Consider the following 72089-nt stretch of genomic DNA (forward strand, 5'->3'; position numbering starts at 1 on the left):
CCTGTTATAGCAATCTTGCAATTTTTTCATAGCACCACAGGTGCATCCACAAACACAGGGAGAAAAAGATTGGAACTCACGGAGTTCATCCCAAATGGATTTGAGACGAGTGAAATAGGATGTGACATTGGAATCCCCCTGTTTAAGATTGGAAATAGAGGTTTGGAGCTCAAAAATCCTAGTTCCATCACCATGATTGAAACGGTCATGGAGTTCATTCCACATGTCAACTGTCTTATCTTGAAACATAATGCTCTTGGCAATGTTGGGAGAAACAGATTGGAGAATCCAGGACATGACCATGTTATTGCAAGTAATCCAATAGCTAAGATTAGGATCAGAAAGAGAGGGACGAGGTAACGTACCATCAATGAATTGAGTTTTGTTCTTTGCTGCAATGGAAATGGAGGCAGCGCGTTTCCAAGAAAGAAAATTTTCTTGACCTGTCAGAGGAGTGGGAACAAGAAGATACCTAGGATGATCGCCGTTGTTGAGGTGATATGGGCTCTTGTGATCGACTGGTTGGGATCGTTCAGAACGGTGAAGAACTGTGTGATTCGTATCGATGCCGGATGTGGATCGATGAGCTGGTTGAGTTCCAGGATTGTGGCCATTGACGTCGGAGCCAGAGTCTTGCGAAGGAGATGGGATCGGAGCGGGATGCGGCTCATTTGGATCCTGAGTGGGAGGCAAAACTGCTGGTGGAGATTCGATCGAAGCAACGACCGGAGCTGTAGGCGGAGATGGGTCAGAGGAGGAAGGACCTGTGGACCTTGTTCTCGCCATTAGAGATTGAAGCGGAAGTGTATTAGTTTGCGTCTGATACCATAACAGAAATAGAGAAATTGTATTTCTTATTATTATGTGAAAAACATTACAGAGAAGAGGGAAAAAGCCCTCTTTATATATCCATGTCCAAGTGGTAGAAGTTAGTTAGAATACTAACTGTAATTACCGAACTAACCAATTTAATTAATTCTAATAATTAAGTATTTAAAATACTTAGAATATTATTTTGTATTCATATATACTATAAAAGAGTACTCACAGATAATACAGACTTCTTGATTATGTAAATTTTAATTACAAAACCACATAAAAATTCCTTTCTATTATTGATTGTTATACACAAAATTCGACTGCCACCTCAATGAAGGACACGTGTTAAGATAAAAGGAATGTAAATCGATGCCATTATTTGTAACCCGCTGACTGTAATGTCTTAGGCGAGAAATCAATGTATAAATTGACACTTAATATAATAGCGAGAAACCATATGTCGCTAAATGCGAATGGTGAGGCACCAAAGAAAGCGACTCGTATCAATCATGGAGATGCTTAGCGTACAATGAACAAACTAAGTGTAAAAGTCGGATCGGCTCAAGAACATGTAAGCGAGGTATCCATCTCGCTATGGGAAAACTTCCAATAGCTTCATCCAGCTAGCAATAACGAGGCTTACAACCCTGGCGAGTTAGAATGGTTCTTTGTAAATAAGAACCGCAATCGACACCAGGCATACATTGTCGATCTTGGAAAGAAGAATGGCCCTAGCTCGCTATTGGGATCACTGTAACCAAGTTTTTGTCGAGACATCTCTAGATACAATAGCTAAAGATGTGTTTAATCCACGATTATTTTGACCCAGTAAAAGCAAGAAAATCACAGCTATACGATTTTCAAATCGTACACCACATTTACACTACGTGATATGAAATCAAATCCCGCGATTTTAGGGATGATTGCTATAAACATATTTCGGCCAACTATGTAATCAATTGTCCACTATGTAATTATAAATAGTGACAAACAAGACCAAAAAAAGGGGAACGCGAGAGTTTGAACGCGAGGCATCCTCGGCCAAGGTGGCACAGGAGATGAATGCTCAAAATCAACTTGGAACTGGAGTGAGAAGACCACGAGGCAGACCTCGTGGCTCACGAACCAGGAGACAGGAAAAGGCCCGGGAAGAACAGCCCGGAAAAAATGAGACACCCTCTGAAAATCAGTTGGAACGGCTAGAAGGGAGACAACCGGAAACTGATGAATGAGAAATCCCTCATGAGAATGAGGAAGATCTTCGAACTCAACCGAAAGAACGGAGGTCACCTGCTAGAAATCATCAACGTTATTCTCAAACCCATAGAGCGGGGACTCGTACGGACCCTGATGGGGGAAATACGACAAACTGCTCTCGGGAGGAAATAATAGACCGTGAAGAAGCAAGCGTGACTTCGAGGCGGTCAAGAACCCATAGTCGATCAACTCGAAGAGGAGAAAGTACTCAACGAGGTAATGATCGAGAAAGTATGGGAACCAGTAAATCCGCAAGCCACTCAAAGACAAAGTCTATGAGTAGGAGGCGATCTGTGAGTAAGACAAGGTCTGTCAGCAATTACGCTCAACCAAATCTGTGAGAGCACTTGAATCGAAAGAAACCTAACCTTCGCCAACAGCTTGGTCCAAAACAAGAGGATCTAATCCAATTACGGATAAACGAGTTGGAGGACTAGTTCAGGAGATATCAAGTGGGGGAATTAGGGAAACTATTTGGATATGACTCTGACGAGGAACTTGAGCCGTATCACCCCGATATAATGAGCACCCTTTTTCCTTCGGGATTCAAAAACTCGCATGTCTCGTCATATGACGGAACCACTGATTCGATCTTGCATTTGAATAACTTTAATACAATAATTCGAGCCAGTAACGTGACGAAAAATTTATGTTGTATTTTGTTTCCCGACTGTCTTGTTGGAGCAGCGCGTAGCAAGTTTAACAAGTTTACTCATAATTCAATAACTTCCTGGGAGCAGCTGTCCAAGGATTTCCAGAAACAATTTCAGGCTGCAAGGGATAGACAACCTGAAGCAGCCTCGCTAACCAATATAAAGCAGCAGCCCGGTGAAACACTTAAGGTGTACTTAAGTCATTTTAGCAAGGCTGCGGCTAGGGTTAGAAATTTAGATAACAACACTCAACTTACAGCCCTTCAGGCGGGGATCTCTACTAATCCATTAACCGCAGGGGGCGAGTTGTGGGATGACTTACAAGGACGTCAAGTGAGAAGCATCACTGAGTTCAACGGAAGGGCTCAGGTGTTCGTTTGGAAAGAAGAAGCCTGAAAGGAAATGAACTTGTTGAAAACAAGCTCGGGAGGCAAACCCAGCAATGTTTCAATAGGTACTGCTTCCACGAGAATTGATAACTCGAGGGCTTATGGTCCAAAGAGAAAGGACAGAATTAAGGAACCGTTAAAGGATAGAAAGAAGCAAAAGAAGCATGACAAATACGTGCCAGTGTATACTATTTATACTGAGCTTAATGAAACTCGGGAGAATATTTACCTCGCTCATGAGCAGAAGGTGGCCTTCGGCAAACCCGAGCCTATGAGAAATTCGAGGAGCAAAAGAGATCCAAACAAATATCGTAAATTTCATAAGGATATTGGGCATGCGACCGACGAATGTTGCCAATTGAAAGACGAGATAGAAAGTCTCATCGCTCAAGGCCATTTTAAGCAGTATGTGAAAAGACAGAGCCAGGGATACAACCAGCCCAGTTTGCCCAATAACCCAAATAACTAGGGGTTACAACCTATTCCTGTGGAAGGAGAGGACATCCTGGTTATTTTGGGAGGGCCACATATCGCACGGGAAAGCAAAAATACCCAAAAAAGATATGTGAAAGAGATAAAGAACGAGCAATCAGTCTTTGCCCCAGAACCTTCCAAGAAGGTGAAAACCGAGGAACCTCCCATTACATTCACGGAGGAAGATGAGAAAAATATGGGATATCCTCACGTCGATCCATTGGTGATAACCATTGAACTCGCCAATAAAAGGATCAAGATAGTATTACTAGACAATGGAAGCTTGGTAAATATCCTTTATAAGGAGACTGTAAAGAAAATGGGGTTCGAAAAAGCCAAATTAAGACCTTGTATGGTGAACCTTTCCAGATTCACCGGAGACAGCATCGCTAGCCTTGGCATAATTGAGCTCGCATTAACTTTAGGCGAGGCACCTCTATCTGCTACTGTTATGCAAGACTTCTTAGTCGTTGACCTGCCCTAAGCTTATAACATTTTTTTTGGTGGTCCAGCACTGATTGGACTAGGGGCAGTCAGTTCGATCAAGAACCAATCCTTGAAATTCCAAACGCCAGATGGCGTGGGAGTGGTGCTAGATGTTTGCTCGCGATTGCAATTGCATAGAGTTACAACATAGAAAAGTTGGTCATCAGTTGATGACGATCTTGGCAGAAGAAAACAAGAGGAAAGACGAAGATCTTGATCCCCGAGTATAAGATGAAAGAAACCTGCTAAAACCAATCAAAGAATTGGAAGAGGTTATTCTCGACCCAGGAAATCCCACAAAATGTGTATACATTGGGAAGAACCTGGACGAGCAGCTCAAATAGTAGCTAATAGGCTTTTTGAAGGCAAACCAAGATCAGTTTGCTTGGAGCCATGGAGATATGATAGGAATTAACCCTAATGTTATCTGTCGTCATTTAAATGTTGATCCAAGTTACTCAGCGAAACGGCAGAAAAGGAGACCCTTGGATTCCGAGAGGCAAGGGGCCCTAAAACAGGAATTGGATAAGTTGTTAGTCGACGACTTTATACGCGAGGTGTTTTATCCCTTGTGGATAGCCAATCCTGTTCTCGTCCCAAAGCCTAACAGAACTTGGAGAACTTGTATCGACTTCTCTGATCTGAATAAGGCATGCCCAAAAGATTGTTTCCAACTTCCCAAGATCGACCAGTTAGTGGATGCAACTGCTGGGCATGAGCTTATTTCATTTATGGACGCATATTTTGGATATAACCAGATAAAAATATACGTTCCAAATCAAGAACATACAAGCTTCGTAACCAACATGGGACTCTATTGTTGTAAAATCTGCCATTCGACCTAATCAGCGAGACGCAGAAAGTTGGAAGTTATACATGGATGGCGCATCCAATGAACAGGGTTCGGGTGCAGGGGTAATATTAATATCGCCAGAAGGCTTTAAGTTTCACTATGCTTTGAGATTCCGATTTGACGCATCCAATAACGAGGCTGAATATGAAGCTTTGATCACCGGTTTAAAGATAGAAGTCAAAAATCTCATTTGTCATAGTGATTCGTAGCTGATCGTGAACTAGGTCCTCGGGGAATACCAGAACAAAGGCTTAAAAATGGCAAAGTATTTAGAGAAAGTTCAGAAGAACTTGGAAAGATTCAATTACTTTAAAATCAACCAAATTCTGAGAGAACAAAACTCCAACGCCGAGGCCTTAGCAAAACTGGCCTCACAGAATGACTTTGATGAATTGAACTTAGTTCCGGTAGAGATGCTTAGCGAGCCAAGTATATGTGAAACTGAAGACGTCGAGATGATCAATAGCTCTCCTACATGGATGACTCCTATTATCAATTATTTACTCGACAGAAAACTTCCAAATGACAAAAACGAGGCACAAAAACTATTGTATTCAGTGCCTCGCTTCACAATGATCGAAGGCAAGCTATATAGAAGAGGGTATTCAATGCCCCTACTTCGGTGTGTTCTCCCTACAGAAGCAAATCAAATCATCAGAGAAATTCATGAAGGCTTCTGTGGAGATCTTGCGGGCTGGCAAAGTCTGTCTAAAAAGATCATTAGACAAGGATATTACTGGCCAAAGATCAATAAGAACACACATGAGTCTTTCTCATCTCCCTTCTTCTGAATTTATGTCAAATTCAATGCATCCTTAACCTCTGTCATAGTCAGAGTTTCTTTGCCATACAAGATCGTATCAACAAAGTCCTCATACATCTTGGGAAGTGAACTCAACAGGATTATAGCCTGGTCTTCATCATCTATTTTCACCCCAAGATTATTCAGATCAAGAATGATTGTGTTAAAATCATCTAAATGTCTTCTCAATTCCTTTGACTCATCCATTCTAAGTGTGTACAACTTCTTCTTAAGATACAACTTGTTTGCAAGAGATTTCTTCATGTAGATCGATGCCAACTTTTTCCGAAGACCCAAGGCCTTGTCTTTATCTAAAACTTCTCTCAAAACCTCACCCCCAAGACTGAGGAGGATGGCACTATGTGCTTTGGCTTCAATCTCAAGTTTCTTCTTATTGTCTTCAATTAATTTCATGGCTTCATCATCAAGTGCCGCATAGATCCCTTGGTGAACTAGAAAGGCCTTCATTTTGATTCTCCATAGGATTAAATCATTCGAACAATTGAACTTGTCCACCTCAAACCTTGCTGAAGCCATTAAAACCAATTCTTGATTGCTTGAATCTGATTCTTGAAAGTTCAAGTTTGATTCTTGAAATGTTGAAGATGAGTCTTGATTGGTTGAATGTGATTCTTGAACTCTAAACCCTGAGCTCTGATACCATTTGTGGTGAATCCTCACCCTCAAAAAAAGTTGTTACAACAGTAACAATGTTCAAGAAACACAATCAAAACTAAAACCAATCACAAAACCAAAACTTGAACATAATTGAAATAAGACAAAGAAAACTTAACTCAGTAATGGATGGATAATAGATCTTTATTGAATAGGAATAGTCAGTAGTACACAATAGAATGAGCCAAAGATTACAACTCAACACAGTAAGTAATTACAAAGAAATGCCTCACATTGAGGGAAATCAATTCAAGAGTGATACTCCCTTTTTACATCCCTCCACACAAACTCACTATGATCTTGGACTCTCTCTCTCTAAACTGAATCTAAAGTATGAACTTTAAAGATTAGAGATCAGAACTCTCGCTCAGACCTTTGAAATAATCCCTATATATAGTTGCTGGTGGGTCCCCTTTAAGTTGGTATTAAAGCCAACTGTTATAAATTGCAGCAGCTTTCTTCATATTCATCTGATGAGCAAATAGATGGACATACTGACTTGAGAGGTTAAGTGAGTTTAATCCTAACATTTGACATACCCAAAAAAATAAGGGATGTCTTTCTTTTTTGTCATAATAATGACATTCTGTTATTTGAACTTTTACAAATTAAAGGTGCATCGATGTGATGAAGAATATTACAAAACTAGTAATTTATTTGGCTAAATCCCATAATGTTAGGTATTGCACATGTGGTGCTCTTTGGCTTTTGAATTTACCTTCTATACCTTTAGTTGAATAAGCATGAACTCTACTTTCCAATTTAATGTTGCAATTGCTTAATTATTTCAGAAAATATTGTGGTTGCTTAATGTTGGAATTTATAATGGTATTTATTTTTGGTCGGAATTGTTTTATTTTAGATTTTTTTTCTAAAATATTTTTGCTTCAGTTCAAAACCGAAGTAAAAAAACAATTAGTGTTGGTGCACTATTTTTTTTACTTCGGTTATGAACTGAAGCAAAAACTTTTCTTTTTTGCTTCGGTTAACAACTAACTAGAGTCGGTTCATAACTGAAGTAAAAAAATTAGGTGATGTTTGCTTTGGTGTAATAGAAATGTAATGGTAATAGTAATAGTAATGTAATGGAATAAGAATAGTAATGGTAATTAATTACAATGTTTGGTTTGTTGTTGGAATGAGTATTGTAATTAAAATTATTGTGTTTTGTTTAGTATGGGAATGTAATGGAATAAAATGTATATTGACCAAAATATCCCTATTACTTTTATTTTTTATAATTATAAAATATTTAAATAAAAAGTAAAATAGACTTTTGAACTTCTTTTATTATATTTTTATTATAATATTATATTAATTTTGTAATGGATTGTAATTGTAATGACCATTACAAAGGTTTTTCATTGTAATGAGGTTTATTTCATACAATGTAATGGATTACAAAATTTAAAAATAGAAAGCAAACAAAGTAATAGACATGTTGATTACTATTACAATTCCCATTCCTATAAACCAAACATACTCTTAGTATTTATGTCTACGGTTATAACATCATTTACACCAATTAAAACAAATACTTTATACGTTACTTAAAAACTGAAACAAAAAGTCTTTTTTGTAGTAGTAAAATTTTATTTTTTAAAACATAAATAAAATTTTTTTAAACAACATTTAAAATGGGAGAGAGTAGCACTCCTCATATTTTAAAATGCTCACAATGTAAGAAAGGAAAGAGAAAAGATCATGTACATCATAAGCTACCGACTGATTATTATGATATGTTCAAAACTGTGTCCTCTTTTACCATTCTGAATCATATTAATACCAATAGGTAATTATCATATGGGACAGGGCAACCGTTGCTTTCCCAAGATGTGTAGTGTGAGCCCTGCCCCTTCTACTAGAGTTTGCTATTATAACTTTACAATAATGCTGAAAACGCATTGACGTGTCGGGTGCATATAATAGCTACTTATTTTCATCATATCTCTTGAATGGACAATACAATAATTGTACACTGCCAACTTTCAGTTTCCTTTCTTTGTATGGGTATCTGTTTTGCCTTTCTAGAATTAGCCATGCTTTAATTACTCATGTCCACAAATCATTTAACAACATTGCTATTAGGTAGTGAAAGTTTATATTAATTTTTATAATTGTACTTTATTATATAATTATAAATTTTAATATAAAATTTAATACATTATTTAATATTTACTTAATAATTTATTTAAAAAATATAAAATAATAATAATATAAAAGAAAATATAAAATTGAATAATAATTATAATTTGTTCCCTGAGGCTGTTTTGTGCTCCTCTCAAACCTACAATTCTGACCATAGGCCGCTATGTCTTTTTACTGATGGCATGGAGGAAAAATTCAAAAGAAGTTTCAAGTTTGAAGATAGCTGGACCCTGGATGAGAGGAGCAAGCTGGTGGTTGATAGCGTCTGGAAATCGGTGTGTTATCCTTGGGCTCCCGCTAGAGTTTTCAAGAAGATTGGTGCAACTAGAGTTGCTCTCTTGCATTGGAGTAGATCCCAGTTTGGTAAAGTTGATAACTTAATTAAAGATTTGGAAAGTCAACTCAGCGCCATCCAGGGTTTGTCAGTGGGATCAAGAGATTGGGATGCTGAGTGCGAAATTCGGCGTGCTCTCAATGAGGCCTACGCTCGGAAAGATTTGTACTGGAAGCAGCGGGCCAGGATTTCTTGGCTAAAGGAAGGGGATAGATGTTCGAAATTCTTCTTCCTTTCGGCTGCAATCAGAGGGAGACGGAATGCTATAGAATGTATTTTAAATAAAGATGATGTTTGGATTTCCAGTCGGGAGTTAATTGGCCAGGAATTCTTAGAGTTCTTTCAAGGAATTTTTTCTGGATCGGATAATGAGCAGGTGCAAAATTTCGATGATCTCATTAGGGATAGATTGTCTGCCGATGATAAAGCTGAGCTAGTTAGAGGCCCTTCTTATGACGAAATTCGTCGAACTATTTTTGCTATGAGTAACCACAAGGCTCCGGGACCGGATGGGATGTCTGTTATGTTCTTCAAGCACTACTAGGATACTGTGGGTGTGGATTTTCGTGAAGCAGTCTCAGATTTCTTCAGGACAGGTATTATGCACAAAGGGGTCAATGCAACAAATATTGTTCTCATTCCAAAGACCAAAAACCCGAAGAGAACCAATGATTTTAGACCTATCTCCCTTTGTAATGTTTTATACAAGGTCATCTCTAAAATCATTGCCAATAGAATTAAACCTCTATTGCCAGCCCTTATTTGCCCTACCCAGGCGGCTTTTGTCCCGGGAAGGAATATTCAGGATAATAATTTAATCATTCAAGAAATCATCCATTCGTTCAACAGGAAAAAAGGTAAAGAAGGTTGCTTCGCCTTGAAGATTGATCTTATGAAAGCCTATGATAAGCTGAGTTGGAACTTTATAGATCAAGTGCTTGACGGGTTTGGGGCTCCTCAAAGGTTCCGTGGGTGGGTTTCCCATTGTATAACTACTACTTCTCTTAGCTTATGCCTTAATGGGGGGCAAGTTGGAAAGATTTCTCCATCCTGTGGTCTTCATCAGGGTGATCCTTTGTCTCCCTATTTGTTCATTTGGACGGCGAAAATTTTGTCCAGACTTCTGATTGACGCCAAGGGGAAGGGCGTGATCAAGGGCATTAAGCTTAGTAGAGGTGGTCCCATAATTACTCACATTTTCTTTGCGGATGATTTAATCGTGGTTGGAAAGGCGAACTTGGAAGAAGTGAAGGGGTTCTGGCAATGCATTGAGAAGTTTTGTGCTTGGTCAGGCCAACAAGTCAATAAACAAAAAACCTCAATCTTCTTTAGCAACAATACTCCCATTGATATGAGAAGTGCTATAAAGTCGGAGCTGAGAATTGGGTCCCCTGAAGGCAACATCAAATATTTAGGTTTGCCTCTTTTTCGCTCCAGACAAAAGGACGCCGATTTTAATTTCATTATGGAAAACTTGTCGTCAAAGCTCCAGGGTTGGAAGGCTAAGACGTTATCTAAAGCTGGGCCAGTTACTCTCATCAAGTCTGTCGGACTATCCTTGCCGATGTATGCCATGCAAACGACCAAGCTCTCTAACCGGCTTGTTGGGAGGATTGATGGTATGGTTCGCGATTTCTGGTGGAGTTTGAGAAAGGTAACCATGGGTTGTATCTTAAAGCTTGGGATAAACTTTGCCTCCCTAAGTCTCGGGGGGGTCTGGGTTTCCGCAAGACTAGAGAAATGAATCTTGCCTTTCTGGCAAGATGGGGATGGAACCTGTTGTCTGGTAGCCAATCCCTTTGTTGTAAGATCTTGGAAGCGAAATATCTAAAAGGAAAGGCTTTCCTTAATTGTACTTCCAAAAATTCAGACTTCTGGTTCTCGAAAAACGTGGTGAAATCCAAAGCCATCTTGAAGAAAGGAGCTTGTAAATTGGTGACGGATGGCAAAGACACCAACGTTTGGGGTGATCCTTGGATTACTCATAAGAAGGAGTTCATCTTTCGTCCTAATGGTATCCCCAGGGGTGAGGTGAACAAAGTATCTGAACTTTTGTTGGAAAATGGAACCTGGAATATCCCCAAGCTAAACAGCCTTTTTGACAAAGACACTACTTCAGCCATCTTGAAAGGGGACAACCCTTCTGGTCAGGGTAAGGATAAATGGATCTGGACCCTGGAAAGTAATGGGCGGTTCTCTTGCAAATCGGCCTATCTCGTCCAAGCTCTTGACAGAGCGCCTCACTGTGAAGTAGCCCCGTCTATGTGGAACAAATTGTGGAATAGTAGAATTTCTGAAAGGCTAAAGACCCTATGGTGGTGCATTTTAGCAAAGGCTCTTCCTGTTCGGGCTGAGATCAGTAAGAAATTTCCTATTGATCAGGATGTGTGCCCTCTTTGTGGTTTAGAGACAGAATCAATTGAGCATCTGTTCTTATCGTGTGATGTGGCTATGCATCTTTGGAGATCCTCTCCCTGGGGCATCTATCCTATCTGTGGTTCTGGTATCCGGATGTGGGATTGGGTCAAGTTCATATGGGATCTCAAAAATAAAGGCCTCAATTCAGATGAGGTGTTCCTCTATGCCTCTTTAACGGTTGACACCATTTGGCGAATCAGAAACGAAAAGGTACATAATAATACTCTGTTTGATATTCTTCAATGCGTTGACAGTATTCGCTCTACTTATGCAGTTCACCATGCTTCGGTGTTCCCTTGCTCTCCTCCCTGCTTAGCGGTTGCCTGGAGTCCTCCCCCGCAAGATTGGATCAAGCTGAATCGTGACGTAAAAGTGGGGTTTGACTCAATGTGCATCGCAGTTGTTGCAAGGGATCATCTGAGCAAGGTAATCTGGGTTTATACTGCTAGAGTGGATTTTGCGAATGTTTTATGCGGTGAGGCGGCGGCGTGTTGCTTAGCGTTGGATATAGCGAAGAACTATGCCTTTAAATTTATTATGGTGGAGAGTGATTCGAGGATAGTCATCAACGCTCTCAACAGGACTGAGTCCAGGTGGGAGCTTGAGAGCTATGTCTCATTTTGTATTAGGTCCTCTTCCTCATTTATTAGTTGTATTTTCTATCATACTAGTAGAAATTGTAATTTTAGCGCCCATAATGTGGCTAAGTGGGCTTTTACCCACCAGAAGTTTGGATGACTTCCTATTCATTCCATCCCTGAACAAATTCTTTGTAATGACCGTGAGGTCTAACTTTATTTATCTTATATATGCACGCTTATTTAAAAAAAAAAAGAATAATAATTATAATAATACAAAAAAATATAAAATTTAATAATAATAATACAAGTTATTTAATACGAAAGAGTATGTTAATTAAAATTTAATAATAAAATATTAAAAATAGCATAATAATAAATATAAAAGCATAACATTTAGAATCTCTCACGATGAATTTGACTCTTATGAGAGTGGATTTGGCCTTGAGAACTGATGCACCTCCGAAACCTACTGATGATGCCACTGAAAAGGATAGAAAGTCCTATGAGAATTGGGAACATTCCAATCGTTGTTGTCTGATGCTTATGAGGTATCACATGGATGAGTCCATTCGTGATAGTATTCCCCAAGCTGAGATTGCAAAAGATTTTCTCAATGCAATCAAGGAGAAGTACAAGAAATTCTCAAAGAATAAGAAAAATGAATGTCTCACTTTGTTCCATCGGACTAATTATGCTCATTCAAGTGACATTAGATCTCACATTGACAAACTGATGGGTTGTTACCAAAAGCTCAAGGGCATGGGATTGGATCATGGTGAGGATTACATGGTGTGGTTTGTGATGGAAACACTACTACAAAATGCCCAATTTGCGTCGTTCAAGGCGTCTCCTTAAAATAGTTGACCGAGACAAAAAATAGGCGGAGATTTTATGCTTCAGTGGATAACTGAAGCTAAAAGAAAACAATTAGCATCAGCTACTACTGTGACGCTAGAAGAGGAACCGAAGAAAAAAGTGAAAATTTTAAAAATTATCTTTTACATTTTGCTTCGGTAAAAAAAAGATGCCGAAGTCAAAAAAAAAAAAAAAATTAATTTTTGTTTTTTAATCAGAGTAATAACCCCAATTTACATCCAGTCGAAACTCATTTTGATTTTAGCACAGCCGCTGAACTCAACAATTTCTTCATCTCATTTCGTTCCTCCATAGTCCCCTACTTTCGCTCAGGCTTCGAAAAAGGCTACACCCAGCACCAACATCTTCATCTTTGTATGTCCTTTTTAACTTATTTATTTTTTCCATTGTCTTGATATTGTTCATTGTTATCTAGATTGTTATTTTATCTTCCATATCTATAATCATAGTTCAAATCATTGATTATGATTCGTTAGTTTGGACTATCTATGTGTTTTGTTTGTAATAAGGTAAATAAAAATGGTACTTTGTTTTTTTGTTTTTTTTGCTTTATTTCTCATCCAATCTGTAAGTAGGAGGCATAAAAGCCCATGAATTTTCTATGGAGAAGGAATTCCGGCCAAACTTGATACATAAAAAATTTAGGGATTTTCTCAAAATTAATGTTATATATACATACATAAAACCCTATGAATTTTCTTTGGGATTTTACTTCTGTTACCTTGCATTGGTAAAAAAGGGTGCCATTGTTTTTCAATTTATCCACTAAAGCAGTCAAATAGAATTTCTGGTGAGAATACTAAATTAATCAGGCATTTTTACCTAATTCTTCTTCTATTTGACTTCGTTTATTAAAAACTGGGCTTTTGTTTTTTAGAAAATTCTTTTCCAGAAAATCTTTTCTTTAAATATCCACTTATTTTATTAATTATTAGGGGTGATTTTTATTTGTAGGTATTTTTTCTTCCAATATCTATTCATCACTTAACTTTTCAATCTTTGGGTAAGGTTTTTTTTTTTTTTTTGAAATGGTTATTATAATTTCTTTATCTTCTATGTTGCTTTTATAAGAATTTTGTTTCTAATAAGAAGGATTGAATATATCTATGATCTTATATTATTCGGTGAATATATACATATACATAAATATTCAACAGTAATTCATAACAAAGATTAGAAAGAAAGAACAAAAAAATGAAATGAATAAAAGCATTTCAATATTTGTGAAATTCTAGTGTATGCCTCTGTTTCCTGGTTTTATTTGCTGGATAATTTAATACTTGATGCTACAGGTTTTTGTGTTGTTTAACAAATAGAGACCAAAGTTGATTCAATAGCTTTATTATTGCCTTGTATATTTGGTTACAAGGTTACGATTTATACTTGGCTATAAGCAATTAAAATTTTAAGGGGCTTGTAAACTGTTATTCAAATATGATTTCTTAGATTGGCCTTAAAGTACTTTTCACTTGCTATTCTTCTTAAATGGCGGTATACTAACTTTAAGAAGCCAGAGGTAAATTATATTTAGTAGTTGTTTGCTTGTGGATATTTGTTATGTGTTAGCACTTCTCACAACTTGTGTTTTTTTTTTTTTTTTTTTTATAAAACTGCTTTAAAAACTAGACAACATCCCTAAGCTAAATACCTGCAACAAGGCCAACCAAAAAAAGCATTATAGGCCTTCAAAATCGGGTCATCATTGCAAACTTGCACTTACTATTTAGTTTTATGAACATGTGTAGATTGAATTTCATAAAATTAAATATAAATAAAGACAAAGTACTATTTGATGCTAGTGAATCACCGATTGATGTCAGAGTTGTAATGGTGTCTGAGAAACTTGCACTTGCTATTATTCTAATAAGGTAAAATTAGTTGCCAACTTAAATATGGAGTTATTATTTATTCCTAATTGTTCAATTCACGCAGTTATAAGTGCTCAAATATAGCATCTTAGTTTCAATTTAACCTCACTTTTATTTTTTATTATGGATATTATATCTACATGCTCCCTTGTTATTTATACTTTGTTTTGATATAAAAAATAATTACAAAAACTTGAAAGTTTTTGTGCTGATGTGTTTGTATATGTGCATGTATATTTTAGTGTTTATGTGTTATCTAAGTAATGATGATAGTAAGCATAGGGGTTGAAGTTGAAGTGGGAATATCTGATAGAGATTTCGGTACTGCGAGGCTCTCTTGATCGGTCTTCTCTTTTTCTCTCGCTCGCCCTACACCTTTACCCTTAACCAATCATGGCTTTCATCCTCAACAAAACTGCTGTTGCCTCTCAATTGCGCTCTCACTTTCAGGGAGCAAGAAACGATGTCCTTTCCCTCTCGCATCGCCAATTTCATGTAGAACCAGGAAAGCGCGAACTAGCTGTCTTGGCTTAGGACCCATCTTTAAAGCGATTCAAGTCACATAAGCCTAATGTGAGGCGACTTATGAGAGTGGGAGATGTACTCACTATAGTTGTTGTAGCAGGCTGTTGCTATGAAATATATACTAGAGCAGTGATGCGAGAAGAGGCTCGGAAACAAGCAAATGCAGAAAATTGAAGTGCATAATGATGAGTTTATGTGTGTCTCTCTTTGGCCTTAATAGTTCAGGCAACTATAGCAGGAATATTCTGACTTTCAAATGCACTTCAAACTTGTCAATGAAAGCAACAAAATGCTTTGTTCTTCTTCAGAAAAATGATAGTAAGACAAGATACATAATGGTTAAAGAAAAATACCTTGGAAAGAATTGATATATATTGAAGAGTTGAACTGAATTTTTATTTGGACATGTCATTGCGAACTTGCTTTATATACTTATGCCATTTAATATAAGGTAATAGGTCCACATTTCAAATTGAAATAATCTTTGCTATGTTTTAAATTTTTACTTTTTTATTTTTGACAAATTAAGATTTCCATATGTCTATTTTATATAGTTTATTTCTTTTTATATTTTGTTCCAATTATGTTAATTTGGTGCATTTTTTTTTTATCTTTATTTATGTTGAGTAATTTTTTTTCTTCGCGAAGGGAATTGATGCTGCATAGGACTGTTCATCCAATCCAATTCATACTTTTTTGGTCAAATAACATCCAATCCGCACTAAGTGCGGATTTCATTTTTTGGATCTAATTCAAACCGCACAATAGCTGAAATCCAATCCAATCTGCAAAATGCGGATTGGATCGGTTATTTTGGATTGATTACTTTTTAATATTAAATTATTTAATATTTATGAAAAAAATATTTTTTTTTTCCACATAACTAGCATTAAAATAAAACAAACTATAGTTATTTTATGTCTCCAACAACACATTAAATAAATAAAATAACAAATAACAAATTCAAAGGAAAACAAAATTGTATATATAAAAAAATATTTAATTTTATTTTAAATTGTATGTAGAAAAAAAATATAGAAGAATAAAATATACATTTTATCTATTAAGTTTTGCAATATAATTGTATTATATGTATTAGTCTTTTAAATTAATATTTTCTTTATATTAAAATATTATTTGTATATATAATTTTTTAATTTTGTTATAAATATGTGTGGATTATATTGGATCGGTTACTTTTACTTGTCAATCAACATCTAATCCGGACAAGTGCGGATTTTAAATTTTCCAATCCGCACAAGTGCGGATATCCGCACTTTGCGAATTTGATTGTGCGGATTGGATTGTATCGACTATTTTATGAACACCCCTAATACTGCACCACTTGTGACAATTGATAAGTTTGACTAATTGGTAAGTTATTATAATTATATTTCTTTTTTCATCTAATTATTGTCTAGTTGTTTGTTTAATTTGCTAACTCAAAGAAGAAAATTAATTTATATATATTTGTTAGAAGAGTTTTAAAATCTTACCCGAAGTGAAATTTTTTATTTGTGAGGAAAGAGCCTAGAGATTCGCTTAATTGATTTTGGTTGAACAGGATGTTTAGTAAGTTGCAATTTACTAGAATTAATTACTATTTATATAAATGCTCTATAAGTGTTTTTGCAGTATCATTAATTGGTTTGTATAAATTAATTTAATGATTAAAGTATTGCTCATTATATTTTAGGGAAAAAAACAGAAAAATACAAAAAAGGAAAAAAAATTACAAAAATACTTTGGGCCGGCCCATTAAATATTTATACAGTCCACATACAAATATTTACAAAAATACCACATGCACTAAGCCTTCAGCTGTACAGAGCGAACCATGAAAGTGAAAATACCGCGATCGTTTCAAAACCGCAAAACAACCAAAATGAAACCAAAACGATAAAAATACAACTATTAATTCAATTGATCTGATTCAAATAAAACTGATGAAAAAGCACAATGACCACAACTATATTAAATTGAATTAAGTGTTATGGTTTTTCAAGTTGATTTACAGTTGCATCATTATTTTATATTAGTTTAATTCAATTGTTTGCAAGAATTTATTTTGGAAATAAGAAAAGGAGAAAACACTTTGAGAAATAGTTAGTTTCTGAAATAAATCTAAACGTTTCTTAATAGTTTCATTTTAGTTTTATTATAGTTTATTAACAGCAATAAAATAAATAAAAATGACAAAAGCAGGAATCAGAACAGGAAATATAAGACTTGAACAAAGGGAAGAAAATAAAAGTAAGTTTCTACTCTATTTCATAACAGAATCAAACCAGTTTCAATATCGTTGCCTTGCACTAATAACAATTTCAAAATCACAGGAAAAAAAGACATTCCATTCCTAGTCTTCTGCAATGGACAATTTGATGATCGAATGAATTATGAAAATTATGAAGCTAGTGGACATTACATTTCAGTCAATTGTAACTATGAAGAATTACAACGGAAGCTGAAAGAGGTCCTGGAATGCAACTAAAAAAATACTATTTTGCAACAATAAATAGAAATTGTAAATAAACAAGTATACAAACTATAATAAAACTATAAAAAATCTAAAAACAAACTGACAAGCAGAAACAACTCTACGAATATAAACTACAAACATCTAAATCGAATTGTTACCTAAAAAAGAACAGCAAACAACTATACCTAATAATATTCCCAAAATACATCATACATAAACATATTAAACTATTAAAAAACTAGAAAAAAAAAAAAACTAAAACCCACTGATTAGAGACACTAAAACAAAAACAAATATTTCAAAATATCTAAAAAAACTAGAAACACAAACAGAACATAAAACACAACAAAAATGAAACGAAAGTAATAAGAAACAAACTAAAATGCCAAACCCAAGAACAAAATAAAATTGATTAAACAAAATTAAAGTCCTAAAAATCCAAAGAAAACCAAACGAAATTTTAAAATGAAAAACCTAAAATATCACAAACCAGAAAAAACCAAAACGATGAAATGAAAATACAAGAAAATGTTTAAAATGGGGGGAAACGAAAATGAAACCGAAAACAAACCTCAGTTCGAACAGCAGCACCAACATTATTGTTTTTCCCATAAACATCTTCAGCTATTATTTCTTGCACACCGACCTTTGTTTTCTTCTTAGGAGGAGCTCTCCCACGCTTCGTTAATGGAGGAGCAAAATCAGAGTCTTCCTCCTCAATAAAAGGATGTTTCCCCTTAGCTTTATTAGCTAGTGATTTCAAACCCATTTTGAATTTTTTTTTTGAACAGGGGAAGGAGATGAAGAAGAACGGGTCACATCCATTTTATATAAAGATTGGGAAACAAAAAGAAAGAGAGAAAAAGGTTATGGGATGGTTTAGTGGGAGTTGAAAAAATTTTGAAGAACAAAAATGAGAGGGAAAATGGTTGAGGAATTGTGGGGAGTTAAGGTTCAACAATAGAGGTTATTTGTTATTTCAAAAAAAAAAAAAAACTGAAATGAAATAAAAAAATCAAAGGAAAACAAAAGAAAAAGAGAGAGGGAAGTGATTGAGGGATGCATGATGGTTGATAGGGGAGTTGACGTGTCTGGTGCATAGATGTGATGTGTATGTGGTATATGTGTAATAAAATATAGAGAAAAGGTAAAAAAGTTGCTTTAACCGTGTGTAGGTTTATATGTAATAAAGTGTGTAATTTGTATTTTTGGTGTAAAAATTTCTATATTTTATGCACTTGAAGTAGTACACTATGATTTAAACTGTCTTGTGTATATTTGAGTTTCAAATATCTGAGTAGTGTCAACAGATTCAGCCATGGACTTACACAATTAGGATAGAGAGGGATTAACTTGAGGATTGGACATAATCAAAGAATCCAGCTTGCCAAAGCTGTCTATAATGATGCAGATATCTATCTCCTTGATATTCTCTCAAGTACCCATACTGTTTTTACTCTTTTCAATGTAAGAGTAGAAATTTGATCATTTTCTCATGCATGAAAACATGAATTTTTTATTTTTTATTTTTTCTAATTATACACTTTTATTTGGTAAAAATATGCAAGAATGTGTCATGGCTGCTCTCAGAAATAAAAGCGTTATTCTAGTGACTTGTCAAGTAGAGCTTTGTTGATAAATTTCTTGTAACTATGACCAGATTTTGAAGTGTTTACTTGTTTTTAATTATCTTGAATCAGTTTTGTCAATCAATATGAACTGATAAGATTCATGCTAAGATCAGTTTTCTTTATTTTTTATTTTTTTTAATTTACTTTTGCTTCATTTGCTTCGGTTTATAACTGAAGTAAAAAATAAATTATCATCGATGCTCTACTATTTTGCTTCAGTTATGCATCGAAGCAAAAACTGTTTTTTTTTTTTTTGCTTCGGTTCATAACCGAGGCAAAAAACTAATTAGCGTCAGTTCATAATCAAAGCAAAAAATATTACTATTTGTGTCTACGGTTATAGTATCAGCTACACCAACTGAAGCAAAATCTTTATATGTCACTTAAAAACTAAAGCAAAAAGTTTTTTTGTAGTCGTGAAACCATTCCCTCTCAGTTTGATTCGATTAGATCAAGCTATAATGCTCAAAAGGAGCAATGGACCGTTGAGGAGATGACTGTCATTCTTGCTAAGGAAGAGGAGGATTTGAAAAAGGGAAAAGCAAGAAACATCTCCATGGTAACGGACCCAAGCAATTCTCAGAAGAGAGAGTCCACTTCCAACAACTCTAGTGACCTGGCCTATAGTCCACTTAGAGAAGAAAGGCAGTGACAAATCGAAGAAGGCCGAATAGTTCAGAAGAGTACATGGAAGACGATACTAAAGTCAAAATAGAGTTTTTTGGGACTGTTAGACTATAGTTAAATACATGACATCTTTTAGAATTGCAAGATGTTGCTTACTTGCCCTCTATTCGGAGGAACTTGATTTCTGTATCTATTTTGGATAAACTAGGTTATAGTCTTCTTTTGGAACTGGAAATCTGATTTTGTATCGTGACTCTATGTTGGTTGGTAATGGAAGTTTATGTGGAAATTTATATAAGCTTGATTTATATGATGTTGTTTCTGTTACTTCTCCCTCTAACCCTTCTTCTTCTTCTTCTCTTAATGCTGTTGTTGGTTCCAAACGTGCAAGATTAGAATTGAAATCTTCCATGCTTTCATAAACGTTTGGGCTATATTTCTAGAGATAGAATGGAGAGATTGGTGAAAGATGGTGTACTTCAAGATCTCGATTTCTCTGAATTCACTGCCTGTGTTGATTGTATAAAAGGAAAGTTAACTACTAAGGTTAGAAAGAGTAAGTCAGATAAGTGCACAGATGTATTGGAGCTTATTCACACTGACATTTGTGGGACCTTTATTCCACCTGCTATGGACGACTATAGATATTTTATTACCTTCATTGATGACTTTTCCCGATATGGTCATATTGAGCTCATTAGTGAGAAGTCTGAATCTTTAGATTCCTTTAAGATTTTCAAGACAAATGTTAAGCTCCAAAAGGGAAAGAAGATTAAAGCTGTCGATTCTAATAGAGGTGGAGAGTATTATGGGCGTTATGATGAAATCGGAAGGAATCCCGGGCCATTTGCTAGATACTTGCAGGAATGTGGCATTGATGCAAGATATACAATGCCAGGTACACCCCAGCAGAATGGAATTACTGAAAGAAGGAATCGCACACTTCTTGATATGGTACGTTGTATGTTATTCATTCTAGCTTACCAGAGTTTTTATGGGGTGAGGCATTAAGGACTGCCGCTTATATCTTGAATCAAGTGCCTAGCAAGTCGGTTCCAAAGACGCCATACGAGCTGTGGTCAGGCGAAAAACCGAGTTTGCGTCATTTTCACGTTTGGGGATGCAAAGTTAAGGTAAGGCCTTATAACCCTAAATCTAAGAAGCTGGATCCGAATACTATCAGTGGGAGTTTTGTAGGCTACACTATTGGTTCAAGAGGTTCTAGGTTTTATTGTCCATCTCACACCACCAGGGTGATGGAATCAGACCGAGCTGTCTATTTTGAGGATGAATTTGGTTCAGATCAAGGGTCAAGAGAAATTGTATTCAGGGAAGAGCATGTCTATGTCCCTGTACTTGTTGCTTCTGCTTTCGCTTCTAATCCTACTAATGACCCTGTGATTGAACAAGTTCGAATAGAAGCTCATGGTGAACCTTAAGATCCAGTACAAGATGAAAATCTTGATTTGGGGGACGATGAGGTTGTGGTGAGAAGATCACAAAGAGCCTGTAGACCTGCTATTCCTGATGACTATCTTGTCTATATGCAGGAACATGAGTTTGATGTGGGAGATGATTCTGAGCCAGCCAGTTAACAAGAAGCAATGAATAGTCCTAAATCTGCATTGTGGGTGGATGCAATGAAAGAAGAATTGAGTTCTATGTCACAAAATGAAGTTTGGGAGTTAGTTGAACTACCCAAAGGTTGTAGACCCATCCGGTGCAAATGGGTGTATAAGATCAAACGTGACTCAAATGGGCAAGTAGAGGGGTGCAAGGCTCGACTTGTGGCTAAAGGCTATAGTCAGAGAGAGGGCATTGATTTCAAAGAAAAATTTTCGCCTGTTTCCACCAAAGATTCGTTGCGAATCATTGTGACTATAGTTTCCCATTTTGGTCAAGAACTCAAACAAATGGATGTAAGGATTGCCTTCTTGAATGGTGACCTATCTAAGGATGTGTACATGACTCAACCTGTAGGTTTTGAGAAGTCTGGCGAAGAACACATGGTTTGCAAACTCAAGAAGTTGATATATGGGCTTAAACAAGCATCAAGGCAGTGGTATCTCAAGTTTGATATGATTGTCACTCAAAATGATTTCAGGGAGAATGTGGTGGATCAATCTATATACATGAAGGTCAGTGGGAGCAGTTTTATTTTCTTGGTACTGCATGTTGATGACATCTTGATTGCATCTAATAATTCTGATTTGTTGGCCGAGACAAAACAACTCTTGTTTGACCATTTTGACATGAAAAGACCTTGGCCATGCATCTTATGTACTTGGGATTCAAATCCTTCGAGATAGAGCCATTGGTATTCTTCGTTTGTCTCAAAAAAACTTACATTGATCGGATCTTGAAAAGATTCAACATGCATTCAAGTTCTTCTGGGAAGGTAGCAATAGTGAAGGGTGACAAGTTCTCAAAGGCCCAATGTCCACAAAATGATAAAGAGAGAGATGAAATGAAAGTTGTTCCTTATGCGTCACTTGTTGGTAGCCTTATGTATGCTCAAGTATGCACACGCCCTGATATTGCTTTTGTTATTGGCGTGTTGGGTAGTTACTTGAGTGATGCCGGACTTAGCCATTGGAAAGCGGCTAAGTGTTGGGATTTTATACCCTAAATAAAACTCATTTCAATCTAATCTGATTTGTTATCAATGAAAGATTAGAAGTCGTTTATGTTTACATGTAGTTTTCATGTTTATGGTTTAATATATACAAAATCTGGTAAGTCCTGAACATATAGTCATTCAGAATTACAGTGATGTCAACACAGTGGAATGTGATTGTGATTATATGCTTCAAAAGACTATGTCCCTGATTCATCAGTGCAGTGGATTTACACTGATGTGATCATCAGCGATGAAGTATCACTACTACAATTTGCCCTTTTAGTGACACTATATAGTGACACGCAGAAAAGTGCGAGTCACTAATGAGTTGAGAGTGATTTATAGTGACATGCACAAGTAGACTCTAAAAATTCAGTGTTAGTCTCTTGTAATGTGTGTCACTAAAAATATGGAGTGTCACTAAAGAGTAAAATAAAAAAAGATCTGATTTTTATTAATATAAAAATTATTGGCATATAGTGACGCGCTAGGCGCGTTTGGATAAATATATCCCCACACACCTGGCGTGTCACTATATCATAACTTAATTTTTTTATAAAAAAAGTACAGTTGTAATTAATAAATTAATAAATTAATAAAAAAATAAAAAAGATATTTAATAATGACAAATCCTAGTTTTTCACGCCTCTCTCTCTTATTCAATTACAATTTCCAATCAATTAAAACATTTATCAACCAATATAAAAAATTAAATAATAAAATATAAAATAAATATAATAAAATACATTAAAACAAGCTGAATAAAAAAGGGAAAAAAAAGCTGAATAATCAGCCTATTTTTTAAAAAATCCATTTACACCATCTATTACCCTATTTTCTCTCTAAATTTATTTATTGAAAGAAATTAAAAAAAAAACTTAAAAGAGGTATAAAAGGAATATGTTAGATTTGAAACCCTAAAATTCCTCTCTTCCCGATCTCTATCTCTCTCTCCCCTGTTTGGTGCGGCGCTACTCTCCGATCTCTTTTTCCCTCTTCTAGCCATGCTCCGGCCATCAACAATCCTCAAGCTCTAGCCCAACTCCGAAGCCCTTAACCTCTTTCTCATCCCCTGTTCCGTCTTTTATGAATGCCCTGTTATTTCATCAAGCCCTTGTCATTTTTCTTGTTTTTAGTTCTTAGAAGGTGTCGACAATGATTGGGCATTGTATTTATTCAGTAGGTTGATGAATTAGTTTGTCTTTTGTGTATTTATAAATGTTCCTATAAGAGATAATAGCACACCTTACAGGGGATTTTTCTAGCGCAGTGGTTGTGACTTGTGAACCAAAATTTTGATATGATAATATAAGCAATTTATTTATTATACGATTTTTTGGTTCAGATTCTTAAAAAAAGACAGTTGCTAGTTGAAGGTGATTATCTTGTTCTGCAGTGTATCTTATCGTTGAGAAAGTTTTGGCGTACGACGAGAAGAGCAGAGGTCTCGACGTACGGCCAGAGTTGTCACCGGCGGCCATTTGCAGGCCTCGACGAACGGCGGCCATCCCTTTGGCACATCCGATTTAAGCTTTCTGGGTTTGATATTGGGCAGTGCATTTGTAGTTTTTTTTTATATAGATTTAGAAATTTTAGTTTTGATTTAAATTGTATGTTTTTTTGTGTCCATTTCTTTTATTGTTCGAAGGTTTATCATTTAGTTCAAATGATGTATAAATTTATTAGTAATGTTTACCTATTTTGTTTGTTGATTTTAGATTTTTGTGTATAGATTTGTTATTATTAATTTTGTATAGATTTGTGATGAATTGGTTTTTAATTTTGTATAATTGTGATATTTTGTTATATTGGTTTATTAATAATTTTATAATTAAAATTAAAATATATTAATTTTTAATTGATAAATATATAATTAATTAAATTGTATCATTAATTAAATTATTTTTATAAATTAATTTTTTATATATAAAAAGCATATTAACATTAATAAAAAAGAAAAAAAAAAGATATAGTGACACTTCATTTATGTGGCTGTTACTTTTTTAGTCTGACAAAACCTGACTCTATATGTCTATAGTGACACGCAAAAAGTGAATGTAAAAAGGATCAGTGACACGTGTGAAGTGTCACTAAAAACTATCTTTCCAGTCACCCTCATTAGTGACGCGCGTTGAAGTGTCACTAAAAAATTTTAGAGTTACTCAATGTGTGTCACTAAAACTCATTTTTCTAGTAGTGTATACTTACACCTTGGATAAGTGTTATGTTCTTTCCAGAACATTGGCAAAGTATGCTAGTTTCGGATGTATGGAGTATACATTGGACTGGGACCGATATTGATCTTTGTAAAGATATTATAATCTTACCGTTGTATCTTTCTAAGTCAATATCACTAGTTGATCTTAGATCAAAAGATCTTAATCCTGACATGCTTAGGTTTAATCTCAGGAGTGCTATTCATGTTCTTTGATTTGTTAGTTAAGCCTACTTTCTGGTCAGGGTGTATAAGCCCAAGTTCTTGTCTAACCTATCTTTTTCATATTTAGATTGATTTTATCTTGATTTAAGCTTGAATATAAATAGAACAAAATCAAAGATTCAACACCAGAATTTTACAAGCTTCATCTGCACTGAGAACACATCTCAGCCGAATAGTGCTTGGGTTTCCCGAACCAGGGTAAATTCATCCACTAATTCTCAAAGGTTCATATTACAATTTCCAATTCTCTCTAAAGGAATCAAATACAACCTTAACAGAAATTAGTAATGAATTACCAACAACAATCAAGAACACTGATTGTTAATGCACAATCCTCAGGCCGCAACTGAGCTCTTCTTCAACATGTCTTCAACCTGAAATCCCTTCAGATATGATGATGAAGATGACACTGAACTCCCTTCAGTTTGAACTTAGCAATTTCAGATTCAGATCATTCCACCATTGATGAACATCCTCAAGCTCCAAGATCTGACCTGCCATGAAACATACAGAAGAAACAAGACGAAAGAAACGTAATCCCAAATCTCCGATCAAAAGTTAGTCAGCAAAATACCCAGAAATCGTATTTATACCCAGCTAAACCAAGAAACCCGAAATAGACAGCTGTTACCATCTGAACAATTAAAACCTAAAATATCTTTGCTGACGTGGACTAACACTAACAATACGAACCCTAGACAAAACACTACGAGTCCCAGACGCAACTGGAATGCTGCTGGATATAATTTGTCACTACAGAAAATAATAGTTCTAACAATCTCCCCCTTGACAAATTATGGTCAATGACAACAATACCAGTGCGAAACAAAGCAACCATCAAAATATAACAGAGTCTAAACAAACAGAAAAGCAAACACTTTAAACAACCAAACAACAAATGCACCACTACCACTTTACATACAAAGGATAAGTATGTCTCCCCCTTCATTGAGCATAATCCATGTCAAATTGTCCCCCTAAGAAAATAAGAAGTTTATCAACGAGCTCCCCCTGAATGGCGACAGAAAATGCAACATAGACTCCTCATTGCAAAGAAATTCCAAAGTATCTATTACAACATTAAAGAAGAAAGATAAACCATCTCACAATATGCTACAAATGAGATTTATTTTTATTTCAATCAAAAACATGCCAAATGATATATCTCAAGAATTAACATGTTCAACTTGTAAAGAGGAAACACAATGAGTGGCCTAATCAATTAACAAGTGATCAATGATCATTTGAGCAAAGAACAAATTCATTCAACTTCACAATGAGCCATACTTAATAAAAAGATGAGACAACTTCTACCAATCCACATATTCACACACACTTGAGAAAGACAATAAACAAGGAATTTTTTACAGGATTTTGAACCAATATTTTTCTTCAGTGTGTGCAAGTGACCTCATGTGAGAACATTGGCTCACTCTCTCAAAATTTTTATTAAGCTGCCCATTTTTTTTTTGCCTTTTTTTTTTTATCTTTAGACACTCCGGCTCTTTCTTTTGCAACCAGCTACGGCTTTCACTCTCCCTCAGAGATGTAGCCGTCCTCTTTTAATCAGAAATACTAATATAGAAGGAGCATACTACTTATTAGTAAATGGACTAAAGAAAGCTCTTCCCATTGCATCTAAAATAGGTAGCCTTTTTAGCTGGGGAAAATAAAGGTTCAAAAGATCCTGAAAAATTCACCTATTTAGAGCTTCCTCGATAGAACTGGAGAACCTGTAGATGGGACATGAAGTGCCTCATAGAAAAAAAATGATAGCAATCAAGGCTTAGCTGAACAAACAGAGAAAGATAATGATCATATACCACAACGAATTAATCAGATAGAACACATAAAAAAAACTTCCCAAGTTGCACACATTAATATGAGAATTCAAGGCTTTATTAAACAAAAATCCAAGAGAGCATCAAGAATAATATGTGATTATCCAATGTATTTTTACTCAACCAATTCTAAAAAATGATATCCGTTATCTATATATTTTGAGTCAACGTGCATTTTGAGAAATGTTTGTGGAACTTTCATTATCACACATGAAGACACATAAACAAGCAATGAGGAACACTAGACAACATATCATGTGTGTATCATATTTCTTTTGAAGCAATGGAGTACGATGTACAACATGATCAAAACCAGCATACACTAGGACAAAAACATCATTATTTCTTTGTTTAAACCCAAGATTCAACAGTATAAGGTTTAGAAGACCATACCATAGCACTAATAATAGTGAATGAGCTCTTGAAAGACGAGGTGATGATTTAACACTCTTATTTCTTTTGGTTAAACCTTTTAGAATAGCAGTAAAGTCTCCAATATCTGATTTATCCAATGATGCACTATTACATAGGACAACATTGTCCAACAAATAACTACCATCACTAGATCTCTTCCTTGTTAAGACTGAGCACCCATCAAATGAAACTAAACAATGAGTTTTAGAAAAACTTACAGTGTAATTTGCATCACAAAGTTGACCAATGCTTATCAGATTTGCCTTGAGTCCTTTCACATACAAGATTTCGCAAGAAGAGGTGCAGCTCTACTCATCACCAAGTCTCCTTTTCCAATAATATGGCCCTTATTTCCATCACCAAAAGTGACAACTCCCTCCTTTGCTTCTTTGTAATTGACTAACAATTTCTTGTTGCCCGTCATGTGTCGAGAGCAACCACTATCCAAGTACCACTGTCCTTCCAGAAATGCAGACAGTGAAACTTAAGCTACCAACCCAACATTAGATTCACAATCAGCCTTCAATCTCCACTCACATTGAGATCCTTCCTTTTGAGTTTTATTGGGTTTTTGAAAACTCATAGGTCGATTAATCATAGCTTTCAAGTAGTTCTGCAGCTTATAGCATCTGGGTCGAATATGACCCCTCCTGTTACAGAAGTGACACACTGGGATGAATATCTCCATCTGAGATATATTCTCCGGGGCAATTCTTCTTCCTTCTAACTTCACCTTGGTAGGTCCAGATGGAACATGGAATTTTCCAGTGGGGTCTGAGGACTGAGGTGTTGAGGGAAATGATGATTGCTTGTCATCCTTTTTGTCTAGGTTGATCACTGGTGTAATGGACTCTTCTACCCCCAAGTTATCTCCTTGCTTATACAACATCTTGTATCCGATAGAGGTTTGATCACCATAAGGTTTTTGAAGTTGAAGAGTTTGATTGATGGCAGCTGTTCCTGGAGGGATAAACTCTAAAGCCTGTTTAGCTTTTATGAGTTCAGCTGAAAGCTTGTAGATCTCATTGTCCTTCTCATCAAGAAGTTTGTTGAGATTCTTAACAGTGTCCTCCAGCTTGACTTTTTCAGACTCTATCTGCTCCTTGGCACTATTCAGACCTCTAATCTGCTTGGTCATATATTCCCATTGAGCAAACATCTCTTCATATGCATTTTGTCTTCCATTACTGTCGACTTCAGACACAGTGGAGACTCCATCATCCTCAGATTCAACAGACTGATGACTTTGAGCCATGAAAGCCACTACCTGTTTATCCTCATTAGAAATTTTGCTTGCAATAGAGTCTTTTTCTTCGTCACTATCGCTCCAGGTGGCAATAAGGGCTTTCTTCTTTTTGAGAGTGTTAGCACACTCGGCCTGAATGTGTCCGAACCCATCACATTCTCTACACTGAATGCCCATGCTCTTATTGTCACTGGGTTGCTGACCAGGCCAGAAGTTCCCAAGAGGATTTCTTTTGGAAGCATTTTTCTTACCTTCAGAACACAGTTTCTTGTACTTCTTTTTCAAGAATTTTGCATAGTTCTTGGTCATCAAATCTACAGCTTCATCCGAGAAACCACGGACAAATGCAGGATAGACTTATTTTCTTCTTTGTGAATGAACGCAATATTGTTGTCCCCTTTTTCTTTGTTCACATCCATCTTCTTTTTTTCTTTCTTCCACCTTGTTAATGACATTTCATAATTCTGCAAGGATCCAATCAGTTCATCAAGATCCAGTTCCTCCACGTTTCTCATTTCTTCAATGGAGGTTACTTTAGACATAAATCTCCTAGGTAGAACTCCAAGGACTTTACGAACCAGCTTTGCATTAGAATAAGTCTTTCCCAAAGCATAAGATTCATTTGATATGTCACACAATTTAGCATGGAACTCAGCCACCGTTTCTTCTTCCTCCATTGATAAATCTTCAAACGCTTTTGCCAAAGCACGAAGACGGGATTTCTTTACAGCATCCGTTTCTTCATTTTTAATTCGTAGTTTTTCCCAAGCCTCTTTGGCCATCTCACAGTTTGCAATGACCTTCAATTGATTTGTGGAAACTGCATTGAACAAAGCATGCATGGCCTTCGAATTAAAATTGGCCCTCTCCATCTCATCTGGAGTCCACAAGCTCCTAGGTTTTGGTTTGGTGACACCGTTATCCATCATCGTTGGGCATGTCCAACCATCTTCTATGGCCATCCAAACTCTTTCATTCACCGCCCTCAAGAATGCTCGCATTTTGGTTTTCCAGTATGGGTAATTAGCATCTTCCAGCATTGGGGGTCGTGATGTGGATCCTCCTTCTCTGAACATCTCCATTCCTGTACTAACAAGGAAAAACAAAACAAAGATAGAGAGTAGTATACTCTCAGAGTCGTGTCTGGAGAGGGGGTTAGTTCCAACTGGGTGTTGCAGAAAGAAAAAATGCGGAAAAATCAAGAATTGCAGCAACAATAAATTTCAGAATAACGAATCTTGCAAGAACCCTAAGGATCAATATTTCTAACAGAAATAGCTGGCTCTGATACCAATTATAAGCCCAAGTTCTTGTCTAACCTATCTTTTTCATATTTAGATTGATTTTATCTTGATTTAAGCTTGAATATAAAAAGAACCAAATCAAAGATTCAACACCAGAATTTTACAAGCTTCATCTGCACTGAGAACACATCTCAGCCGAATAGTGCTTGGGTTCCCCGAACCAGGGTAAATTCATCCACTAATTCTCAAAGGTTCATATTACAATTTCCAATTCTCTCTAAAGGAATCAAATACAACCTTAACAGCAATTAGTAATGAATTACCAACAACAATCAAGAACACTGATTGTTAATGCACAATCCCTTGTGCTGCAACTGAGCTCTTCTTCAACATGTCTTCAACCTGAAATCCCTTCAGATCTGATGATGAAGATGACACTGAACTCCCTTCAGTTTGAACTTAGCAATTTCAGATTCAGATCATTCCACCATTGATGAACATCCTCAAGCTCCAAGATCTGACCTGCCATGAAACATACAGAAGAAACAAGACGAAAGAAACGTAATCCCAAATCTCCGATCAAAAGTTAGTCAACAAAATACCCAGAAATCATATTTATACCCAGCTAAACCAAGAAACCCGAAATAGACAGCTGTTACCATCTGAACAATTAAAACCTAAAATATCTTTGCTGACGTGGACTAACACTAACAGTACAAACCCTAGACAAAACACTACGAGTCCCAGACGCAACTGGAATGCTACTGGACATAATTTGTCACTATAGAAAATAATAGTTCTAACAGGGTGATACGTACATTTTGGGAACATGGTAGTGTGATTGAGTGGGAGCGCTAAACATAGATATGGAATCTATAGCTTCTATCAGGATATAGAAGTAAAACGATGATTTCCTTTGAGCTTGGCTTAATAGAGATAAATGGAAGAGCTCTTGTTTCAGTGATTATATATTAGTTCACTAAAACATCATTTATAAGAAGCTAAGTGTTTTAAGGATAAAATACATTGAAGGGTGAAACGGTAAATTTATTTCTACTTGGTGTAAATCATCTATAGAGGATCTCTGATTATTGAGATTAGAATGATGGTTAAATGTTTATAGCGTATCTATATCGTGGAACATATAGAGCGTTCTATATGACTGAGAGTGCAATTCCAAGTTCTATGGTGTATCCAATAAGGAATTAATAAGTTAGGGAATTTACTTGGTAAATTCTAGTTCTCCTTATTGGAAGCTTGGTTGTATAGGCCCGTGGTCCCCATACTAGTTGAGACCATACTGCTTGTAAGACTCAGATACTTGATTTTAATTAATCAATTATAATTCTAAAATTAGACTGTCTAGTTTATGAATTTTCACTAAGCAAGGGCTTAATTATGAAGAAAAGAGATTCTAGGTCTTATTTATTAATTGAGAGACTTTATTATGTCTAATTAATAAATATATTAAATGGTAATTTTATTTGATAATTAATTTTAATTATTAAATAAATAGTTTTGGTATTTAAGTGGTTAGAATTTGAAAAATGACATTCTTGAGAAAATAAGGGAAATTTGTCAAAAGTGGAAAAATTTCAAAGTGGGGCCCATTACTATGGCCGGCCGCTTTGTGGTAATTTCCACTTAATTTTTCTATTATTTTAATGCCTAGCTAATAAATCCTAATCTAAACCTAGGTGGTTGCCTATAAATAGATAGTGATGGCTCACACTTAAATGATGATGAAAATTCACCTTCAGTAAAATTTTCCTGAGCCTCCTTCTTCTATCAAATTCGAACCAGCCCCTCTCTTTTCTTCTTTATATTTTCATACCTTGAGTGATAGAGTGAGTGTCCACACACATCAAGTGGTATCTCAATCATAGTGTGTAAGGCTGTGAAGAACCCGCAATCAAGAGAAGGACATTCGGGCTTAGATCTTGGTGATACTTTGCTACAGATAGGATACAAGGGTTAGAGATCTGAGTGGAAGGAGCCATTAATATTCCGCTGCACCCACAGTAAGGTTTCTTAAACTTTATATGTGTTTATTTACATTATTTTAGAAATTCATATTTAGGATGTTAAATAACATACATGGTAGTAAATCTAGATCCTGGTAAAACATACTCCAACACTAAGAAGGTCATGCAGTATCTTCAGGGTACCAAGGATCATATGTTGACCTATCGGCGAGTTGACACTTTGGATATAGTTGGGTTCAGTGACGCCGATTATGTGGGATGCGTGGACGATAAAAGGTTCCACTTCAGGCTACATTTATATGATGGCTGGAGGAGCTGTATTGAGGAAAAGTGTCAAGCAGACACTCACAGCTTCATCCACAATGGAGGCAGAGTATATGGCGTGTTATGAGGCTATGAGGCTACTTGTCAAGCATTATGGCTGCGGAATTTCATTTCAGCACTAGATGTTGTAAACTTTATCACGAGGCCGCTGAAATAGTATTGTGATAATTTCGCAGCAGTAGCTTTCTCTAAAATGTTAGAAGTACTTTCCGCTCTAAACACATTGACATAAAGTACTATTTTGTCAAAGAGAGTTACAGAGTCTCTTATTTCCATTGAATACACGCCTAGCACTGGCATTTTAACAGACCCACTAATGAAAGGCTTACCCATATGTTTATTTTTAGAACATATTGCCTGAATGGGATTGTTGGGAGCCTAGCTTGTTAAGCTCAGTGGGAGTTATTATTTATGTATTGGACATGCTAGTATTTTGTATGGATTGCTTATGGCTTGTGTTTTGTTAAGAACATGCATTATGATAATGAAGTCACTTCTTTATTGTTGTTACATATGTATGCTTATACGTATATGTTGTTGTTCAAAGAAGTGACAGGTACAAAGCGAGATGAATGCGCATAATCTCAATTTTGTTGTACCTCATGCATGTTTGGATTGTTGTTGATGATTGTTTTTGAATTGAATGTCTACAAGGTCAATTCATACATGATATATGTATCCTCTATAGATATGATGTTGTGTATGTTTATTTAATTACCTTTATGTGAAATAATAGACATTATTATGGTGGCTTGATTGTATTGTCCAAGTTGGAGAATGTTAGAATTATTATAATAGACTAATACAATCATACGTTTAATTCCATAATACACAATCATTAACTATGTGCCTAATGTTGCTAATAACCATAATAGGATGGTTAACAACTTAATAATGTGTTAGAGGCACATGAGAGCACCCTTAATACTATAGTTGGCCCATTAAATTATAGTATACCATAAAGGACCCCAAAAGACCTATTAGTTAATAACCCCTTAGGGTTATAAGGGTAATAACATGTGTGTATATATGTGTGTTATGTGTGGTAAAGGGGTCATTAGGGATTGTGTGGTAAAAGAAAAAAGGGTTAGCTCCACAAGTGCTCTCTAGACTTTTGCTTAAAGATCTTGGTGGTGATGGCTCTCACGGATGGCATGGGAGGTATGTATTTTATTGTCTTTGATGCTTTAAATAAATACTAGATCTTGGCTTCAATAGTTATGGATTATATTTGGTTAATACTTGCGAATACTCATAATCTGTAATTGTTTTTCAACATCACCCCAACCCCGCCTCGAACCCATTTCCAGTATATAAATTGCACTCTACTTTTGTCCTATTACCCATTAAGGCTGGTAATTCTAATCCAATTGGGTGGGTACCCAAAAGTACTCGTTCCCTCGGCCCAAATTTCCATCACTAATTTTCAGAGGAAGCCCTTGCCTTGACCCTCTCCCAAAACGCTGGCCTTAAATTCTGGAGAGATAGCTTCTCACAAACTACCAATATCGTTGCCACAATATTCATCATAAACCACCAAAGTCTAGGCTCTGTCGTCACTCTCCCTGAGCTCGCTGCTATGTTTGTAATACAAACTAAATTTTCGTCTTTTTGTCAGAGTACTATGAGCTCCATTATCTTTAGCCACGTGTCCCAATACCGATATCAAATGAGCCACAGAAGCTAAAGCTGAAGTTGGTTCTGTTGGTGGCGGCGCAGACGCAGTGATTGAGCACTGATCATCATAAGAAGGAGATGAATGGACGGAACATGCTCCTCCTGGTCCTGGTTGGAACATGCTCCTCCTGGTCCTGGTTCATCTTCGGCAGTTGCTCTGATTTTCTAGAAGCTAACTGCAGCCGTTAAGACAGTGACCCACACCCATATATTATTAATGAAGGTGTGTAAATCAAATCTGACATAATATAAAACCAGAGCTTTGGAATGGGAATCTAGTATGTTCACTTTTCTTTCTCTATCTCTGTGTTTGTCTAGTTATTTTTTTTTTTTAACTTTTTTAGTATAATAAAAAATGGAAAACAAAACCTTCAAATACGGTATTCTGAACATTCTTTACAAAGTATTAATATGGCATAAAGAACCTATACAAATGTAAAATAGCTAACAGCTTATAACCTAATTACATTAAAAAGTTACGGAATAAAAGAGTTCATTTTTTTTTTCAATATACCGTGCAATTTCTTCTAAAAGATAATAATATGTTTATAATTATTGGTATGAGACTTATTTTTAAAGGCCTTTTAGGTAGGATCCATTAGCAAATTCATGAGAGTTTAGGCCAAAAAAAATAAAAAAAAAACAATATTATACCAATGCGATCATAGATAATGTCCGACGTCCCAAAAATAATTAAATACAAATTGTGGAATGGGTACTGGAAAATTTTGAAAAGAATGACATAATATTTTTATTATTATTTAGATAGTTAATTGTCACCCAAGTAAGTATAAAAATTCAAATTTGATTATTACAATATTAATAACACAAATTTTGTTTTATTTGTTAAACGATCAACAAATATAGTAACTTATAATTGTGCTAGAGCTTCAATATTTTTCCTGGTTGTATTTTCGATAAAGAGTCTTTTTCATTCGACTTGCTACCATCTTTAGTAGCGGATTTCGATGATTAATAAAGATGTATCTTCCATTCAAAAAAAAAAAAAAAAAAATAAAATAAATAACACCAAGAAGAAGCAGCGATATACATCACACTATTGGTATCTTTCCTGGAAATGTAATTAGGGCTGAACATTTAGACCCGCAAACTCAAAAAATCCGAACACCCGCCCCGACCTGCTGCCAAAAAAACTGAACAATTAAAAACCCGTGTGGTCGGGTTGGGTCCAACCCGAAAATACCCCACACGGGTTTCGGGTTCGGGTTTTAAAAATGTATAATTTTTTAGTCGGGTTTTAATTCGTAATCCGAACAACAATAAATAAAAAATTAAAAATATTTTTTTATTACATAAAAAAATAATAATTTTAATTGTTAAAATTTATAACTTAAAATTGAAAAACAATACTATTCACTTTTACTGTATTGTACACTATAACTATTCACTATTCATTCCACCAAAAAAGCTTAGAAGAATTCAAGAAACTCCCAGCAAAGGCGGCTGCTTCTTCTCCGGCGGGGTCTCATCCCAGTGGTGGACTCAATCCGGTGAGCCTCATCCCTAACATCTAAACCTCCTTTGCCCTCTTCCGTTTTTCCAAAATCTGATAGCTCGTGTTCGCCTGTGCCCCCGCTGGTGTTTGCCCGTATCCGCCTGCTCATTGCTCGCTAACTGTCGAGATATGCTTCTCCGTTCTTGACTCCTTAGTTATTAATGTTATATGATTTTATAATTTATATTTTAACATACATTATTGATTATATATTTAATTAATATTTATATAATAATTATAGTATTATACTATAAATCTAGCTATTGTCTACTGAAATTATTATGGGAAATTATAGTAAATGGCCCCAAATCATAGGAGTATGTTAGTTTATGTCCTCATTTCAAAAAAATATAGCAAATGGCCCTACATCATAAGACTATGTTAGTAAATGTCCTCATTTCAATTTTTTTTTTTTTTTTTTTTAAAAAAAAAAAAAATTAGAAGCAAATTATTTAAACATTATGGTATATCTATATTAGTTTTGTTAAAATCTTTTTTATTTTAAAGTTAGGTCAATTTTTTTAATTTTTTATGAGTTGTTTTGGGTTGTTGGTATATAGATTTTGTTGTACGGTATATTTCTATTTTGTTGTATGGTATATTATTATTTTTAGATGATATTTATTTTTTATTATGATATATATAATAGTGGTATATAATTTTATTAGCATAATAAAAATATTTTAATGTATGTATATAATTTTATTGCCATGATACATATATTTAATTATTATTTTTATATTTTTTGATTGTATGATTATTTATTTTAAATAATATTTAATTAATTTTTATTTTATTATTATAATGGTCATGTTATATATATTTTAATTGTGGTATATAATTTAGTTAGTATAAATATTTATATATATATATATTAGTAATCTATATTTTTATTATTATTATTTTTTGTATATATGTTTTGGTGCATGGTATATGTATTTTTTGTTATACGGTATATAATTTTTTTAAATAATATTTAAGTTTTATTTTTTATTGTAGTACTTTTGTTGACATGATATATAATTTTATTAGCATTCTATATATTTTTATTTTTATTTGTTGTTATTATTATATATATTTTTATTGTAAGGTATATATTTTATGTTATATGGTATATGAGTTTTATTGTATAGTATATCATTTTATTTTAGATAATGCATGTTTAGTTTTTATTTTAGTATACATAAAGGTGATATATAATTTTGTTAATATGATATATATAATTTTTTTAATAATATTATATTATTTTATTTTATTTTTTATTGTAGGTATATACGTTTTATTGTATGGTATATGATTTTTGTTGTCTATAATATATTATTTATTTAATATGATATTTAGTTTCTATTTTATTATATATAAATTTTTTGGTATGTATTCATATTTTAATGGTGGTACATATAATTTTGTTAGCATGATATATATATTTTTTGAGTATTAATTTAGTATTGTTATAATTTCTTTGTGGTATATAATTTTATTACTACGGTATATTAATTTTCTGTACTACGATATATCTAATACTGCTGTATATATTTAATGATCTAATATATTTATTTATTTTTGTTACAATATCATAATATGCAATACTAAAAAAAATTAGGTAACTTAATTTTGTTATTATATATATATTTTAAAAAAATATGTGATAAATCTATTTTTATAATTTTTATTATCTAATTTATTAGATTTGGCCATTTTCTTAATTTTTTTAAAAAATGGACATTTACTAACTTAGTTACCAAATTGAGGGCCATTTTGCATCTCAACCCAATTATTATTAAGGTAGAAGAAGGTAGAATGATTGAGTTAGGTTTGAGAATGAGTGAGTTATTATATAAGAAAGAGAAAAGAAAACCATGGAAAATGCATTTCCTTGAAAATTAAAATTGGGTTCCAACCAAATTCACTATTTAGACCCATAAATATGTTAATTATAAAAGAAAAAAGACCCAAAAAATGTTAAAAATAAAAAATGGTATTTTTAAAAAATTATATATCATTTGAGCACAAAAATGAAATATTCTGACTCAACCCAATAAAACCAGAACCCGATCAAGCGAAAGCCGCCATACCCGACCCGAAATCCGACCTGACCGTGCATTTTCAATACCCGAAATCCGAATATCCAAACTCGTGTGCAGCCCTAGATGTAGTCTCATCAATTTGGCTCTAGATTGGAAGACAAGACATCTTAGTTTTGACATTCCATAAAATTAAAGCAAAATAAAATAATTATATTTAAAAAAAAAAGTACATTGTTAATCTACCCACACAAGGGAAATTTCAATTTTTGGCCTTAATAATACAAGCCATATCAAAATTTATACCCTTCCTTAATTTGTACAAATTTAGTCCATTAATTACATGAACTTCCCATTTTACCCTTTTTTTTTTAAAAAAAAAAATAAAATAGCTAAAATCTGAAATGATCTTTCTCTCTCTTCCCTCTTCCCTCTCTCTCGTGCACCACTCTCTCTCTCTAGAAAAAAACTGAAAAATTAATCAAAAAATTTCCCTCTATCCGTCCCACTCTCTCGTCACTCTCTTTATTCCCTGTTGAATGGTTGTTTTCTCGGTAGGTGTTGGTGGAAAACCGAAGCACAACTCAATATCACTCAAGAATCTTACACCATTATAATGGGTAAGTTGTATTTTAAGCATTTTGTTTGACTTTATGTAGTTTAAAATTGTTATATGTGTGTTTTTTGTTGGAACTGCTGTTTTTTGGTCTGAAATTGTTGAGATCCGCGGATCCGGTTTTCGATCGAATTACAGGTTTTCCAGTGTTATCGATGATATATCGATACTATGTCGATGGTTTGTCGATGATTACAAAAGGGAAGGTCAGTGACGACCATTATCGACGTTATGTCGACATAATGTCGACATGTTGTCGACATCATGCAACCAACATGGTATTTACTTGTTGTCGACATTTTGTCGACATTTTGTCGACAGAATGTCGACACAAGCATTTTTCTTTTTTTTTTAGAAGTTGTCGATATTTTGTCGACATCATGTCGACAAAATATCGATGCAAATGAAAAAAAACCGTGAATAAAACATAAACATAACATAACATTAACATTAAATAAAGTTCATTAAAAACATAACATAACATAAAAAAACATAAAAAAAAACAGAAAATAAAGTTCATAAAAAAAAAAACAAACATTAAATAAAACTCATCACAAGCCATAACATAAGAAATTATTTTTTTTTAAATTCTTTGGCTTGTGGGTGAGCCTTGCAATACTTGCATAATGTTCCAGGCTTCATAGGTTTACCGTTAAAGATGCCTAGTTTGCAACGACGGCATCCTTCGGGAACCCCGGTGGTGGAGCCGCCATACACCGCTTTGCAAAAATGTGCTTCAAGTTGCCTGAACCTGAACTCGTTCCCACATCGTTCTCTTTCGAAAGCTCTTTGGGCGTCAAAAACTTTCTGCATTTCAGGAGTAACTATGCCAACATCAGGCTCCTGCTTCAGCTCTTCAGGAGTTAAGATGGGGAATTTGCCGTTCTTTCTTGGGGCCATATTTAGAACTTAAGAATAAGAGAAATTTTTAAGAGTAAGAGAGAAGTAGAAGACAAGAGCACTTATGAATAAGAAAGGGATTTGCTTTTATAGAGCAGTAAACATGTTGGGAATGTATGAAAATTTAATGGTCATTAAATGCGTAACTGTACAGGTAAAACGCATGAAATGGTGTATTTGTCGACTGAATGTCGATACTATGTCGACATCATGTCGACAACATGCCAATTTAGTGTCACTGCTAACACATTTGTCGATGCCATGTCGACGTCATGTCGACATGTTGTCGATAGAACACGTGTCTGACATGCAACGTGTCAGTTGGGAAGGGTTGTTGGGAACGTAGGTAAAATTTATTAACATTAAATGTTCAACCGTTGTTAATTGTCGATTGAATGTCGATGGTATGTCGATATTATGTCGATGGCGAGCATGCTTGGTGTGGTTGTCGACTGTATGTCGATAGTATGTCGACACAATGTCGACAATCAATGCCCTTATTTCTGCTGTTGTGATTATCGACATTATGTCTATTGATATCGATGGGATGTCGATTTTTATTTTTTTTTGGGTGTTTTTTCCTTTACTTACCTTGTTTTTTTGGTTTGCAATTGCAGGAGACAAAGTGTTCCTTGTTGTATCGTACGATGGTGTTTGGTTATGTGAGAATTATAATTGGATCTACAAAGCAAATAGCAGCTTGACGTTGACAGTTACAACCGAGACAACCCTACAAGAACTGCGACAAATTTTATATGAAGAGTTGGAAGTTGATCCGGTAGCGTATGATTTAAAGTTGGAGATTTGTTCCTTGTACATGAAGGGAAAAATGGTTGCGCCAGAGGTTATTAAGAGAGAACGCCAACTGAGAACGTTTTTAGAGATGAGGGAAACAATGTCAAATACAGAGTTTATGCCATTATTCGTGACCAAGGTGAGAAAAGTTGGGAATTCGGAGCCTACGCCGCCTACTAATCCTCTCCCTCGGAGTGTGGTAGGGTCTTGCGTTCCCAAAACAGATGTTGGGAATGGTGTGAATGAGGAGGTTCCGGCCAATTTAGAGGTTCCGACCAATTTAGAGGTTCCGACCAATGTAGGGCAAGAACAAGAAGCGACAGGATTTAATCAGTTTGAAGAGTTCGATACACCCTTCTACAATAACGATCCTATTTTAGATTTGAATATGGACGATGAACATGATTTAGCAGTCGATGAACCCGTAGCGGGACCATTGTTGAGGTTAGAGTGTGTACCGAGTAACCAAGGTACACAGCGAGAACGACAACCTCGTAGTGAAAATCGCACTACACCTGGAACTAGCAGTAGTCGACCAGGCAGAACTGAAGAACATGCTCGTCATGCAACGTTCTCAACGTTCTCCTCTTTTGAAGTTTGTACCAAGTTCAAAGCTCCCATGTGGACAAAGGAAGATATAATGGAAAATCATGAGCTAACTACTTGTTTACAAAGTAAGGAAGCAGGGGTGATAGAGCTTGGTAATTTTTATGAAAACAAGGAAGAACTGAGACAAGTAGTGGGTAGGTTTGCACTTAATAACAATTTCGAGTGGATGGTGAAGAAGTCATCCCCTGATGTGTTGTACGTTACATGCAAGGCTCCAGATTGTAAATGGAGATTGAGGGGGAGGAAGAAGATGCATTCTGACAACTTTGAGGTCACTGTATTTCACAATGAACACACATGTAACTTGAATGCGAGACGTTCAGATTACCGTCAAGCAGCACCATGGGTAGTTGGCCACCTTATTAAGGGGAAGTACACCCAAGACGGAACTAAGTACAAGGCTAAAGACATACAGAGGGACATGTTTGACAACTACGGTATCAGTATGAGTTATGTGAAGGCGTGGAGGTGCAGGGAGATGGGACTTACGTATGCTAGGGGTACGCCTGAGTTTTCATACATGAAGCTTCCCGGGTACTTGTACATGCCGGAACGTAAGAATCCAGGTACCATTACTGACTTGTACTTAGAGGATGAGCGGTTCAAGTACTGTTTTATATCACTCGGTGCATGTAGAAGGGGCTTTTCTTTTTGTTGTCCTGTTTTGAGTATCGATGGCACCTTCTTGAAGACGAAGTACGGCGGTATAATGTTAGTTGCTGTGGCATACGATGCAAACAACCAATTGTTGCCGGTTGCTTATGGTATCGTTGACAGTGAGAATAACGACTCCTGGACGTATTTCTTACAGAAGTTGAGGGTAGCAATTGGCGTGGTTGAGAACTTAGTGTTTGTGTCAGATAGGCATCAAAGCATTGATCATGCTGTTGAACTCGTTTTTCCCGAAGCAGTCCACTGTGCATGCTATCACCACATTGTTATGAACGTGAACGCCAAATTCAAGACTGATGCTTTTCACAACCAAATATATAATGTTGTTTACGCATGGTCGAAGACTGAATGCGATAGAGAGTTCGAGAAGCTTAGAAAGATGAATCCGGCCATTGCTGCATATGTGGAGAGTATAGGGTTTGAGAAGTGGGCTCACCCTTATTGTTTGGGCGATAGATACAACATCATGACGAGCAACGCTGCTGAAAGCTTCAATAGTGTCACAGAAGAGTTTAGGAAATATCCAATAACTACTTTGGTTGAATTTATCAGGTTCACACTCCAATCGTGGTTCGCTGATCGCCTCGAAAATGCTGACAAATGTGCCACCCCTTTGGCCACGCTCTTTGAAAAAAACTTGGCAAAAATTCATGAAAATGCAAGGTACAGGCGCGTCCAACGAAATGGAGCCAATTTGTATAACGTTGGTAGGGGACCTAACGGTGAAAGAGGTGGTGATGTGAATCTAGTTGAAAGAACATGCACATGCGGCGTGTTCACGTTATTGAAACTCCCTTGCCTTCATGCATGTGCTGCGGCATTGAAATCGAACACAAGTGTGTACACGCTTTGCTCACCTTATTATTCAAAAGAAACGTGGAGGAAGATTTACGATGATACCATCAATCTTGCTGGTGACGAGGATGATTGGGTTCTCCCAGAACACATCAAGAATATGAAAGTTGGGGAACCTGTGGAAAAGAAGCATGTAGGTCGTCCAAGAAAAAGCAACGCTGGAAGAAGACGGGAGAACCGTTTCCCGTCTGGTGATAAAAAAGGTTCTGTACCACGAAACTGCAGCCGCTGTGGCAGTTCAGGCCACAACAGAGCAACATGCAAAGCCCGCATCTGAGGCGTCTTGTACGTATTCGTTGGGAAATTTGATATATTGTAATGATGCATATTTTGTCATAGTTATTTTTGTTGAGGTTGAATATTTTTCAAATATTTTAATTATTTTTAGGTTTAATAGTTATTTTTGTTGAATAATATTGATATTTTATATTTGAAACCACGAATAATTATCAAAATTTGAACGAAAAGAAAATCTATATATACATAACTGTAATGTTAATTACACAAAATATACAATGTCCCAATAATTACACATATAATCAGCCGACATTTTGGTAAAATAAATCGACACACCACCGTTGACGAAACATAGCTATCCGGTCTGGCGTCACATCGGTCAATCCACGCTGCATCATGAGATGCTCCACATACTCAATGCAATAGACGCCACAATCACCACTAAATGCAAAATAAAATGTAAAGTCAGTCTAACGTAAAACATATTTTAATACTATAGTACTTTTTTATCGCTATGTACCTGGTTGCTGACTTTGGAACTAAGTCGTGAGTGGCTCGAGTCGCGTGCATTTTTGGAAGCACCGTGATGTCACAGTTAGCTAACGCCATGATCTGGTTGTTATGTGGAAATTCCCCGGTTGCAAGGATTAGCGAGGGCAGCTATCGCCCAAACCTTCAGGATGGGTTCCAAGGCGGTCCAATGACAGACGCCGGAATCACGGTCGTAGACATTAATTTTCCACGGCTCTATGTCGACTTCAGCGCTGACCCAGTGCCTTGCCTCGGGAAGGTTCAGAACGAAGTAAATAAACTCGTTACCCCTCCATCTCTCAAAGACTTGGGACTGTAATTACAGAGAACAACGAAACAATTAACAAACCATAACAATCTTCCCAAACAATTAACATTTAAAATCTTACTAAAACAATACCTTATGAGCCCCTCTGCAGTAGTCCAGGATATAATCCTCCCATTTAAAGTTTTTCCTCGGACCCTTGTGGCTCGTCCATGCACTGCTCATCATGGCGGTCACGAATGTGGAGAGAATGATACCATTCTGAGGAAATGTCAGTGGATAGTCGGTGCGTCGCCTCCTCAGCATATGCATTGCTGCATCTATATGCTGCATATAAAGGGAAATGTCAGTTAGACAAAAAAATATATTAATTGCACATAAAGTTGTAAAGTGAAGTAATATTATAAAATACTTTACTTACGTCATCTGTAAGCCATTCCTTTGGTGTGAGCATTATCCAAAAGAATCCTGGACCATAATCACCACTTCTCAAATCCCGAAGTCGGTGGTTCGGAATGAGTCCAACACACCACTTTCGGAAAGTGGTTAACAATTTCTCATCCGGTGGCTCCAGGGGATCAAAAGTCGAAGATGGCCTATGTCTCCTCTTCATCTCCGTATAGTCACCGAACCATACAGGAGGCTTTCTCTTCCTCTTCCGACTCTTAACCACTGCAGGTTGTGCCTCTATGGACAGAATCTCACCCTGCGACTCGGTGTCATGTACATGGATAAGAGGTTGTGCCTCGATCGGAGTCGCTGGAGCTCCCTCATAAGGATCGTAATCGTCGGGGAAGACCTCATCCTCTTCTACTGGGGGTGAAGCAGCTGGTGGTGGGGTAGATGGATCTGCTGGGGCCTCCGGTGCTGAAGTTGTCGTTGGCGGACGATTCAACATGGCCAATATGTGTCTGAGCTGCTCCATAATTACGTTCTGACCACCCTTCAGCTCTACATGGCTGGTCTCGTATGCCTTCTTCAGCTCGACATGAGCAGCATACAGACCCTGAGTGTCAGCCTCGATCCTATCCAACTGAGCCACTAAATCAGTGTACTTGGCACCCCGAACGCCTGATGAAGATGGTGCACTGGGCTGAGGTTCTGAACCAGTGGCCTGAAAAAATATATATCAAAAAAATACGGTAAGCATACGATAATTCCACAATGTAACAAATATCACAAAATAAAAACAATAAAAAATAAAGACATAAAAAAAAAGTTCCAAAAATTGGTACCTGAGTGTCTGTTTCCTGAGTGTCTGGGACCTGAGTCTCTGGTACCTGACTACCTGCCTCAGCCTCTGTGTCATCCACAACATCATCAACCAGGTTCTCCACACCATCGTAAGATATGGTCCTCACAAATGCCTCCTCCTCTGTCCGTGGAAGTAGCCCCTTCACCACTTCAAGATTCTGTTTATGGTTCAAAAAATATCAAAATAAAACCATTTAGCATTTATTACAAGCATTTATGTTAAATAATTATTCTGAACATAAGTGAAAATAATACCCGTCTAGAAAATAATGCGCTGACGTCTTTCTTCCCAATATCGCCTTTGCTTGTCCAGCTAAGCATCCTGGGGAACCGAATCCCGTGGTTCGTGCCATACCTCTTCCCAACCTCCAAAATGGCCTCGTACGCCCAATATTGTAATGCAGGTGCGAAGCCATATGCTGTGTATTTGCACTCGTGCTGAACATCCGAACTCAGCTTCTTCTCGTAGTTGGCCTTCTGTTTCAACATGTCTTTCTGAAGCGAGTGCATGAGTCTGGCGAATGAGTGCTTCCCCCAAGGAATCCGGAAGAAGAACTCGAGGTCTTCCACATATCTAAGTATGTGAGGCGTGATCAGCGCGTTTGCCTCGCGGCCCAGAAGCACTGACTTCACAAACAAGCACAAGCCGAGCTTGTACAAGTCTTCCGGGTTCTGACAGTTTGTGAACTGAAGTTGGAGTGCTTCTGTCTTCACACTATCAGACCGGTTGAAATATCTGTTGATCAATCGGTCTGACCCCGAGCGCGCGACCAGCGCAGCCTTCTCCTCTTCTGTTGGCCCCGAGGAGAAGTCCAAACCCGTAATGATTGCAAACTCCAGCACCCCGAATCGGACCTCCTTCTGACCAACATAAAACCTCATCCTCAACTCCTCCTGAGCATCCACTTTCATTTTGTGGAGCATCAGCTGGTGAAATAACACCGAGGAGAATGTCAACAGTACGGCATTCCAGAAGTTCCCGAAACGGCTTTCCTTCGCCGTGTTATTAAGGTTGAACTCCTCAAACCGAGCTTTGATTTTTGCAAACACTCCAGTGCCCCTATATGTGACGCGGCCAGTAAAATGCTCGGTGGCTGGAATAATGAGTTTGGGAGCCATCTGAAAAAACAAAAAACAAATAAATAAAGCTGCCAAAAAACTTTAAAAATATGTCGACATTATGTCGACATTCCGTCGACATTATGTCGACATTATCAAAAGCAGACACAACACTATTATGTCGACAAAATATCGACATCCTGTCGACATTCAATCGACAATACAAACATAAATTCAATCAAATAACAATTACACAACATATCGACATACTGTCGACATACAGTCGACATTCAGTCGACAATACAACCTAACAATCAACAAGTTAATATAATCGACATACCATCGACACGTCGTCGACAATATAGGGCAGAAATACATTTAAACTACCAATCGACATCCTATCGACATTCAGTCGACAATGCAAACATAAATTCAATCAAATAACAATTACACAACATATCGACATACTGTCGACATTCAGTCGACAATACAACCTAACAATCAACGAGTTAATTTAATCGACATACCATCGACATACTGTCGACAACTCGTCGACAATATAGGGTAGAAATACACTTTAACTACTATGTCGACATCCTATCGACATACAAGCGATATCCTATCGACATACAAATTACAGCAACATTCAAACAGACACCCAATCTATCGACATCCTATCGACATCCTATCGACATGTCATCGACAACTCTGTAATATACACATATTTCATAGAAACACTAACATCTACAACCTAAAGATCACAAAAGCTACAAAAAATCCACTAATCTGAACAACATGCAATAATTGGCATCCAAATCTATGAAAAATATATTTTTTCAAAAAAAAAATCTTACCTTTAACTGAATTTCGTGGTGTAGGCAACGGTTTTTGCTCGTGGGTGATGACGGCAGTTTCTCCTCGTGGTGGCGACGGCAGTTTTGCGTCGGTTTGGGTCGAAGATCGACAGACGGTTTCGGTTCGTCGATTGGGTTCGTGGGTTTGGTTCGTGGGGTTGGGTTCGTGGGTGGTCGACGACGGCGTGGGTTTGTTGGTTTCGTGGTCGACGCTGTGGGTACGTTGGTCTGGTTCGTGTGGGTTCGTGAAGAGAGCGAGAGAGAGGGAAAGTCTTTGAGCGAGAGAGAGGGAAAGTCAGAGAGCGAGAGAGAGAGGGAAAGTCAGAGAGATAGTGAAAATTTTATTTTAGGGGTATTTTAGGAACTTTTTCAAATTAGAGGAATCAATTTGTTCAAAAAATTAATAAGTCTAAATTTTGATATTGAGTATTTTATTAGGGCTAAAATATGAAATTTCCCCCACACAATCACAAAGAAGGACTCTAGTATTTGTTAAAAAAATGATAATTAGTATTGCTTTAATTTCGTCAAAGGTTTCAATAGATTTTAAGATTATCATTATTGATTAATAATAATAAAAAAGCAATAGTCTTCTACTTGGTAAGAATACATTCATTTAGCGTAATCAACACTCAATAACAAATAGTTCAAAATGAAAAACATTTAAATAATGTAATATATAATTAATCCGCCAGTTTTCTTCTTATATATAAACATCTGAGTTTCAAGAGTCTGGACACCCAAATATCGATTTCCAAATTAAAAAATATAAAAATGGATGGATTAATGGTGAGGATGATGAATAAGAAGCAAATGAAAATGGGTATGTTTGTTGTTGTTATGGTGGGTCTGCTAAAGGTGGCAGCTGCTGACACTTACACCGTCGGAGGTGATATGGGATGGACTAATCCTCTATTTGGAGAGGCAGCCTACTCTGCTTGGGCTAAATCCAACAGATTTGACGTCGGCGATGTAATTGGTAAGCTATTAACGGATTATTATATTATTATGGGTAAATAAAAGGGAAATGCACAAAAATAACAAAAAAACAATAAAAATACAGTTTTATGGAATTTTAAACATTTTTACGATTTTTTTTTTATTTTATTTACATAAAATAGGGTTTTTTTATGTTAAAATTTTGTTCATTTGTTGTTAATTTTTTGTTATATGTATGTTATTTTTTGTTGTTATTTTGATGTTATTTTCATGTTACTTTTATGTTAATTTTATGTTGTTTTCGTGTTATTTTTTGGAAAACCTTAAAAATGTAAAAAAACATTCTTTGAACGTAAAAATATAAATATTTTATAAAAAATGGTGTCTTATGTAATTATTCCTAAATATAAAATTTTGGATCTTGTTTTTGTTTTGTAAAAATTATTAATTAGACCATCTATTTTATTAAAATTACAAAATGGACAATGTATTTTTCAAAATTGTACAAATATGACCCTATATTTATTTTTTGTCAAAATAAATTTAATAATAATTCGATCTAAAGATGTTGTGATAAATCTGGTTACATTTTCTATATTTGTTCGTATTATGAATTATCTTAAAGTTGGTTATATTAAATATAAAATTGTTGAAAATTGAGTTCAGAGTCCTATTTTTATCATTTTGAAAAATATAGTGTCCATTTTGTCATTTAATAAAATAAAAAATTTAATTAGTAACTTTTACAAAATACATGTAAAATAATATATACCCTATAATTATTTAGCGAATATATCACTATTTAATATAATATTCTTTATATTATTAAAAAATATACATAATATTCATTATTAACAATTTAATAAATATTATTTCATGATAATGCTTCCATTTAATTATGAATTCAATTTCAATGAATTAAATACTATTAAAACAATAATTGAAAAATCTATCTTTGTCTAAAATAATATTATTTAAATTCTAATTTTTAAATAGTAAAAAATAAGTCAATAATTACTGGTTTGATTCATTTATTACGGAATTTTACAAAATTTTCATTGTATTTAAGTTATAACTTTCAATCTGCCAGTCCAATTTGAATGAATTTGATACCGTTGAAAATTTAATTAAAACATCCATAAGTCATAACTTTATGTGAAATAGTAATTTTCAAAATTTGAGTAAAAAACTCATCATAAGTTATGATTATTCAACTATGAAATATCATAATTATTTTAAAATTTGAAGTAGTTTGAGTAAATTTTATATTAAAATGGGATATTATCAAATCATTTGTTTATTTTATTTGACTTATATTTTTAACATTCAAAATAAGAAAAAAAATAACAATGGTAAAATTATTCCATTTGACAAGACGATGAAAATAATTATGTTTGTTTTACTATATCTATATGGTGAAACAGTAACATTAAATATATTACTCTAATCAAATTATAATTCATATATATATTATTATTGTAACGTGCTTATCTTATTAAATTAATTATATCATTTTCACTTTTAAAATTGTAAAACATAGTAATATTATAGATTTGATCAATAATTTGCAAAATATTTTTAATTAGAAAATAACATCTTCTATTATTATATGATAATTAAAAATATATATAATTAAAATACTTTCAATAAAACTAATAAGAAAATATATATTAGAGGGTACTTTTATAATACATCTCACTAAAACATGTGTACTGGTGCAATATTTCTAACTATTCAGAAATTTAGAATAATTTATAATATAGAAATCAATGTTCAAAATGTCTATTTGACACACATGTAATTAAATAAAAAAGTACTGTGTGAAACATACTCTTTGAACCCTTGGCATATTAATTTTTTATTTTTTTGAATTTTTCAAAATTTTACAGGATATCTTAAATAACGACAACGTATAATACTATAAAAAAAATTCAGATTAATAATTTTTTTTTTAAATACTGAAACAGATAAGAATGTATCAGTGTATCTTTTTCAAGGGTGTGTTGTAGAATTTTCTTTATTTTTAACTAATAAATTTATGTATATATATTATTTGATATAATGAGTTTTTAATTACAATCTATTTTTATTTTTATTAATTTTATATCCTATTACTTATAATAATCTAGTCTAGTATTTATACGTAGACTAATTTGTTTGACAAGTTCATAAAATATTTAAACTTTTGGAAGTTGTTCCATTATTTTTATTTAGCGAATTAGTTCCTTCCTTTTCAAAAAAAAAAAAAAAAAAAAAAAAAGAATTAGTTCCTAAAAATTTAAGTTTTTGACGAATTCCAAAAATTGAATAGTTCACGGATCAATTTCAAGAAAACTATGTAGTATGACCGTCACAAAAGGACATTTGGTTTTATTTTTGCATTGTCAAAATGTAATTATTATTATTACTTTAAAGTGTTTAGTTAATGAGGGTAGGGTTTGTGACATTATTAATTAATTATTTCAATGTTGAAACAGTGTTCAAATGGAGGGGTAGTAACCATAACGTGGCCGAAGTATCAAAGGCAGATTATGATAGCTGCAACATAAGAAACCCTATCAATGGAACAATCTACAAGACCAGCCCAGTAAATATTCCCTTGACAAGTAACAACACAACTCGCTACTTCATTTCCACCATCGCTGATGACTGCACCAACTTCGGTCAAAAGGTAACCATTAGCATGGACAATCAATGGTTGGACGATGATCACCACAACTCTGCTCCTTCTTTCCCACTCAACAACATCTTCCTCACTCCCTTTTTTGCCTTTTTTCTCAACATTTTGTTATTATTTTTTTCTCCCTAAATAAATAATATTAGTATACTAATTATATATTGTTCATCCATGATTTCATTTTTGAATTATTTCAATTAGTGTAACAATTATTATTTTATTTTACCTTGTATCTGTGACAAATTTTAATATACTAGGTTGTATAATTAATTTTCTTTGTAATGAGGTTTAATTAAGTGATGTTAAGTACAATACATATATGTTAATTTTTTTTTTTAATTAGATAATGTATTTTTATTTTTTAATTTTTAAAATAGGAGATTTGAGATTTTAATTTTTCAGAATTTTTTTTAGCTATTACGGCTACATTTATGTGCTCTTTAAATGTAACGATATATATATACGTATTTTATATATACAATAAAAGAACGAATTTTATTGTTATACTTATTTTATACGTATTTTATATTAATCTATCTATGTATAAGGATTATATTAAAAATATTTTTACAAAATTTAAATTTGATTGGAGAATTAATTACTTTCAAAATATATTTTATATATTATGTCTAAATATATATTTTAAAAAAATAATGATAGTGATAGATACAATATTCTTAATTTATAGTTATCTGAGTGTGGTTATAATAAATTGTAAGTGAAATTAAGGTTTAAATATGGGTAAATACTATTTAGGATCATGTATTTTGCAAAAATTACTAATTGGACCATCTGTTTCGTTAAATGACAAAATGGATCCTATATTTTTTAAAATGGTAAAAATAGGACCCTGAACTGATTTTTTTTTTCAAAATAAAATTTGATAATAATCCAATCTAAATGTGTTATATGACAAAACTGTATATATTTTCTGTATTATTAGTTCGTGTTAGGAATTGTGTTCAAGTTGGTTATATTAAAAAAAAGTTGTCCAAAATTAAGCTTAGAATCCTATTTTTACTATTTTAGAAAACACACACTCAATTTTGCCATTTAATAAAACAAATGGTCTAATCTATAATTTTTGGAAAAACAAAGGGTCCAAAATGGTATTTATCCTTTAAATAGATATATATTTTATATATAAATGTGATTATATAATATTTATTTTTAAATATATATAATTAAAATAAATTTTTTTATATAAAATATCTAAATAATTTTTATTTTTAAATACATATAATATATACTATTATAAAATTAATAAAGAATATTTTGTTAAATAATTAAGATATTCTGTTAAAATTAACGTAGGAACTAAAACACTTCGTTAAACCAAGAATTCCGTTACATAGCCACACTTTATATAGAATAGATATGAAATTCAAATTTTTATCATCACCAACTTAATTATATATAAAAAAAAAGTATTAAATGTAGAATTGTGAATAAATTGTTTAATCAAAACCGAAAAATAAAAAAAATAAATTGTGGAGTTTTAACATAAGTCATATTGTGTGAACACTCGGTCAAACCGAGTATAAAAAAAGATTAATAAAAGAAGTGGGTGAGACCCACATAATTATTGTTAATTTATTCAAACCTCCCACCGACCTTCTCTCTATCTTCTCTCTTTCCTTCATTCTCTTCAAAACACCAAAGACAAACCCCTCATAACCACCACTTGTGGAACATCGACGACCCACCTCCAGTCACCGTCCGATCACAGAGCCAAAGTTGCAGACCACTGACTGATGCTGATCTCTCATGCACCTCAAGTTTGGTGGCAAACGGAGCAAGGACGCAACCATACGAAAGCTTCAAAGTTTTGCCGTCAAAGCTTTGAGGGGTTATTGTGATTAACTCTGGTCACCATTTGCAAAATGGTTGATATAATTGAAATCAGCATCGCGAGGGGAAGACCCCCCAATTAAATCATCTCACTCAACTCATTACTTTGACCCAATGAGATTTGGGTATCTCCAACCCTTTGTAAGTAATTTTCAGTGCTTTTGGTGTTTGTTTCGACTAACGGGTTGTACATTTGTGATCTACGCATCAAGACAATTGTTTTGATATATACTACTTCTATTTTTGATAATATTTCTGGTACACCAATCTCTATTGCCACCGATAGCTAATGTGCACCGCTTAGGTGAGGTTTTGGAACTTCAAATTTCAGATATGGTCATGTTATATGTCGTCGTAATCGGTTTGAAGAGTACATTATAATGATGATAATTATTTATTTTATTGGACAATGTAGGACTAAGTGACATTTGGAGTGTCTAAGCTATTTGAACTTAAGAATCGGGGGGCTTAGGAACGTGTCTTTTGGAGAAAGCTTGACGATCCTAAGGAGGTAGGGACTCAACTTGTTTATTGAACATGATTTTATATGTGTTGACACTACTACAAATAATCAAATTCGCGACGGTCTTGAGAACGATTTTTTTTTTTAGGACCGTTGCTAAAAATATTAAACAACAGTTTAAGACTGTCGGGAAAAATGAGTATTTCCGACAGTTTTTTAACAATAGCTTAAAAACTAGGCGACGATTTTTATTAAAAACAGGATTTATTTGTTTTAAAAAAAAAATTAACCCCTATACCCGACGATTTAAAATCGTCAGGTATACCCTTTATTATTATTATCTTTTTTTTTATATATATATTACTTATAATATATCCCTCTCATTTTTTCAGCAAACCCTTCTCCCTCCAAAAAACCCACACCTCTCTCTCTCTCTCTCTCTCTCTCTCTCTCTCTCTCTCTCTCTCTCTCTCTCTCTCTCTCTCTCTCTCTCTCTCTCTCTCTCTCTCTCTCTCTCTCTCTCTCTCTCTCTCTCTCTCTCTCTCTCTCTCTCTCTCTCTCTCTCTCTCTCTCTCTCTCTCTCTCTCTCTCTCTCGACGAGGCCCACTGTAACCCACGACGACACCGTGTGACCACCACTACAACGACACCGCGCGACCACCACAACTGGTTCTCCCTCTCTCTCTCGCTCGCACCACCGGACCACCAGTTCTACCTCTCTCACGCTCGCACCACTAGCACCACCGACTGGATGACGTCGGAGCACCACTGCGCGGGTTTCTCCCATCCATAGCGACGTTAGAACACTACCAACACCAACTGCCAGTGAAGGTATATTTATTTATTTATTTATAATCTAAATTTATGTATATATATATTTATTTATATATATATATATATAAATAATGACACCATTTAATTCGGTCATAAGCCTTGAACATATTCCCACACACTTCATGATCGATCGGATAAACCTCCTTTTGAAACCAAAAGCCACCATAGTCTTTTTCAAGAAACACCATTAGATTTGGTGATAAGCCTTGAACATATCCTACTTGAGACTCACAAAACTAGTGCCACCCTTTAGTCACATGAAAGAATCAAAGATTTCATGAGCTATGCTATTTTCAGCAATCTAGCGACCCGAGACAAAACTGGACTGATAAGCAAGATTAAATACAAGAGAATAGGCCTTAATCTATTAGCCAAAAAATTAAAGATAACCTTATAGGTGATATTACAAAGCCTAATCGGCCTAAAATCATCAAAACTGGAAGTGTGAGCCTTCTTAGGAATAAGAACAACAAAGGTTTGATTAATTTCTTAAATAAAATCCCCAGTAACAAAGATTTGTATAACTACCTTTATGACATCCGCACCCACAATCTCCCAATGATCTCAATTGAATTTTCTCAGCATACCATGATCCAAACTTGGAGCCTTAAGAGGCAACATAGACCACACCACATCTTTAATTTCTCCAATAGAGGGAATATGAATCAATTCCTGATTCCACTCATCCAATATACATAGGCTAACCAGCAACTCAAGTTGACACTATTAGAAAAATAGGCTTTCTCTTCAGTTTTTAAGTTGGTTTTAGTAAAAGACACCATTAACTCCGCCACTGTTGAGCCACAAACCCACGAAACCTTAATATAAATATCCTTAAACAATATTATTTTTAAACCACCACCGTTAACACCACTATATTTCTGAGCATTGACATTGATTTTCCAACAACTATCGTAGATTTTCTAACCACCACCGCGATATCCAAAACCTATATCATACACACTAAAAAATATTATAGGCTAAACAGAATATATTATAGTGATGTATACCTCAATGCAAGTTAAGAGACAACTTCAAAAGCCTCAAAGTCTCTGCTGTTAGCTGACTGTCATTCTCGATAAATCTTAGAAAATTATCGGCCTAAACTCTTAGGTCTACCCTCATATCTTAAAATAAATTAATTTTCTATAGTGTATATGCATTTTGGGTGAGAAAACTAGAAGAATTAAAAAAAAATGAGGGAAAATGATTGTATATGGAGAAAATAGAGGTTTAAGAGAGTTGGTGGCGGCATTTTTTGTTGAGAGAAAAGATGGAGAAGAAAGAGAAAATAAGAGTTTCAGATTTGAAATTAAGGTTTTATAGACCTATATCTTCCGTTATTTCAAAATAACCAAAGACATAGGCGTCCCCATATATCTGATATGGGGCTACGGTTGTGGAGACCTATGTCTTCGGTTATTTTAAAATAACCGAAGACAAAGGTTCACCTATGTCTTTGGTTATTTCCCTACACAACTACAAATTTACCTTTTAGTGATACTTTTAGTGACCCGCACAAAATTGCGGGTCAATAAAATGTTAGGAGTGAATTTTAGTGACATGCACCAAAAGACTTTAAAAATACAGTATTTTTGCAATGCGAGTCACTAAAAATATGAAGTGTCACTAAATGGTAACTCTCATAATTTCTATAATTTTTTTTCAAAAAATAATATTGGTCTATAGTGACACGCCAAGTGTGATTGGATAAACATGTCCTAACGTGTCAAGCACGTCACTAAAAAGTAATTATTTATTTTACTTTTTTAAAAAATAAATTATTTATTTCTCTTTTAAATAATAATAAATATATGTAAAAAAATTTGTAAAGACAATTGGACTTTTTGGTAGTACTTAAATAAGTAAAAATATATATATATATAAAAAAAAAGACTCGTATTTATAATTCAGCCTCTCTCTCTCTCTCTCTCTCTCTCTCTCTCTCTCTCTCTCTCTCTCTCTCTCTCTCTCTCTCTCTCTCTCTCTCTCTCTTAATTGGTATCAAAGCTTAAAATTCTTAATTCATTTTAGATTAAAAAAAAAAACCTAAATCCTTATTCTGTAATCCCTCTCTCTTCCTTGCGTCTCTAGATCTTCATCATCAGCCTCAGCCAACCTCCGACAAACGTGCAACCTAAACCCCATTTTCTCTCTGCCTAAACTTCTCCGCCTACCACAACAGCAGTTCAACCTCCAGCGATGTAGATGCGAGATAACGACTCAACCTCTGCCTCGACTTCTCTCCACCTCGTATTCTCTTCGCGTCCCCCAATCGTGGGTGCTAATAAACTCGTTTTTTGTATATGGTTTTTTATTTTTCAATATTCTTTATTTGTTTGTTTCTCGGTCTCTCTCTTATGGAGGTATATGACATTGAAGCTCGAGAAGATCTCGCTCGTCTGTGTTCAAAGGCTTGGTGTGGTTGACGGGATGCTAGGTTCGTGATTTAAGTTGGATGAGGCTTGGTGTTCGACGGGCCTAAGAAATTTGAAATATTTATCTGATTTTTTGGATAAGTTTGAACTATTCTGGTTTGAGGATTGTATTAATTATTATGTCCACTAGTTTATTCTGTGATTAAATTGAATGTTTTAGTTCAATTTTTTTTTAATGTATTTTTGGGTTTTGGAAATCCTCTTCTTTGTGAAAATTTTCATTGTCAATTAAGTCTTTAGAAAAAGAAATGAATGTATCAAATAAACATTGGTTATATTCTGTTTATTGAATAAAATATTTGTTATATTATTGTTATTGTCATTGTCAAAAATAATATTATTTTACTAGCTAAATATAATATTTATAATTATTTTTAATAATAATAATATAATATTATTAATATATTTAGAAATTAGTAATAAAAAAAACACGAGTCATATATGATCACTTTTCTAGTAACACTATACATATAAAATAAAAAAGAAAATGATATAGTGACGCGCTTTTTGAGATGTAAATAGTATTTTTTTTGACACCTACACTAGTGACCCGCATTGAAGGGACACTGAAAATATTTAGAGTCATTCATTGTGTATCACTAAAAATTAGTTTTGTAATAGTGCTATAATCGATGATAAAGGTTTTCATGACCTATGTCTTCAGTTATTTTAAAATAACTATGTAAGTTCGTGTTAGGTTATTTTTAATATTAATTTTAGATTAAGTTTAGTATATTTTTAATTTAGTTTTAATCGTGTTTGGAGCATTTTCACAATTGTTATCTTTTATTTTTGCAGATTTAAAATAGAAGAAGATTAGAAAATATCAAAGGAATAAGATGAAAAAAGAAAAATATCTCACAAAAAAATGATATTTAAAATAGAGAAAATTGTGCAAGAAAATAAAGTTGCAACTTCAAGCCTGAATTCGACTATCTTCTGATTATATTTTGGAAAAAGTCAAAGCATAAAAGTTTTAGATCTCTCTTTTATCTTTCCGGAACATCTTAAATCGTCCAATTTCGAGCAATATCGAGAGAGTTATGGCCAAAATACTATTAGTCGACGCAGTAGAAAAATTACCGTCGAACTCCAACACAAGTCGTGGCATGGCTTTAGCATGCTGCGGCCCGCCCCCCTAAAAATCACAAAAATTGTATTTTTCTCTCACGTGTGTGTTGTGGGTTTCCTAGTTCGAATAGGCATTTAACATGTGTGTGTGTGTGTGTGTGTTTTTTTTTTTTTTTTTTTTTATCTTTTTAGTCCCTGAAAGCCTATATAAAGGGTGAACTGGAGTTGATTTCAGTCAACCAATTTCAGAGAGAGAAAAGAGAGAATTCAGATGCAGAGTGGAGAGATCAACTGCAATACTAGAGGCATACTTCCATGAACATGTGTAGCTAAACACTTTATGAGGGTTAGATGGATATTGTTTAACATTGTTCTATGGTTTTAACATGATTTATTTTCCCCCTAAGTTGTATGTATTTTATTTCATTCGTACTTATTTACTTTTAATTGTCTGGCCACCAATAAACTGTTTATGATTTTGATGCGAGATCTGAGAAGTGAGTGTCAATTATGCTATAGTGAAATAGAACTGAATTTTGATATAAGACGAGAGTACCTATATGGTTTAGATAGCTTATAGGTTTCTATGTTTAATGCCTGTTGCATGTTAAATTTATCACGAGAGTAGAAAGTTTGCATGTAATTGAGATTTATATATCTGAGAAGACTATAAATTACCTTAGTAAACCTGCTATAGCATAGAAATTAACATTAGGAAAATAATCATATTGGGCATAATCAATAGAAACAATTGAAATCAAAGCCCTAGTTTTTATTCACTATCAATTTTCTTGAATAATTGCTTCTTACTAGTTTCTTATTTTTAATTCTTTCTTAATTTTCATTCAACAAAATAGAAGTAAATGTTTAATTTTAACGTACTTAACTGCACTCCCTGTGGGATCGACCTCACTCCTGATGAGTTTACTACTTGAAACGATACGTACACTTGCGTGTGGAAAATATCGCAACAGTTCGCGAATTTTTTCTTTCTTTTTCTTCCTACTTTTATCTACTGTTTTATATTTGTCTCATTAAAAATAGATGATATACACCATATTTTTACTAATGTGATTAAACGTACATTTCTTTTCTTTAAAAACAAAAAATTAGATATATATAGGGATATCATTTTGTCCCGTGATGTACTTTTACGGAATGTATTCCGTGGTACATTATGTGGGTCTCAGGGTACATTAAATGAGTGTCAGGGTGCGTTTCTACTTTTTAACCCTAATTACCCTTAGATCAATCTCAGCCGTCATATCAAATAACTCCCTTATCTGACGGCTGCCGTACATCACGGATTACAATCTGTGAAAGTACAATAACAAGACAAAATCATATCCCATACTATATATATATATTTATCAATCAGCTCAAATATTACTTCAAACTCCAATTAACAACCTAAGTAGCATTAATGATAATGATTTTATTTTTATGAAATAAAATAATTAAAATTAAAATTACAATACCACCCTAAGTAATTAGGGCCCGTTTGGTACGCAGGATTGGACTGGATTGGACTGAAAAGGATTGGACTGGACTGGACAAGATTGGATTATGCTGAAAGTAATCCTGTGTTTGGTTTAAGAATGGACTGGACTATTTTATTTATTTTCTTTTAGAAAAAAAAAAACTTAAATTAAATAAAAATATATAATAATAAATTAAAATTAAAATATATAATAATAAATAAATATAAATAAATAATTCGTCGAAAAAAAAAATAATATATCATATATAATTAAGAATATATCATAAATATAATATAAAATATTTTGTCATATTTTTTATTTAATAAATAATAAAAATAGTAAAATAAAAATACTTGAATAATATAAAATTGTTTATCTTAAACACTAATTTAATCACTAATTTAATATAAATATTAATTTTTTAAAATATTTATATAAATTTTTTAGTAATTTAAAAATAATATATAATTTTATTGTCATATTTTTTTTTCTTAGAATCAATTTAAGTAACTATTATTTAATTAATAATATTCTAAATTTTAAAAACTTATGTATAATAATTCAAAATTATACATTTTCACTACTTTTAATGAATAAGTGTTTGATAAAAAAAATGTATAAATAAATGTATTATAATTATTTCCTTTAAATTATTATTAAATTTAAAATATATTAATAAAATTTAAATTAAAAAAACAATAAAAAAAAATCTCACCTGCATGGGATTATTTATCCCACCCTGCTGGAGGGGATAAATAATCCTAGACAGATGAGGTTAACTGGATTAGTTATCCAGACTTCTAACATGCCCAAATACTGGATTGGACAAATTAGCCTGTCTAATCCAATCCAGTCCTGTGTAACAAACGAGCCCTTACTGTACAATTTGCTGACTTTTTAGACAAATTTACAATAATCAAACTTTGTTAATTTGTTAATTAATATTTTATTTATTTTATAGCTAATATGTGAGACAGTCTTAGAAGGGACAGGTTCGCATAGCTGACTTTGCGTCTATATCGGTGTGCTCATCATGTGGCAAAATTGATACAGATCATCACTCAGTCATGAGTCTTGACGTATCTTAATTAACTTAGTAATCAAAGATAATATCAGAGACTATGAAATAGCTCTACAATCTATATAAATATATGCTCATTTTTTCTAATCCAAAACAAGTAACGATCAGAAATTCACAAAGATAAGTTTACATATATCAACCGCCTTAAGAACACACTCTAGCTCAATTATACACACACACATATACGTATACATATAGCCAGATATATTTTGATGGGAAAAATGAGTAGCAAGATGGGCATGATAGGGTGCAGCTTGATGCTTATGGCGATATTGGTAAAGAGTGCCACAGCCGAACGCTACGAGGCTGGAGATAGTTTCGGTTGGAAAATACCTCCTAACACTTCGTTTTACTCAGATTGGTCTAACTCCCACACTTTTCATATTGGCGATGAAATTTGTAAGTTTTTTTTTTTTCAACAATTACAAAATCGATACTTTGTTATTCCTCAATAGTAGTCTCTCCACTTATATTTCCTTATTCATATGCGCTATTAATAGTGTTTGACTTTGATATCACCTTAAGGGAACAAATATAGAAATCTATGTACTGGGATTCAGATGATCATGAAAAATATATTAGTAAAATATTTTCACAGCAGGATTGTTTTACTTTTAATAAAAATTTATATTATATGACAATAAAGATATAAATATATTATTTTAATTCGCATATATATATATATATAACAGTGTTCAAGTGGAATGGAACATGGACACACAACGTGGCGATGGTGTCTACTCAAGCCGAATACGAAATGTGCACGAAACCAGGACTCGTTTTCCTAAGTGGCATCAGTCACGCACTAACAAAAAATGGTTCGTACTTCTTCCTTTGTACCGTTGATGACCACTGTGAACGGGGGATGAAGATGATCGTCACCGTTGGGTCTCCAACCGACGTGTCTCCTACAAATGATTCCACTTCCATATTATGTTCGCCCTTATTCGGCACATTGGTCACAACTTTTTTATCAACCATTGTAATTTTTTTCTACAATTACAAAGCATAGAGTCATAGTATTCTTTGTGATTTATCTCCCTAAGAGCTGGTGTTGTTGTTGGGAGCTCTATGTATATACTTTAATTTATTGAATCATATTATATATATATATCTCTATCTCTACTCTATTTATATATATATATGATTAGTTTAATTAGTTGGTCCATTACCAGGTAGTTAAAAGTGTGTATGGGTGTATAAAATTAAGAAAAACATAAAAAAAAAAAAAAAAAAGAAGGCGAAGATAAAATAAAGAATAGCCCATGCGCATGATAAAATACCAAAAATCGCGAAGTTGTAAAAGAGCCAATAATCTAAGACCTACATCTTCGGTTATTCCCTAATAACCCAAGATATAAGGTATGTAAAACCCTCTTCGTTGAGCCCAACAATTCATTTCATTCCTCATCATCTTGTCTTCTATCTCAACAAAAGTTTCAAAACATTCTTCGGACCCGACCTAAAACTTGTGATTCTTAGCTGTTTTTTACATATTTTTTCAAATCATCATTATATTATAATCTCCAATCACATCTACATTACAAAAAATGATTTATTTTAGGGTTTTGAGGTTAAAAATTGCATCTTTGTGGTGTGGTTTATGGTGGCCGATGGTGAGATTGAAAAAAATGATACCGAGCGATTTTGTTGTTTTTACCAACTTCCATTGAAGTATAAGTTTATTATATATTTATATATTTGTAGTTAAATTGTATTGTTTATATTGATTTTAATATTTTTTGGTGTTTGATATACGGTTTTTGAGGATTTTGGGTCAGTCACGGTGGTTAGGCACCACAACGCTGCGATGCTCCACTTCACTCTGACAGTTACGACGCAAGCTCTTTCTCAGTTTTGGTATCTTCTTTTTTGACAACATGCAATGATACTCTTACTGTGAAAATTTATATGCCTTCACTACTAGAAAAACGGAAGTAACTCTAAAAATGTTTAGTGACACTTCAACGCGCGCCACGAATGAGAGTGACTCAAAAGACAGTTTATAGTGACACTTCATATGTGTCACTGAACTATTTTTTGTTGCACGTGACTATAGGCGTATAGAGTCAAATTTTGTCAGACTAAAAAGGTAACAACTACACACAAAAATTGTTAGTATATCCTTTTTTTAGTTTTTTTATTTTTTTATTAATATCCTATAATTTTTCCCCTAAACTTATACTTAACATAATTTGTTATACATGACACTTTTTTTGTTTTCCCCATAATACCCCCAATTACATCTACCCACCCCAACCCTCTCCTCTCATCAATTTCACACCCTTCCCCACCCGAATTCCTATATTCCACCACCACCAATTTTTTTTTTTCTTCTCTTCACTCATTAATACACTAGAAGCTACAACCTTCCACACTACAAGCCACCACACTAGGGATCCCCCACACTAATCCACCACGTTAGAACCTAGAACACTACAAGCTCCATTAATGGGTAAGTAATTGATTATTTTTTTTTAAATATTGTTTGTTGTTGTTATATTTATTATTTAATTAAGAATGTTGTTTTTGTTGCTTGATCTATCTATTGTTGCTGTTATTTTGCTATTTTTTCTGTTAAAATATTTGCTGCATGTGAAAACTGGAATTTTACTGGTTTTCTGCATTTTTTGTCGTCGGGCCCGATGGGGGGAAAAATTTGGTTGGCAGGGGTAATGGTCCGATGGACGATCGGACCCGATGGTCGGACCCCCATCGGACCCGATGGCTATTTTTTATTTTTTTTTTAATTTTTTTTTTAATTTTTGGAACCTGGGTCCGATGCTCCCCCATATGGGTCCGATGGTCGGACCAATCGGACCCGATTGCTCTTTGGAATTTTTTTTATTTTTTTTTAATTTTTTAAAAGAGGGTCTGATGCTCCTCCATGGGGTCCGATGGTCGGACCAATCGGACCCGACGCATTTTTTAATTTTTTTAATTTTTGTAATTAATTAATTATTATTTATTATTGTATGATTAATTTATTTAGTATTGATTTATTAATATTTGTGTTATTAATTATTCTTTTATTAATAATTATTAGTTATTAATTATTATTGTAGTTAATGTTTTAAGAATTATTTTTTTTAGTTATTTTATTATTAATTATTAATTATTGTTTTATTATTAAATATTGTTTTATTATGAATTATGAATTATTGTTTTATTATGAATTATGAATTTTATTTTTTTTATTAATAATTTTTTTATTATTAATTATTAATTATGAATTATTATTAACTATTGTTTTATTAATTATTGTTTTATTTTTTTATGGTTTTAGTAATAATTATTAATTATTATTTTATTATCAATTAATAATTATTTTTTTATTATTAATTATTGTTTTATTATGAATTATTTATTATTGTTTTATTTTTTATTTTTTTTTATTAATAATTGTTTTATTATTAATTATTAATTTATTTTTTATGGTTTTAGTAATAATTATTAATTATTATTTTATTATCAATTAATAATTATTTTTTATTATTAATTATTGTTTTATTATGAATTATTAATTATTGTTTTATTTTTTATTTTTTTATTAATAATTATTTTATTATTAATTATTAATTTATTTTTTTATGGTTTTAGTAATAATTATTAATCATTATTTTATTATCAATTAATAATTATTATTTTATTATTAATTATTAATTAATTTTTTTTTGTGAGATTTTTGTTATAAATTATAACTATAGTTTTTTTAAATGTATGTGGCAGGTTCAACTGTTAATGCGTGTGTCATGTATAATGGTGTTTGGGAGCTTGATGGTAGAGATTGGGTTTATAAACGGGGCGAAAATTTGACATTTGACATTTATCCAAACCTAAGCTACTTAGGTTTGGTTGATGTTTTGTACGAAGAACTGGATGTTGACAAAGCAGAGTATGACTTGAAATTGGAAGTAAACTACAAGAACAGGAAATGCTATGAGTATCGCCTTGAAGTTATTGGAAATGATAAGCGTGCAATGTACTTTTTATCTACACTTGCGAAGAAGCTAGATGAATTTATTCTTTTGTTTGTGACTTTGTTAAAGAAGAATGTTTGTGTCGATCTTAGTCCCACACCAAGTTCTGTTAAGGATAATCGTAGCGAGGTTGAGAGTTTTGTTCCAGAAATAAATCCAGAGGTGTTGGTTGAGGATGTATTACCTAAATTAAACACTATGATGCCGAGTGCTGATATTGTAGCACAAATGCCGTTCATTGATGTTTTTTTGATGGTCTAGACCCTGAATGTTATGTTGAGGGTAATGATGGCGTAAGAGACGACCAAGGTACAGAGGCCCCTGCTGCTATACCTTTGAACTTGACTCTACTATCGTACCAAATACCACCGAGGTCACCGACACGGAAAAGAATGCCCCATAGAGAAAATTATCAAACACCTGGTACTAGTAGTAGTCCTCCAGGGGAAACTAGTCATGCTAGAGGAACTACTGACAGTACAGGTCCTAATAATGGTAGAGAGACCAATGATATTAGTGGTCCTACTGATGCTCGAGGGACCAATGTGACTGGATGGAGCGATCCATTTTCTTCTTCGAAAAGTTACGGTAAATTCAAGGAGAAAATGTATACAAGAGAAGACATCGAGAATCATAGTCATTATATATCTACGAGTGGCACACCAGGCGGGGAGTTACATGTGGGAAAGTTTTTTAGAGACAAAGAGCATTTAAAGATGGTTGTTGGCCTGTATGCAATGAAGAAAGGGTTTGACTACTATGTTAGGAAGTCGAGTACTGATATTTGGTACGTCACATGTAAGGATACAGATTGTGGGTGGAGATTAAGAGCGAAGAAGAACGTACTTTCTAACATGTTTGAGGTGAGTATATTTCATAATGTACATACATGTTCCCTTGATCTCCGAGGAAAAGATAACCGTCAAGCATCACCTTTGATAGTTGCCCATCTAATTAAGGATAAGTTCGCTACTGACGGCTCGGATCAGTTGGCCTCTGATATAGAAAAAGTATGCACAAGGATTACAGGATCCAAATGAGTTATGAAAAGGCATGGAGGTGCAGAGAGAAGGCACTACACCTAGCTCGGGGTACACTTGAAGATTCGTACTCGAAATTACCTAGTTACTTGCACATGCTACAGTTGAGAAATCCAGGTACCATCACGGATTTTGTGGTAGAAGATGGTCGCTTCAAGTATTGTTTCTTTTCTGTGGGTCCTTGAATTCGGGGGTTTAGGTTTTGTCGACCTGTTGTATGTGTTGATGGGTCTTTCTTGAAGACTAGGTATGGTGGGCAAATGTTGTGTGCAGTGGCTCTGGATGCAGGGAGTCATATCTTTCCGATAGCTTTTGCTATAGTTGACAGTGAACCACAATTCCTGGACCTATTTTATGAGAAAATTGAAAAAAATGATTGGTGATGTTGAGAACTTAGCCTTCGTTTCGGATAGACATCAAAGCATTGTTCGTGCTTTGGATATCGTGTTCCCTGATGCACACCACGGTGCATGCTACCACCACATTATTATGAACGTCAACCACAAGTTCAAGACTGACGTCTTCACGAATCACATTTACACGTGTGCCTACACGTATTCAAGATCAGAGTTTCACAGAGAATTTGAGAACACTCGGGCAATGAATGCTGCGGTTGCACAATATCTTGAGGAAATTGGATTTGAAAAATGGGCCCGGTCATACTTTCCAGGGGTACGTTACAATGTAATGACGAGCAACTAGGCTGAGAGCTTCAACAACACAACTAAGGATGCAAGAGGCTTCCCAATCACTGATGCTGTAGCATTCCTGAGGTCTAAAGTCCAAAAGTGGTTTGCTTCACGAAAAGAAAAAGCTGACAAGTGGACGAAGTCCCTAGCACCAAAAATGGAGGAGGACTTGACATTGCATTTTGAAAAAGGTCGGCATTTGAACGTTGACTCATGCGGGCCTTACACGTTGCAAGTTCACCTTGGAGGAACAGTTCTGACCGGTGGCGTAGTGGACTTGCGACAACATACTTGCACTTGCGGCTTGTTCCAGTGCATGAAGTTTCCTTGTCCTCATGCATGTGCTGCATCTCAGGAGCGAAGTATTAGCGCGTACACACTATGCTCGCCATATTACACGACAGAATATTGGAGGAGGACATATGAAGGAACAATTATGCCAGTTGGTGAAGAGGATGATTGGGAATTGCCTGATGACATCAAGAACATGACAGTTGGAGTGCCTGTTGAGAAGCAACCAGTAGGGCGACCCAAGAAGCAAAAGGTTGGAAGAATTAAGAACAACCGAACTGCTTGTAACGGTGAAAGGATTATCAAATCACGAAATTGTAGCAAGTGCGGTGCCAAGGGGCACAACAGAAGCACTTGCAACTACCGAGGTTAAAAATGTTATTTTAGTTCATTTGTATCGTGATGTGTTGGACTATTATGTATTGTTATTGAATTAATGTTGGACTATTTTAAACATTAGAATTCGTGATATTTAATGTTTACATAATTATTATAATTTGTTGCATGAAAGAAAGGCGTAAAATTTGTATGAACTCTTAAAAAAACATAAACATACCAATAAAAAAAACCAGTTACATTGTTATCTTAATAAATACCAAATAAAAAAAACACATTTGTTCATGCTAAATTCTGGTAAAACAAATCTACACACCACCGCTCTCTAAATTTCTTCATATTGTCATCGTGCACATTATCAAACGTAGTCTCTAGCATACTATGCTCGATGTGCTCTATCACATACATCCCGCAGTCACCGCTGTACGAGACAATAAAAAGTAAATAAATAAAAGTATGCAAATTAAATTCAAGTTAAATAAGAAAAAAATCAATTGTAATTAAGTTACCTTGACTTTGTCTGTCGAACAACGCCCCGCTCCATGACTTTTTGAAGTGAAATTTCTAACCTGGCTCTCTGAGGCGGTAAGTTGAGGCACGAGGATCATGTCATGAGTCTCGAATAGGCCAGCCTGCAGCATCAAAGTTGGCAGTAATTTTTCCCACATTGCCAGGTGACTCTTGAATTCGTTCGGGGAAATCGATCCGAGGCTCAAGTCAAATTTGTTCAACAACTAATAATCCAGATCTACCTCTAGCGTCACCCAATGCCGTGAACTATCGAAGTAGAGGGCCATATATATATTCTCTCCTTATTCTTCCAACTGGCCAAGAATTGACCTTCATCCCCTCGAATCAAATCTAATATGCCCTCATCCCATTGATAGTTAGCCTGGTCATCACCCGCAGCTTCCCGCTGAGCAATAACTCCTGCTGGGAAAATACACGGAATGATGACACATCTATTTGGGTAGACCTCTGGATAAAAGTGTTGTCGCCTCCTCATCAAATGGAATGCCGCATCCAAATGCTAAAACATGAAAATTAAATATGTCAGAGATTAAATAAACAGAGTTAGATAAAGTCTTTAAAAGCAAAAGAAGTAAAAAAGTCTTAAAAACTTACATCGTTCCCAAGCCATATCCTCGGAGTATGTAGTTCAAGGAACCAAGACAAATCGTATCGACCGGTGAAGCACCCTCTCGGGTACTTGTTCCCAATCTGGCCGAGTACCCAACTGTGAAAAGTCCTGAGCAGCTTCCGATCAACCACTCTAAGTGGGTCCGCATTCACGAGTGTCGAAGTAACCCTAGACTTCTTCTTCATTTCAGTGTACTCAGCGAACCACCTACGCCGCCTTCTCCTCCTCCGGTTCTCCATGAGTTCTGGAGCTGTCTCTAACACCTGCACCTCAGAATCCTGAGTATCCCCGATGCTGGTGATATTCGTCTTCTCAGGTGTACAGAACATGTCATCATCATCCGGTTTGTAATCATTTGGGAGAATGAAGTCATTTTCCAGTGACTGAGCCTCCTCTTCTGGTTGTGGTTGTGGCTGTGGCTGTGAATCTGCTGCCGGCCTTCCAGGATCTTGCAGGAGCATCATTATGGTCTTCAACTGATCCATAATCGCTATTTGTCCTCTTAGTAGAGCGGCCTGCCCTTCCCTCAAAGCAATCTGCCCCCTCTCCATAGTCTCCAACCTTGCCAAAATGGCAGGGTATACTGGATCGCGAGCCTCTGAGGTGCTGGGAATAGAAGCTGACGGGGGAACAGGACAATCCTGTGATGCTGCAGATGGGTCAACACCACACTCATCTGGAACCGAAGCTGCAGATGGGTCAACACCAGACTCATCTGGAACTGAAGCTGCAAATGGGTCAACACCAGACCCATCAGGAACTGCAGACCGTCCACGTGGTGAACACAGTGGAGGTGGTGTAGAGTCTTTAAATATTCGGGCTGCGTCCGCTCGTTCTTCCAATGTGGAGGCAAGCTTTTCGACCTGGCTTCGCAAAGCATCATGTGTTGGTTGCCCATCCTCACCCAACACAAGTTCCTCCAAGTCAACAAATAACGGCGGCTGACCCCCGGTTATGTAACTCACAAACTCAACCTCATTCGGCCGAGGACATAACATGGAGTACACTGTCAACTGAAAAATATAACAAATATATTAATATAATATATGGAAATTAACATGAATTCAACATAAAGTGTAACAAACTTACATTTTTAGCAAATAATCTGATCACTTCATCCTTCCCGAGTGTAGTGTTCGGCTTACTCTCCCAGTTGACAATTCTCAGAAAGCGATGCGACCTCCTCACTGCATACTCGTTGCCCAGCTATAAGATGGCCTCGTATGCCCAATACTGCAACGGTGCAGTATAGCCGTAGGATGAGTATTTTGCCTCCTTCTGAGTGACTCCTTTCTCAATCTTTTTCAACATCTTATTCTTCACATCCAAGTAGTCCTTGTTACAAGTTTCCATCAGCTTGGTGTAAGAAATGTTTCCTTAGGGGTACTCGTAGAAGAATGGAAGGTTATCAACCATTCTTATCACAAAAGGAGGAATGACAGTCGCCTCCTCCTTACCAGTGAGGACGCCCATAACAAACAAGTCCATCCCCAACTTGTAGACATCATCAGCTTCTGTGCAGCTCTCAAAAACTCTGTGCAGTTGGGCGAAGCTGATCGAAGGATTACCGTTGAAATATTCCATAATCAACCGGTCAGAACTTCCTTTTTCTTTGATGTCTTCCTCAGTAGGGCCAGACAACAAGTTTAACCTGGTGACCAAGCCGAACTCCACCCTGCCAAATCTACATCTCTTCCTTCCCACATAGAAATGCACCTCGTCCGGCTTGTCAGATTTTATTTTGTGAAGCATCAACTGATGAAAAAATGCTCCTGAAAATTGAATGGGCTCTCTCTCAAAAAACTGTTTGAAAGGGGATTCCCTCACCCTGTCCCATAGGTTGAATTCTTGAAATTTAGTCTTAATCTTCAGGTAATAATAACTACCGCCGAGCCATGTGACACGGCCTGTGTAATGGTCCGACACTGGAATTATTAGATGTGGAGTTCCTTGAAAAAAAAACCAACAACAATAATTAATAATTAATAATAAAAAAATAAAACAATTATTGTTTCATTAATAATAAAAAAAATTAATAAAATAATTATTAATAATTAATATAAAATAATTATTAATAAAAAAATAAAAAATAAAACAATAACTAATAATTAATAAAAAAAATTATTAATAAAAAATAATTAATAAAACAATAACTAATAAATAATATAAAATAAATATGAATAAAAAAATAGAACAATAATTAATAATTAATAATAAAACAATAATTAATCATTAATAATAAAAAAATGATTAATAATTAATATAAAACATTTATTAATAAAAAAGTATTAGTAAAACAATTAATAATAATTAATATAAAACGATTATTAATAAAAAAAAATAGAACAATAATTAGTAATTATAACTAAAAGAAACAAAAAAAACAATACTTAATAAAACAATAACTAATAATTAATATAAAACAATTATTAATAAAAAAATAGAACAATAATTAATAATTAATAAAAAATTCAAACAATAATTAATAATTAATACTAAAACAATAAAAAATATTTACTAAAAAAACATAACCAATAATTAATAAAACGATAATTAATAATTAATACTAAAACAATAATTAATAATTACAAAAAAACATAACTAATAATTAATAAAACAATAAAAATTAATAATTACTAAAAAAACATAACTAATAAAAATTGAAACAATAATTAATAATTAATACTAAAACAATAATTAATAATTAATAATAAATAAATAATTATTAATTGGTAATAAAATAATAATTAATTAAAAAATACTTAATAAATCATTAAAAATAAAATAATTCCTAAACCTTACTAAATAATTAATAATTAATTCAAAAAAAATACACTGGTCCGATGGCTACCAATCGGACCAATTGTGAAGGTCCGATTGGTAGCAATCGGACCCAAACACAACCAATTTGTGGCACCATCGGACCCACCCAATAATCGGACAATCGGACCCCATGAAATCCCCAAACAATCGGACCATCGAACTCAAGGCAGTCTGACCCCTGCTACCCACATCGGACCATCGGACTCGAACACAGTCCGACCCCTATTCCCCACATCGGACCATCGGACCCAAACAAATGACCATCGGACCTTCTTCTTCTCCACACCCGAACACCCCAATCCCTTCTCCTTTCACAGATCCGAAACACCCAAATCCCAATTCCAAACACAAACAATTCCAAACAATAATCTTAAACACAAACAATTCCAAACACAATAATCAAAACAATTCCAAACAATAATCTTAACTGATTTCTTAAAAAAAACATAATAAAAAAAAATAATCAAAACATACCTTCGATTTAGACATGGTTTGGTGTGAACTCCGTGCGCCGTCACCATGGGCTTGTCGTCGATTGGGTGGGTCGAAGGCCTTAACTCCGTGCGCCGTCACCGTGGGCAAAAATTGGGGTTTTCGGTGGGTTGAGGCTCACGGTGAGAGAGAGGAAGAGAGAGGGGTGGGGGTGGTCAAGAGTGGGTGGGTGCGATCTACGGTGGCTGGGTGCGGTGGTTAACCGTGGGTGGTGCGATCTAGCCTCATAGGTTTTGGGTGGTGCGATGGCTCACGGGTTGGGAGGGTTCCCTTTGATAGAGGGGTATTTTAGGGTTTAGCAAAAAAGTGATCCTATTTTTTAATAGTTATAAGTATTAGTTTAAAAAATTAATTTGGGTATAAAACATGGATATAAATTAAAATTTCCCTATACTTTTTATATATAAAAAAATTATTATTATTTTTTGGCTGATTAGAATTTTTGCCCCCTGAACTTTGACATGTACCAAATTATGCCCCCTGAACTTTTAAGGCCATTGAAAATGCCCCCTGAACTATTGAGATTGTTGGATTTAAGGACTTTTGTCTAATTTTATTTAATTTTACTATTTCAATGATTGTTTATGTACTAAATCATGTTCCCCAGACTTTGATATCTACCAAATCATGCCCTTCGAATTTTGACATGTACTAAATTATGCTCCCTGAACTTTCATCCATGTTAGACTTTCTTACTAAAATTAGAAAAAAGTCCTTAAATCCAACAATCTCAATAGTTCACGGGTCATTTTCAATGACCTTAAAAGTTCAGGGGGCATGATTTAGTACATGTAAAAGTTCAGGGGGCAAAAATCCTTATTAGCCTTATTTTTTAAAAAATTTAGATTATATATTATAAATTTATAAAGATAATTTAATTAATAACATAGCATAATTTATTATATATTTATCAATTATATAAATTAATGTATTTCAATTTTAGTTATAAAATTATTAATAAACCAATATAAAAAAATACCACAATTATACAAAATCAAAAACCAATTCATCAAAAATCTATACAAAAAATCTCTTTTTCTCATTAAAAAACAAAAATCTATACAGAATCAACAAACAAAATGAGTAAACATTAATAAAAAAAATTATATATCATTTGAACTAAATAATAAACCTTAGAACAATAAAAGAAATGGACACAAACAACATACAATTTAAATCAAAACTAAAATCTCTAAATCTATATAAAAAAAAACTACAAATGAATTGCCCAATATCAAACCCTAAAAACCTTAAATCGGAGGTGCAAAAGGGATGGTCGTTGTTCGTCGAGGCCTGTGAATGGCCACCGGTGACTACTCTATCTGTATGTTGAGACCTCTGCTCTACTCGTCGCTTGGGAATTTAGGTGTGTCGAGCACCGTGATGTGGTCCATTTGGACCATCGTCGTTCACCTAGTAATGTCGCTGATCAATAGTAGAGGGAACGAGAGATGGGAAAGAGGTTAAGGGCTTCGGTGTTTACTGGGACAGAGCTTGAAGATTGTAGATGGCCAGAACATGGCTGGAAGAGGTAAAGAGAGATGGTCGGAGGTTGAGGGCTCTAACACCGCACCAAACTGGGGAGAGAGAGATAGAGATCGTTAGAGATGTATAAATGGAATTTTAGGGTTTCTATTCTAACATATCCCTTTTATACCTCTTTTTAGTGTTTTCTAATTTCTTTTAATAAATAAATTTAGAAAGAGAAATAGGGTATATAATAGCCTATGTAAATGGGTTCAATGGGAATTTAGGTTTTCTTTTAATTATTTTTTTTAAGTTTTTTTATTATGTTTTTAGTGATTCGGATAGTGTGACTCTACACTTTCAGAGTTGCGCAGTGGACATCACTATATATTTATATTTTTAAAAAATATAGATAAATAATTAAACTTTTAGTGACACTTCACAATTTTAGTGACCCACATTGTGCCCTAAATAAAACTTTATTTCAATGTAATCTTTTATATTTATTTATCAATAAAGAAACAAATATATTTCATTACTTATTTAATGTGTTATTTGGTTCATGTGATCACTTATTTGATTTATGAATTCATCCAAATCCTTATCACATTGATATTCTTGTGCATTGTGTTTTCAACACGTACAGTGGAAAGTAATCAAGAATGTGTGATTAAATGCATTCCTATGATTTATCAGTACACAGGGTTTAACTGATAGAATAATCTACAATGTAGTTTACTTGTATCTTGGATAAGTGTTATGTTCTTTTTAGGGCATTGGTTAAAGTAATTGTTGACCGAGGTTTTCGGCAACCAATAAAATAATATTAGATTAGAGAACTGTAAGAAAATTAGAGAAGGATTTTTACGTGGTTGGGGCGTTAATGAGCCTTAGTCCACGAGTCTGTGTTATTTATGGATGTATTAAATACAGAGAATGTTCTTGGTGAGTATTTACTCTTCTTGCACTTATGCAACCCAAGATTTTTCGACCCCATTTAATGAGCTTTGAGGGGGTATTTATAGTGTTTTTGGTGGGGTGATCCCCACAATTATTGTACATGTGTATCTGTCAATATCCATAAAGATGGATATTCCCAATGAATATACCATGAGTAATGCA

General features: G+C 34.5%; 3 protein-coding genes, 1 long non-coding RNA gene and 1 pseudogene across 5 annotated transcripts; 4 read left to right on the forward strand and 1 right to left on the reverse strand.

The window, feature by feature from the left end:
• Positions 1-12980: 12980 nt before the first annotated feature.
• Positions 12981-15569, forward strand: LOC115695840 (succinate dehydrogenase subunit 7B, mitochondrial-like; annotated as a pseudogene).
• A 16736-nt stretch (positions 15570-32305) lies between these two features.
• On the forward strand, positions 32306-33985 carry LOC115725778 (uncharacterized). The gene is made up of 2 exons (XR_004013456.2): positions 32306-33170; positions 33628-33985. It is a non-coding gene; the product is annotated as an uncharacterized LOC115725778 (long non-coding RNA).
• Positions 33986-42682: 8697 nt separating this feature from the next.
• LOC133038800 (uncharacterized) lies at positions 42683-44336 on the reverse strand. Of its 2 annotated transcripts, XM_061117122.1 has the most exons (3): positions 43942-44336; positions 43128-43820; positions 42683-43033 (listed from the first exon to the last, which is right to left on the reverse strand). In XM_061117122.1, exons 2-3 carry the CDS (start codon positions 43629-43631, stop codon positions 42830-42832), a joined length of 708 nt encoding a protein of 235 aa, XP_060973105.1. In that variant the 5' UTR covers positions 43632-43820; positions 43942-44336; the 3' UTR covers positions 42683-42829. The 2 variants fall into 2 exon arrangements, with proteins under 2 accessions (XP_060973105.1, XP_060973104.1); XM_061117121.1 differs by having other exon boundaries at positions 43128-44336.
• A 2103-nt stretch (positions 44337-46439) lies between these two features.
• LOC115725777 (stellacyanin-like) lies at positions 46440-49719 on the forward strand. The gene is made up of 2 exons (XM_030655388.2): positions 46440-46852; positions 49290-49719. Exons 1-2 carry the CDS (start codon positions 46648-46650, stop codon positions 49619-49621), a joined length of 537 nt encoding a protein of 178 aa, XP_030511248.1. The 5' UTR covers positions 46440-46647; the 3' UTR covers positions 49622-49719.
• Positions 49720-64100: 14381 nt separating this feature from the next.
• LOC133039176 (uncharacterized) lies at positions 64101-65081 on the forward strand. The gene is made up of 2 exons (XM_061118010.1): positions 64101-64340; positions 64431-65081. The coding sequence occupies exons 1-2, from the start codon at positions 64101-64103 to the stop codon at positions 65079-65081; spliced, it is 891 nt and encodes a 296-aa protein (XP_060973993.1).
• The last annotated feature ends 7008 nt before the right edge of the window (positions 65082-72089 follow it).

Source organism: Cannabis sativa, chromosome 6 (genome assembly GCF_029168945.1).
Source record: "Cannabis sativa cultivar Pink pepper isolate KNU-18-1 chromosome 6, ASM2916894v1, whole genome shotgun sequence".
In the NCBI taxonomy this organism is placed as follows: Eukaryota; Viridiplantae; Streptophyta; class Magnoliopsida; order Rosales; family Cannabaceae; genus Cannabis; species Cannabis sativa.

Excerpts from the sequence above, each read along its gene's own strand:
- LOC133039176 (XM_061118010.1), top strand. The coding sequence starts at position 64,101 with ATGATTGGTGATGTTGAGAACTTAGCCTTCGTTTCGGATAGACATCAA. Across the intron at positions 64,341-64,430 it reads CTCGGGCAATGAATGCTGCG|GCTGAGAGCTTCAACAACAC; the intron begins GTTGCACAATAT and ends ACGAGCAACTAG.
- LOC133038800 (XM_061117122.1), bottom strand. The coding sequence starts at position 43,631 with ATGGAGCAGCTCAGACACATATTGGCCATGTTGAATCGTCCGCCAACG. Across the intron at positions 43,034-43,127 it reads AGGAATGGCTTACAGATGAC|CATATAGATGCAGCAATGCA; the intron begins GTAAGTAAAGTA and ends CTTTATATGCAG.
- LOC115725777 (XM_030655388.2), top strand. The coding sequence starts at position 46,648 with ATGGATGGATTAATGGTGAGGATGATGAATAAGAAGCAAATGAAAATG. Across the intron at positions 46,853-49,289 it reads TGACGTCGGCGATGTAATTG|TGTTCAAATGGAGGGGTAGT; the intron begins GTAAGCTATTAA and ends ATGTTGAAACAG.